Genomic DNA, 60,948 nt, shown 5'->3' with positions numbered 1-60,948 from the left:
AGACAATAATATTTATCTATCTGTAGAAAGATCATAACTACTTATAACTGTATAAGGACCTTAGACATTGCATGTTCTCTGTAAGTGAAAATGGCTGTTGGAGTCGTGTCTATTTTAGATTTGTGCTAGCATTGAGGACCAGGGTACTAAAAATAAAACCCCTGACTGGTGCAATCGATCAGATGAAGCCCCAGTGCAAGTGCAATTACAGCAGAAAAGAAGAACCATTCCGTGTGCCCCCTCTGCAGGGCAGTTTGTTTCGGTTGGTACTGCCAACTGGTACTGAAATAAAGGTCAACAAACCACAACCCTCTTGTTGCTTGCAATTACACGGCCCCATTAATGACCCTGCTGCAGTCCCTCCCTTCCTATCCTGCTCAGGCCCAGGTTCTGCTTCCTCTCGCCATGTGAGGAAGTGTGCTCCAACACAGGGAACACCCTGTCCTGCTGCTGGCGGGCTCCCTATGCCTCCTCTTCCAAGATTTCCTAGGCCCACAAGAAGCAGGATATGCTCTACTGGAAGTAGTGCTCAGGAATCAAAGTAATCTTAACCAACAACCTGAAACCCAATTGAAAATTAGCAGCCATAGCCTGCAGTGAACAGACACAGGCATTATGCTGAACTGAACCACCCCGTGATCTTGGGTTTTTCTTTCTGCTAAGAGTGCGCCTAAGATGGCAGCGCTCTTTACCAAGCCATGGCAGTGAAAACGTTTGTGTCTAGTATTCCAGAAAAACCCATGGTATGACAGCAGCACTATAGGCTCTTCCATGTTGCGTCCTCCATAACAATAAAACACCCTCCTGCAACTAGAACAAGCAATGTCAGTGAGTACAGCTCTGCTAGTATTTCCAAACCACGAGGTTCTGCTCACACAGACGTGTCAGACTTCCACGCTCCCACCCAACCCGCAGGAACAAAAGCCTGTACCCACCTTTCCAGAGAATGGCCTCATGCCAGGTAACCAAACTCTTCCATTTTCTGTCTTGCAGGCCTTCAGTATTTTCCTCATGCCAAAACTTGCCCTGTGGCTTTTTACTAAAGCTGCAAGACAGCAAGAGGAGGAGGGAAGACTGGAGGCTTTTATCCTGCTTTGCAAGCCCAGATCATACATATCAGCTGGTCTCAATACCCTGACACGTATAAAGACCTACCAAAACACGAGAGGCTGCTCGGGGCCCATGAGGGAGCAATACATCCCTTGCCACCAAATAAGCACGGTGGCACAGGACAGTGGCACTGCTTTTAGTTTGCTGCTTCAGTGGCAAAGTGTGTCTCAGCATTAGGATTCATTTTCTTTCTTACAAGGAGCTTTAGAAACAGTCACACAGATAATTGTCCAATGAGGTCATTTTTATCCTGACCCTTTTCTGGAATTCACTGGCCTGGAAATGTGGTTTTCTTCAGTACAGCACCGCTAGATTTGTTTATTGTACACTTATTATTATTTAAAAGGAGAAAAAGCACAGGCAGCTCCTAGAGCTATTTTTGTCCATGGATTTGTGTCCCATACTTCATTGACGTCGTCTAAGAGGGCACAAGTTCCAACACGAGCTTTTCCTGCATCCTGGATGTTTTAGCTCATCTTCCCATACAAACCGCCTGGCATTTAGTAAGATGTAAGTGCGCACTGGGAGCTTCCCCTCAGTGTACCCGAGTTTCTCTCTGCTTCCCCATGCTTATTTCTACACTACTGATAGAAATAAATTTCCCTCCACCATCCATCCAACAGCTGCAGAAGTTATTTGGTACCCAGGTGTGCAGTGTGATCATATAAACCTCCTGTCTGTGAGGACAAACCTATTTCTGCCTCCTCTGCCATCCCTTCGGCAGCCTCATCTGCCTGTGTCGCTGTTAAAGGACACACCACAGCTTCTCACTGAGTTTTAGTTTGAAAACAAGCTGCAGATGATGCAAGGCTTACTTGAAAATTAACAAGTTCCATGTTTAAGCTCATGAAAACGTGGGAAACAGCTTAGAAGTACTTCAGCAGGACTCTCGCATCACATAGGGCTCCAGAGAACGCTCCTGTCACCCTGTCCTGACATACATTTGACCTTAAGCACACAATTGCAACATCCTGCATGTCTGTAGCTGAAGTTTTCCCAGAGGGTTTTCCAGCTTGCTTATATCTACTCCGAAGTATAGCCATGTAAATATAAATTATACATGAGCATCTAACCTGTATTGGTGTGAGGCTTTGATGTTTGTGACTGCCATGCAGCATCAAGAATGGATAAAAGTCCAGCTTTTAGAAAATAACAATTTTACTCTTCATTTTATATCTAATGCACCTACACTATGACTAAACTGTAAATTAAGCCAAATGCAGATGAAGAAACGAATATGTATTGTGTATTTAAGAAACTTCCTTTAAAACAAATTATTTTATCTCAATCCAAACATGCACAATAGCAGGAAGCAGGATGACAGCATGTTTACAGCTGTATAATGGCTCCAAACCCCGTAAAGCATCCTCCCTCTGTATTAAGAAAAGATCCTTTAAGAGATGAAAAATAAGATTAGTCCAAAGGTTCTTTACTAAATTAAACTAAGACAAAAGACATCTCTGGGGCAATATTATCTAAAAATCAGTTTAAATATTGGGGGGTTTGCAAACAAATATGCAAATATTATACTGAAGATTGCTACTTTCCTGATGAATCAATGCTCGAAATTTGAGCAGAAAGTCAAGTCAGTTCCCATATCATTGAAGCTTTTAAGTAGATTGTGGGGAGATGTTCCAACCATGTTTTGGAAGTTAGTCCCTTTTTTTCCCACCGAACATTTTTGTTGCAACCAGCTTCAAAACAGCAGGTACTGTGATAGATGTTATCCTGAACTCTCCCCCACAGAAGTTGCCATTACAAGGATGCCCATCATATCAATAAAAAAAAAATGAAATTTGCTTTAAGAATCGCACTTTTAAGTGTAAATGACACAATACAGAATGGTAGCAGTGACATTTGAGGTAGCTCCAGATTAACTGGCAAAGCTCAATCCCATGGGCTGACAGGAATGCCATGAAGTTGAACAAAGGGAAATGAAGAATCATAGAATTGTATCATAGAATTGTCTGTTGGTTTGGGTTGGAAGGGACCTTAAAGCTCATCTAGTTCCAACCCCCCTGCCAATGGCAGGGACACCTTTCACTAGACCAGGTTGCTCAAAGCCCCGTCCAGCCTGGCCTTGACTGCCAGGGATGGGGCTACCACAGCTTCTTTGGGCAACCTGTGCCAGGGCCTCACCACCCTTACAGTAAAAAATTTCTTCCTAATGTCTCAATCTACCCTCTACCCCATTTCCCCTTGTTCTATCCCTACGTGCCCTTGTAAAAAAATCTCTCTCTAGATTTCTCGTGGGTCCCCTTTAGGTACTGGAAGTTGCTCTACGGTCTCCCCAGAGCCTTCTCTTTTCCAGGCTGAACAAGCCCAACTCTCCCAGCCTATTTTCACAGGAGAGGTGCTCTAGCCCTCTGAGCATCTTTGTGGCCTCCCCTGGACCGTCTACAACAGCTCCATGTCCCTCTTGTCTTGATGACACCAGAACTGTACACAGTACTCCAAGTGGGGTCTCACAAGAGCAGAGGGGCAGGATCACCTCCTTCAACCTGCTGGTCACACTTCTTTTGATGCAGCCCAGGGTACGGTTGGCTTTCTGGGCTGCGAGTGCACACTGCCGGCTCACACTGAGCTGCTTGTCAACCAGCACCCCCAGTCCTTCTCCTCAGGGCTGCTCTCAATCCAGCCTCCACCAGCCTATATTTGTACTTGGTGTGGTACCTTGCATGTGGCCTTGTTGAACTCCATGAAGTTTACACTGGCCCACCTCAAGCCTGTGAAGGTTCCTCTGATGGGATCCCTTCGCTCCAGCACGTTGACTGCTCCACACAGCTTGGTGGTGTCCTGCCTGCCATGAACACTCCTGGCTCTTAGCTGGCTCAGCCTGACTCATGGCACGTCCTACATTATGCATTTCATTTGACAACTACTTGGGACAGGGATTTCAGACATTAACACCACGTTCAGGTCAGCTCTGGATCTCCACTGTGATTGTATGCAGTGTGGAAATACCAACCAGAATTTCAGCAAGCACCACAGAATTGCCTTTAAATGAAGAAGAAACTGAAAAAACATGCTTCTCTATTCATGCTTCATTTCTCAGGCACCCCTATCGCCTATTCCCTTTTATCTCCTTTTAAAAATAGCACTGCAAGTAAAAAGCATTAATTTTAACTTTTACATTGAACTGTAGCCCCCTCCTCAAAAAAAAACCCCCAGTAATAGCAAAAGAAAACACAAGACTTTTAGACAAACAGGTTTATAAGGTTTATTTTCCATTGCACATACATGGATTATATACAAGTTAGTAACATAAGTTACTTCTTAATCTTCTAAAAGATTGTTACAGCAAACACTTGCCATTTTAAAACATCAAGTCAGAAATCAATCTAAAAAGGTAAATATGACAATATTTTAAAAATGAAACAAATTGCACTTTGTTAGGGAGAGTCAAATACAGGTCTGGCTATATGCTGTAACAAACTATATAGCAGGTAATATTACAGTTAGAAGTAGCTCTTGCAGTCCATTTGTACATTAATAATTCTTTTCAATTTTACTGAATTAAAAACCGGTGGATATTTCAAAGACTTCCTCTTCTTCCTAGTATTCAAGATTCATCACATGAAAGGCGCTAGCAACTAAGTCTTTATACAATTGCTATTCAAATATAAGAAGAACACCACACCTGGAAATAAGGAAAATATCCTAACCCATCCTGATTGGCCACGTCTCACGAGATGAGGAGTACGGAAGGTGTTCAGCAGTAAAGCCTTGTCCTCTACTTACATAACAGAAAATCTTAAAAAATAATCACTGCACACAACACGAGGGGAGGGGTCATACTGTAGTTTGCAAGTCTCCGGTAACAGGAATATTGCTCATCACTGCTCGCAGATGAGTGTTTCCATAGCAAACCTGCTCTCAAAGTGTCGAATCTTTCGGCAGTTGACAGCTTCGCGCTTCTGAATCCCTGTTTGTGTTAGTGAAGAACAATGAAGGGCAAAGAGAAGAGAGGATGAAGGCACGTCAGTGACATAATGGGTTTACATTTGCTATGATGTCACCAGAAATGAGAACTACCCTTCTCTGATCCCTGCTCAGGAATGCACACAGGCACACGTTCATACGGAGAAAATCAGTTGTCAGGAAGAATCCTGAAGGTGTAGTGACCCAAATCCCTGGTAGTGCTTGTGGTTAAAACCAACCTGCCAACCCCTCCACTGGCTAGTTTGAACCCAGATCAGTTCCCAGTCTCCCTCTCTGTGCATCTACAAAAATGCTTGTGGGGACGTGAGGAAACAACAAAGAAATAAACCACTAACTAAACTAACTTAAAAATGGCTTTAATGACAAGAAGAATTCATAGGGTCATAGAATAGTTTGGAAAGGATCTTAAAGCTCATCTAGTTCCAACCCCCTGCCATGGGCAGGGACACCTTCCACTAGACCAGGCTGCTCCAAGCCCCTGTGTCCAACCTGGCCTTGAACACTGCCAGGGATGGGGCAGCCACAGCTTCTCTGGGCAACCTGTGCCAGTGCCTCACCACCCTCATAGTGAAGAACTTCTTCCTATCTACCCTCTTCCAGTTTAAAGACATTCCCCCTTGTCCTATCACTACATGCCCTCGTAAAAAGACCCAATTCTTGGACTAAAAGGCTATGGCTTCTCATATATTAAAGTGTTGGGGTTTTTTGTTTTGGGGTGGGTGGGTCAAGAAACAAGATTAAAGAAAGGCCTCAATGAAAGCCTGAGCCCCAGAAAACACAACCATGCGCACACACACACACACATTGTAGCAGCTCCTGGCTCACGGGGCCTTAACCACTTTTGCACAATAAAATGACTTATTTCCATAGCTCCACAGAAAATATCAGACGTACTTAAGCCCACAGAGCTGGTTACTGCCATAAGGAACCCCCGCTTTAGTAAGAGTCATTCCTTTCAACACAATCAAGCCTATTTATTGAACTTTCTGCCAACTCCAAAGATGGCAGGAGGAACATTACCTCTCATGGCTTCTTTGCGCTGTAGTTTATAGGTTTCCTTGCCACGGCAGAGGCGGTAAATAAAGAATCCCAGCTGATCCACGTTTTCAATGCGATCAGTAACAATCATCTGTTCATGAATCAAATAGGACTGAGGCAAGTATGTTCCAGCCTGTTGAACAAAAATATAACAGCTCTGTCAAAAGCTGTCTCTTCCCGGTCTAAGTACACAAGAAGCACTGTTAAAGTGTTACTTTAACTCGACTGTTGACATATCTTCATCGAATTCTTTCAAAATATGTATTACCATCAGGATTTTTACTCTAAATGTGTACATATGATTGCACTGCACTACAGAAATACGTAATGATTATATTCAAAAAGATCACAAAATGTCCACTGATGCACACGTCCACTGTGCTCCTGCCACAGTAACATCAGGGTTCAGCAGAGAAGAAATGTTTCCTTCCAGGTGCACCCGCTGTCAGGGATCAGTCCCTCACTTCCATCCAGTTTTCACTTCATTAACAACATATCAGCGGAGCTCCCAAAGAGGAGTTGGCAGAAGCTTACTCCACATGGAGTTGCTATGAAGCATGCCAGCTGTAGCTCACGGGGTTTGGGAAACCTTGGCCATATTCAGAGTGGGTCACAACCCTCAAGCCAAACGCAAGATGAAACCCTCCAGCCCCATAAGTTATTATGGTGATTCCCACAACTGTGTCTGTGGAAAGGTATTAGAAAGTCAGGGTGGTATATCAGGTGTTTTAAGGCAACATGCTGAAAAAGCAAAGAGCCGTGAAGGCTTCCGAAGCCTTCTGCAGCCCCTTCTGTGTTATTCTGCCATGGCTGAAGTGATGGAGGAACCCAGCTCTGCGCACACCTCGCTGCACGCATCTAAAGATGCACATACTTGGCTGTCAGCCCATTTCCTAATACTGCCACTGGTAAATGGCCATCAACTTCTTTCAAGTATTACTTCATTTAAGAAATCCTGTTAGTGTGATTCTTGTTTATGGCAGTAGAGAAGGTGTTGCTTGCTTGCTTAAAATAAAACGATCACTTACTATGGAAACAAAGTCAACTTCTGTGGTGAAAGATCCCTGTATTGACAATAAACAACTTGAAATTTCCATTGCAAAACAAGACTCTCTTTGCAGTCCAAGTGACATGCTGAAGAGTTACCAACTGAATGCTGTTCTCTTCAGTAAAGAAAGGACTAAAACTCACTTTAAATTATGAAAGTTTTCTTCAGCACGTACTATGAGGAAAACAGCAGCGATCTTTTTTAAGTAAGAGCCTGGAAGACTTCACACTCCCAAATTATCCCACTAGATATTTGGTAATTAAATTACTGTAAATTACTGTATCTTAATGTCTGGTCTCTCGAATTTCAGGAGAGAGCCCCAAGGGAGCCCCAGAGCCAAGCAGAAGAGCAGGGCACTGGCAGAGTGGGCACTGGTGGTGCTGAGGCCTTGGGGCAACTTGTGAGGACACTCACGGGCTCGTGCCCTCTAAACCACAGGACCTCCCGGACCACCCCATGGACCCGGCCTTCTCAGCCCTCTCAGGGGGGGCAGGAGGAGGGGGAGCTCAGTGCAGGAACCTCCTCTGCCCAGCTGCTGCAGGAGCAATTGCCAAGCACTGGAATCCAGCACAGCCACAAATATCATTGTCTTTGAGACATTCGGTGCATCGCGTATGGTTAAAATTGGCCAGTTGGCTCAGCAACAGGAAGGAGGTGGATGAACAAATATTAGACCTGGGTTTCAGCTTTGCTTCCCGAGGAAAGGAGGCCTTTCACTGTCTGCACATTCAAACAAACTGTATCAATATATAGAAATGGGGTTCTTTAAAAGAAAGCCGTAATTTTAGCCTAAGAAACAAAACAGCCCACAGCGCTTCCACTTTCATTAAATGCCCTCTGCATGTATTCAGAGCTCATTTTATTCAAATGAGCACTTTAATATCATACATATTTTCCTTGTGCAACCAGTATGTCTGCAGGACAGCGAGCAGAAATTTACTCACTTTGTGCATCTGTAGAACAGTTTCCCAAATTTCAGTTACAAAACATTTAACCTGATTTTCTGAGACATCGAATGCCCACAGCTTTTTGTTAATACAATGAGAATTAAACAGATGTCTCATAAAATTAGGGCACTCGTTGTTTGGGACAATGATCAAAACAGTTTGCTTTTGCACAGATTTCCAATTAAATGCATGATGCCTGGGTATCCTCTTACTTGCAAACCAAGTGTATTTGATTTAGTACTAATGACACAGTAGGAAATGAACAGATTTTAACAGTGGAATTTGTGTGAACTAAAAATGGAAACAGAACAGCATACACAAACTAAAAAGATATGGGGTCACTGAGTTTTACAGACACCACCTCATCCTTGCGTACAGGAAATGAAAGTATGGTTAAAGAGCCAGTCTCAAAATAGGCAGCAATAAAGCAGCAGAGGACTTACTTGTGAAGTCATTTTTCACATGGAATTCATTTATATACACAGACCACTCAGAAACGGCTGAAATGGTTCTTGGAGGCCTACTTCCAAAGCCTTTTTTGGAAGATGCAAACCCAAAGACGGTAATAACAATTCTGAAGTTACAAAAGCCCAGTAAAATGAAATTTGTAACACTTTCCCCAAATCTTAGACACAAGTTATCAGCTCTCTTCCCCACCAGAAGTGTTTTGCTGTTCTATAAAGAAACCAGAAGGCTGAAAACCAAGATAAATGCTATACAAATCTGCATTAAAACATACATATGTGAGCGTTAAAAAGAAAGATAAAGATGATTCATATTAAATTAGTAAGAGATCCCATTAGATTTTCTACTTTGGCCTCCTCAATTTCACAGGCCATTATGTTTCACCCAGTTTCTCCTCCTAACAGAACAGCATGTCCCTGTGGTGGCGACAAGCCAGCCAGCACCACGAGCCCAGCAGTAGTGTTCAATCATCAAACCCTGCTGGGAAGTCATTAGGAGCTCCCACTACGTGATACTGAAAACTCGTGTTGGGCTGTTCAGTAATTGTGGTATCTCAGTCCTTTCCACGGTCCTTTTATAAGGGCAAGGAATGTTGTTCTGAAGGTCTGGTGCTTGCAGAATCTTAAGTGGGTTTTGCTAACCATACAGTCCAAATCGTTATTTGGACTTCAACAAAACCTCCCTGGGAAGAGGAAGGTGGAACCTCAAGGCTGGTGGAATCCTCATGAACTCAGACGCAGCACTAGTCCATCACACCTTGTGCCACATCTCATTTCCCAGAGCGCGCATAGCAGATCCAATACACCTCACGTACATCACCCTCAAGCCACCAGATCAGGTCAAATTAGGGGCCAACCCTAGGGACCCATGCCTCAAACAATGCCCACGTTAAAAGGATTTCCCAGTATATCCACTTCAAGCATCTAGCTAACCAGTCTTAGTCCAGTACATACATGCTTCATGGAAGCTTTAGCTACAATGGATTACAAATTAATAAACACGTAAGGCTCTATCAAAGAGTCAAGGTACACCACATTCACACGATTTTGTCAGCCAAATTTGTAGCATGGAAAAGTAAAATCAGGTTTGTTTCCCTTCCTCTGAATTAAAGGAACAACTCCTTCATGATGGTAATTAATTAACTAAGAGCATCGTAGACTTTATTCTCTCTTTGCAAAGATCTCTAGTGATCAGTTAACTTTCTAACACATGCACTTTGTGTGAATGTCAGGGTTAGGTGAGGGGACAACGTCTCTTCTTCCCCTGTCTTAAAAAGAAATCACTTACGATTTAACCCTACCTTGATGTTGATGAGCAGCTCCAGGAAATTTTTTGGTGGCATAACAACAGAAGTGTTGAGAGGAATCACATAGCATTTATCCAGGCTAAGGTCAAGGTAGGCGGTGAGTCTCTGTTGAGGAAATATTTATTTTAATCAAAATTACAAGAACATCAGGAAATTCACATACAGACTTTGCTAAAGTGCTATTGCCTCGTGTTGTTCTTCAAATTATTGTTTTGTTCACTATAAAACCTGTCCAAACAACCCCAATTCGAGGGTAGATAAATGCAGAAATAAAAGGCAGCCTGAGAGTTTAAATCTATGACAGGATTTGTGCAAGGCAGCAGGCGATAAGTAGCTCAAATGCACCACAGTAACGTAATTACAAAGGTGTAGCTGAGCTGTTATGGAATCAAGTACAGTATTCATTTATTCCTAGTGCCTGCATTTTGGAACAACAGGGCAAAAGGCTTGCTCTAATCTCCATGCTTTTATGTTTTGTTATACTGGAAAGGGGAAATGCTGCTGGTAAGGACAAAATATAGAAGGAAAAAAAAAATAATACTGTTACAGATAACACAACAAAAATCCTTTTATTTTCAAAAATAATACTGACTCGAAGCGTTAATGATTATTCCTAACTGAATTATTATCTTTATAGTACCTGAACTGCAATATTTGTCATTATGTGATAAAGACAGAGATGTAAAAGCTCAGGGAATTATCCTGATGGCTCTGTTCACTGAGCTGTGTTTTCCTGCATCTGTTCCTGCTAAAGACAACATTATCTCAAGCTGCTGAAAGGTCTGAGGCTGCAGACGTATACAAAATGCTGAGCACTAAGATCCCAACAGCCAAAATAGTACCAGGACAGCAATCATCAGTGCAACTAATCTCATTACATGGGAGTAAGTGCTGTGCCTACGGCAAATGATCCTTGCACTGACCTTTAGAGCAGGGCCTTTAACCCATTAAATCAAAAAGCAAATTTCCAATATTATTCCTATTCACTTCTTAAATACTGTATTTTGGGGGGTTTTTTCCTTTTTTTTCCTGGTTTTCCCTCTTTGGAGTCTTTGCTCTAACTCTTAACAGAAGCTCCCTAAATATATTCAGGAATATTTTTAAATGACATAGCTTGAGCAAGCAATGTTTTCCTCCAGATCTGGTTATGAATATTTGATAGATAGAACCCATTCTGCCTGGAAAACTGTAAACTCTGAGGTTTGCATAAAAAAAATAGAACACTTCCCTATTCTTTTTCAGCCGTGCTTTAAAAAGCTGCTCAGTGAAGTCTTCAAATGTTCACAGAAATTCAACTTCCTGAAAACCAGCTGCAGAACATTTCATCGCTATCAGACAGCTTCCATCAGGCTGCTACAGAAAAGAAGGGCTTCTAAATGTTTTACAGCTCTCGCCAATACTGAGAGCTGTAGGCCTGTCAACTGCCTTAGCAAAAAATTCATTACCATGATCCCTATCAAACAATGTTGTTTCTCCAAAAAAGAAAGAAAGAGCTAAAAGTGCTTTGAGACCCTAGTTCAGTGCCTTTAGGAATCACAGTAGCCTGTGGTGCACAAGGCTTCCTATGGCACGTGAGAAAAGAGCTCTCTTCCATGGTCAGTCAGCTCATTGCTTTCTTCCCTTTCTGCTGCTGCTTTGGGCTTTTTGAGCCATGCTCGGAGAACACCTCTGGGGGTGCTTGAACCTACTCATGTCAGACGCAATCAGTCCCTGCAAGTTGAGGTCAAAACTACGATGGCCCTTTCCAAACTCCCCTGGCACCACAGCAGTTGGTCAAATTCTGGCTTGGTGGACTTCGCACAGCACAAACTATATTCTCTTTACTTCCTCATATTAATGAAAAGAAACAGCTCTAAGATTTTTTCCCTTTCTAAAAACAGAATTGTATTTGCAAATGGTGCTTTACAGACTACCTCATGATGACTGTATAATGCTGTACTTTGTATGCCCAGTTAATAATTGCTTGCAGCCTGCTGCTGATCAAAACGTTTCTCCTGCCTCCTCCACCCTCTGCTTTTCCCCACCACAATAATTAGGGAGTACATTTATCAGGATGACTGAGGGGGAACATTTTTCCTGTTTTAAATGCTTTCAAGTTCTTCAGAAGTATTTCATACCCGGTGGAAGTCATGGACGATATCAGCAGGATCGCTATCAGCAAACTCAGGGACTGGCACACTGATAAACTCAACATCTTCCTCTTCCAGGATCTGAATATTTTGCTCAATCGTGTGGTAGCGAGCACTCTGAGCCTCTGCCCCAGACTCAGGTAAACTTAAACCGTCTTCAATGTACTTTATTCCACAGAAATACACGCCACCCTGCTAAAAATAAACAACCCAGCGACAAAAACATCAGCAGCCTACAAGTTTCAACTAATATTCTCAAAGCACAGTGGAGAAGAAAAACCTGTCAGCCTAGATGAAATGTCTTCCCTTTAATTTGACCTATACACCAGAGCAGGAGCCAGTTGCTATCCACAACAGGACCATTTTGCATCCATTAGCTGTAGCACATTGGATCTTATTTTTAGAAAGACAATAAATATATGCATGCGCATTATTATTAAATTATTATTTAACTGTGGTTGATAATTACAATTTAAAACACTGAAACTGATCATCTGAATTACCTTTAAAAAACAAATCTAACTCTTAATTTGGCCATGCTTGCAGCAGCGGGTTGGACCAGATGACAGCAAGTTTCCTCCCAACCCTGATTATTCTGTGAAGTTGCTTAGTTTTTGCAAGGCTTCAAACGTTTTGAAAGTCACTTTCTAAAATATTTTTGAACAATTTTAAAAGACAAACAGGTAATAGAAAGAAATTAAAACAACCAATTTGTGTCCTGTCACAGTACACATGGCAGGTTACCCAAGTCAAGTGTAAAACAAAGTCCTGAGTCAGAGGAAGTCATATCCCAAATTTATAGCCCAGATAGCTTTAGAAACATACAACTAATGCACACGCACATGCCACCAGTTTCAAGTTCTAAACTGGAAACATGTCTTCAGTGCAATGTCAGCTCAATTCCTGAATGTTTCCTTCAACCCAGATCTGACATAAACAAATTTGAATGAAAAGGCACTTTCCATTTCCACTAGCTGCCATGTGAAAGGTGGAGCACCGCGGGTGGAATGGATGGAACATGAGTTAGTGTTACAGGGGGCCTTCAGCTACTCTCAGCTTGTTAATCCACCAAGATACACTATGCTGTTTAAGCATCGCTTGCAACCTGTAAATCAGGTTAACATGACAGCCAAAGACACTATAAACTGCAAGTTCAGCTAGAATTTCTCACATTTAATCACTTTGCCTTCCTCATTTGCAGCTACTAAAATGGGAAGAAAACAATAATCCCAGTAGCAGGGACAAGAACACAGAATTTATACCTTATAATTACATGCACTAACCAGAGGGCTAGAGGGATTCATGTTTTACTTATACTCTCCCTTTCTGACCCTGTGAATCTTGCAACCCTGGCAGTTTCTGAAGGAGAGAGGGTGTGCTCACACCACTTAGGCAAGAGCCCAGCACACCCAGCACTGCCCAGTGACAATTCTCCCTGAGGAGGACAACATTTAACTCAGGTCTCCCATATTTCAGGTAAATGCTCCACTTCCCTGGCACCACTGCCTTCAAAGGGCTCCCACTGCAGCAGTGCCACTTGTTAAAGACCGAAAATACATTTTGTCAGAGGTCTGATCTTGTCAACATGGATTAGACTTGACAGAGCATGTTTAATCACGTTGACTGAGCTTCTCCCAACTCTCCTGCAGGGCCTGTATTTTGTATCCCTGTGGAGGCTAGGAAGGAGGAGAGTCATTGCACTGCTTTGACGAGCAGTCCTGTTCCTGTGCATGAGCAGTACTGCATGTGCCTAGAAGTCTAGGGTCAGACAAGGAGGCTTTCAAGGGGTTAATCCACCTCCAGTATTCAGCACTGTGGAACACAGTGAGAGCAGGTGAAAATCTGGGACACGGCTGGGGTTCCTAAACCCAGCCCTATTTAGATATAATCCTTCCTCCGCAAAGTAAGGTTTTCAAAAGTACTGCCCTCTTTTATTTGCCAGCTTCGCTTCTGCCCTCCTCTGCTAATAGGTAACTTCAGAGCAGGCCACATATTTTGCCTTTAGAAATGCTGAAGTTTTGGAAACAAAAAGAGCAGAAAGGCTGTTTGGTTTAGTCTTTTTTTCCTCCTCTCTCTTTGAAATGTAAGGCATAACAGAGAAAAACACAATCCTCCCATAACAAAATGTATTTGACTTACCTGGAATGCAAAATATTTGTACAGATAGGCACCACCCAGGATCACGCCAGCCAGCATAAAGGCCAATCCGAAGCACATGCACCAGCACCAGGCCCTCCTCTGCCCGACAGGCACAGGATCCTCAGGGTCCTGCAGTGCATCAGAGAGAGATCTTCAGCACAGTGTTCCCAAGACACACATAACAGATACTTCAGGCGCAACAAGTACAAACCTTGCATCCATTAGAAAAAGCTATATGCACTTTATCACAATTGCTTGGAAACACATTTTATTTGGTAAAGTTTAAAACATCTGTTTAAGCAGAGGTTTAGGAAAACTTGTACTAGCAGTAATTTTAATGCCATCGTCACTGACTAAATCAGCAGACTTCAGTCTTAAGGAAGAAAAAAATGCAACAAAATCTCCTGAGATACCTAGTAGCACACAGTGAGCCACTTTACAGAAAAATAAGCGTTCTCAGTTAACCTCTTGCAACATCAGCACAGTGAGGAAGTCAGTGCAGAAAGGTCAGGTTCTTTTTTATCTTGGTATATGCAATTTAAGTGAACCTGAAGAACCAACAAAAGATCAAAGGTAATAAGGAGAGCAAAACATATCCTTTCCTATGTTGTTCCATCAGGACGGAAGAGACTTTACCATTATTGCTGGCAGAATAATAAGAGTGGGAATGAGAAAAAGATGCTTTGTAAGTTGTTGTTAAGGAACCTTTCTGTTCTGAGACTATGTTGGCCATGCCTCTTTCTGCTGTTCATGTTTTGCTAAATGAATGACAGGATGTTTCCCCTTTGGGGCACTATTTTGCATAACCATGCAGGCCCCACAGGCATCCTAAGCAATACACTGCTGCTTGCAAAATCTTTCCTCTATCAGCCACATCACAATGCTCTTTCCTCCCCCAAGTGTTTGCATAACTTGCATCCATAAAAAAAATCAACAAACCATCTTTTTGAGTCACCCTCTTCCAAGCCATGACAATCCTGGGAAAATACCAGAAATCAAAGAAATACAAAGCAATTCATTACCCCTTTGCAACCAAAAAAACCAACAGGATAGAGTGATGACCAGGGCAAAATCATTATGGCCAAATAAACAAAAAAACCCAAACCATAAAATGGAGGAAGAGCATGAGAAAAGCGCTTGAGGAGGCATTGATAGCTCTGGTTGTCAGCTGATGTTCTGCCTCATGGGCGGAGTTTGCAGTATTTGCTAATGAGGATGATTTCCCACTTCATCAAAGTTGTGAGTGTAGTCCCCACGCTGCCCTGGCCCAGTTGGGAAGGAATTCCTCTCATCTGGCTGAAGCCATCTAAGCAAGTCTAACAGTAGGGACCCCCCCTGTAAATGGCAGGGAGAAAGAGGCACTTCCTGAGACAGACTCATCCCAACAATCCCCAAGAGAGAGCAGCAGTCTTTTGGAGGCACCGATTTCACTGGTTATAGAGGGAAATTCCTTGGTTAACAAACTACGTACCTACTTCATATGCAGCTAAAATTAGGTGATGTGAAACCCACCTTTACAGTACACTGCAATTATCTTTCATACAGAAGTGGCAATGCTGCTGCTTTGCCAGGCAACTGCTGCCAAAATCTGATTCAGAATTTAGAGTCAAAGTGAAGATAGTTCGCAGATTTTGTCTTACGTTACCTTGCGAACTACTGCAGTAAATCAGATTGTGAAATCTCCATCTTTGGAGGTTTTCAAGACTCAACTAGACAAAGCCATGGCTGATCTTGCTTTGGTAACCATCCTGTTTCTAAAGAGAGGTTGGACCAGATGACTTCCAGAGGCCCCTTCCAACCAACATTTCTGGGATACATTACAAGACAAAGTGAGCGTGGCTAGAAAACAGTTGCCATGGCCTGAAAAACCAGAATGAAAAGACAAGTAGCAGCTTTTAAAAGCTTTTACATTACTAATTATTTAAGGAATTCAGTGTAAAGAATCGCAGGATTACTGGCTGCATGGTTTTTAACCTGGCTGTTTGCAAAGAGTGAGAATACGACATAATACCCATGGTAATCTAATTAACTTTCAGGTCAGGTTAAGATTCACTGTGTATTCTTTTATAAATCATCTCAATTATAAATCTAAACCAGGTAAAACAAGGAATTTTATTTTTATGTTGCCCTGTATCATTAGGTAACTATTTCCCCAGATATTTCAGAGCATAAAGGACACCCGATTGAAACTTTTTTAAATAATGTCATTTAAACTGTTGTAAATTAATGTCAGAAAAAAAGGATAGCAAACTGGCTTTGGGATACAATGCCAAAATATTCCCTAGTGAAGAATATAGAGTATTCTTTCCCAGTGCTGCTTTTACCCCCCGCTTTTTAAACTCCAAGCAGAATCATCCACTAGTGGAATAGTTGCCTCTTCCAGTTTTACATCATTTTCTAAGTTCAGAAAGACTAACAAAACAGGCATCTGGGAAACGTGGCTGCAGAAGGCACACACAGTGTGAACCCTACCCTGGTAACGGGGATCAACGTCAAATTAATTTTGCATAGGCCCCAAAAATAATCAGGAAAGCGAAAGTAGCTTTTACTATGCTGAAGGAACCTGAAGGACAAGTTTATCAGTATTACACCCTAAAGAATTTGGGGTTGATATATGAGGTGACAGATGTAAACAACAGGTTTAATACAACTCTCTTATCTTCTAACAGCAGCTAAATTTAATCATTATTATTTCTGAAGGCATCCCTAGTGGTAGCATGTTAAGCTATTTTGTATTTGTAGTTGCCTATTGCATTGATTTGTCCACAGCCTACTGAAAACAGCACACTGAATTTAGAGCAAGAGTTCAAGCCCACTTTAGTCTCTTGCTTAGGTGAATGCATGAAAGTTCTGCATCGCAGTGCAGAGGAACCTCAAGCACTAGGTAACACTGAAAACACTTTATGCTGTTGAAGGAGAACACAGAATTGATTCCCTCTTCTGAATTTGAAAACTAAGTACATTATCCAGCAGTTTAAAACCACCTTAAATTAAATTATTATAAATACCCTAACTGAAGCTAAATTATACTCATATTAGTAGCTGTCCTGTGGCTAAGCTGGCTAAGCTTCTGTATCGTTGCCATGACGGCTTAGTGTGGGCTGAACTGACCCAAAAGACTAATTCGTCCCTCGATATAGGAATCTGACCGTCCGCACTACAAGAGAGGAAAGTGTGATGGATGCTCACCCTCCTTCCAGGTGACTCATGTTCTGAAAGAAAATACATTAGGTGAAAGTGGATCCCCACTAAGAGGGACAGTGCTGAATTAGCGCCTCTCCCCACATAGTTCCCACTGCACTTTGTTCCCAGATAGCAGCGATGGCTTCTGAAGCCAGAGCACAACATGAGATTGCAGCTGCAGTGACTAATTTTCCTCTAGGTCAGCGTTCCGCTGCCAGAGGTATCTGACAAAAGAAAGCATCGTGTACTTGAGGTCAAGACTGACCTCTAAAAATATGCTTCTCTATTTCGTGAGCAGTAATAACTCATCATCACTGTTCCGGTCCTTTTCTTTCCCCTCTTCTGCTTCATCCCTACCCCGTGTGCTTCCAACTCCCTGGTGAATCCTCAACCTTAAGATGATGCCACAGAACTAATCTTCTCTGATGCAAAATGCCTTAGGAGGAACTGGATGCAAGCCCGATACTGGCTTGTTTCCCTCGATGAGCTGAATTGTTCTAATTGGAAAACATTTGATTAGCCTATTTCCGATGGACAAGACATGAAACAGAAGCATCCTTCTGCCACTTGTACACTAAATCCTACAGTTAAATGGTTCAGAATGTTAAAATTAAATGGTTCAGAATTTCCCAACCTGAATAGTTTCAAGCTCTGCAGGAACTATTTTCCTATACATAGAAAATGAGAAGTATTAAATTCTCTATTATTTGAGATTGGCAAGATTCAAATCTGTCTTCTTCTCACAAAGAAGGTACGAGATGACAGCAGTTTTCAATGACGATGCCTTGATCAGTGACCACAGCAGCTAATGGAAAGCTGCACTCTGTCTTATTACCCGAACCATGAAACACTTTGGAGATGGACAAATGCTACCACAAACTAACTACCAAAGCACCTCTCAACAACAGAGAAATCATCACAGGGACGTATTTATGAGTGGATTAAAAGAAAGAAAAAATGTTAATGCCCCTAAACCTACAAACATTCGCAGTTATTAACAGCTACTGGCGATATATTCTGTTGCTCTTTTCACTGTTCGCTTTTAATGCTACTTTTTTTATCTTTAAATAAATGCCGAATTTCAAAAAGGACCAAATTCATGTTTGGGGTAACAGCACAAAATTCTTCCAAGCAGCTCCAAAACTGAGCCACAAATGTGTATAATTAGACTTGGTAATTACTTAGATTTTCCCCTTGTGGCTTTTTGTACATAGTGGAATATAATTGCTTTAACATTATAAAAGAAAAGCAGTCTAAAAACTTACAAGGTATATGTCTAGTTCATACGAAAATGGGTGAGAAGATTATCAGACCTTGTTCCTTTGCAGGAATTAAGGCCACATCAATTAATATGTCTTAAAAAAAACACCAACATGTGAATCAATGAGGTAAGAATCCACCTAAACCAGATAGGATGGATATGCTGTGGGGAGTCTAGAATATTGCATGACCATTGTGCACCTATGCAAAAAGATAATGGCCCAAATTTAAAAGTAGATACAATAGCAATAAAAATAATTTTGGGAGGGGGAAACGTCTTTCAGTACCAACACAGAGTCTTTGATTCACTGAAAAATCAGATGCAGAGTATTACTGAGTATTACAAGTATTACTAAAAATGTCTGCAGCATAATACACACTGTTAGACACATAATTTTGGACATTTAATGTGTGCATGTGTGTAGATATACACACACACACATACATATAAAAGCTTACAACTAATGTGCATAGAACTGATTAGAGGCTGTTCACAACAGTTTTCTTCCGAGGTCCTTCGCATGTCAGTTAGCTCACATGGATGGACAGCGTGCAGTGGGGCAGACTGAGCCTCCTAAAGGCAAATATTGACCAAGTGCAGCTTTAATTAGTGGAGTAGGGAGAAGGGAAGTTACTGATGACTCCCTAAAAGTGTTTTTTAATGAGGGAGGCTAAAAAGTCTTGAAATAAAATACTGACCAACGGCTATATAAACTGAATTCTTTTGGTCAGGCTTGCCTGCTTTGACTTGTAAATCTGACATCTGTAGAAAAACCTCCCAAGAGACAGTCAATTTAAAAAGAACTTAATTTAGAAAGAGCTCTGCATTCCTCCCATGGTATTGCTGCCTAAAGGCTGCTCCAAGCCTGGTATTCTATTTATTACTTGTTGCAGATGGGAAATTAAGGCAGGCTTTTGCAAGACTCCTCACTTGGCAGATGCTGCAAATCTGGAAGGCCATAATACTGATCCGCCTCTCAAGCAGCAATTTTATGCTTCCTAATAAAATTAAATTTAAATTTTATGTACAATAGTCTTTTAACTTGCTAGTTGGGAAAACAGACTTTATATACAATAGATGCTTCAGAGATCTCTCCCTTATCACAAGGAGTGATGTATTCTTTCTACTCAGACGATGAAGCCTGAAAACAAGCTATGGTTGTTTATGTGCAGTTGGTATCTGAACACTACGACCCTTCTGTGGCAGCACTGCCAGTTCTTCTTCTTCAAGATGGACACGGGCTTGTCCATCTGGCCAAAGGCGCTCTGCCTAAATTGCATGAAAACCAGACCTTAGTTCTAGTGTTGCTTACAGTAGTCACGTAGCCTACATAGCCAAGGAGATTAATTAAAAAATTATCTATTAGGCAGTTGGTACTACTAACCTCTTCCTATATTTCTAATATCTATATGTGTTCTATAAAATAATACCGTAAATACAAAATCTGTTGTACAGCACTAAGAAATCCAGCAGCAAGAAGAAAATACACTCCAAGAGCTTTCTTCGAAAGTTCAAAATCCAAGGTCATTTTGATATTACTTGAACACTACCTTTAGCCAAATAATGGGGGTGCTTTATTAAAAAATGAGGCACCTGTCAAATCTGTCAAATGATTCATTTCATGGTTCAATATCATAACCATCATGAAATAGAAACATTAATATAAGCAGCCAGCTCAGGATCATCTTAAAAAGGGAATCTGCTGGTGGGTCGGAAGGTAGCTGCACGTATTGGGAAAGATGGAGGTGAAGGGAGAAGAAAAATCAGAAGATAGGCAAGGAAAGGGGAGCAGGAAATAAACCAAGAGAGAAACATGGTGGAACATGAAGAGTTCAATTTCTCGGCAGGAAGTCAAGGAAAATTACAACCGTAAAGTGAATGTAAAGCATGTGAATCAGCAGTTCACCCACAGATAGAGTGACAATAAAAGAAGAATGCTTTGGAAGAGTAATCCTGCAACTCGTAACTGATGTGAGTAATCCTGATTTACCTAAACACTGCCTTCCACTTCTGAGATAAGTCATTACGAAATTTGATAGCAGCCAACAACTAAAGAGGATGGATAAAGAAGGAAGAAGCTTCTAACTATTTAGTCTGCCACTTCAGTTAAATTTGGGAGCCGTATTGTTAAGAATGGTTATTTTTATTGTTAGCTGTGGTCTTACATGGACTAGAAAGTGGGGAAAAAAATCAAAACCAAAACTGAATACACTTATTTAAATGGCCTGAAAGTTCTGTCTTTGTAGACCAGTAAGGACTTTCTTCAGGTAATTCACAAGCACAGCTTTTGGCTATATCCTCATCCCAGGCAGTCTACAGCAACTGTGCAACTAACCACACACCACACACCATATTTTACTGTTGTCTTCAAACTGTGTTCCCCAAATTGTTCCTCTTTTCTCTGTCCAGTTCCAAGACCCACCAACTCCCTTCTCTCACCACCAAATCCAGTGGTTTCAAGTCTTCCTATAATTTCCTTCTTACCCTGTGTCTACGGCCCCTGTATCTTTCACCAGTCTCTGCCACTCACAGAGCACTGGGCACACCTTATTTCCATTTCCTCCTTTCATTACTGCTACAAGGTAAACCATCACCACATCAATCTGGTTCACTCTTGGGACGAGGAGCTGGACTATGGCCACAGAAGTGCTCTATACCTCTATACCTTGACCCTGCTCCACCAGCCACTCCTGTGCCTCTTGTCTTGTGTTTTCACTGTGAACACTCAGGACCAAGGATGGCTCTCCTCTTTTTCTCTACTGCGATTAGCACAACAAGATCTTAATATCACTTTAAATTCCTTCTGTACATAGAAATACCTTCTTACTGTGTGGACAAGCACTGGCACAGGCTGCCCAGGGAGGTTGTGGAGTCTCTGGAGATACTCAATATCCGACTGGACATTATCATGGGCAACCAGCTCTCGGTGGCCCTGCCCAAGTAGGGTGGGTGGCCCAGATGACCTCCAAAGGCCCCTTACGATCACAGCCATCCTGTGACACACATCTACAGCTTTTAATTAACATTAATACAATACAGGAAGATGATTAATAAATAACCATAACCACTTGCTTCATTAAAAATAAATAATAAAAACTATCCAGGATGCTGGGTCTGTGCTAGACAGATAATAAAGCTCCACACATCCTCCATTTCCTTTGGTTTGGAGCCTTATGATTCTTCTGCCTTTTCCCTCCCACCTCGCCCCCAACCTGAAACTTCAACAAAACCTACAATACTTGGAAAATGTGTTGTCTTTAAATGTCTTGAGGCTGAATTCAAAAGTTCTTGTGCTGCTGACAGCCACAGAGATCTGCAACTGCCTCTGTACTGTACTGAATACAAAAAGTTTTCATAAGCTTGGCTAGTGAAGAGGTGGTGGAAGCCAGGTTTTTTATAGGGTATATAAATGTTGATGAATTTACCTATATTTTAATAAATCAGAATGACAGAAATTTGTTCTGCATTTCACACCTATTATTCTCAAATGTTTTAAGAAAAGTGTTCTGGTGCAACAGTTTGCAAGTCACAGACTGAAACACACAGATGAAAGGTTGCACAGATTATCTGTTAAGAGGTGCCTGAGGGGTGTTTATCTTTTCACATGAAACCCCCAATCTAAGAGGTTATACGGGACTTTCTTCAGAATACATTTTGCTTTCAGAAAACAGAATCACTACACCCTTCATGGCTGCAGCATGTCAAACATGGCATTTCATTAAACTGTCCAAATTTGAAAAATGCTTCATTTTTACACATTGCCAAAATAAACCCTTTTCTCCACCTGTACTCTTTGACTTACAATTGACTTGCATTCTACCATACTCAAAAAAACCTACACTAAATAAATCTGTAACTTTAAATGCAGTATTTCTGTCAACTTTATCCTGAATTAGATCAGTGTTTGAAAACAGGAACTTAGAAGGTTCCTATTCCACTTAAAATGGATCAATACTAAATTATCTTTTTGACCTTGATTGTTCCAGTTCCTGTCTCTTCCTTTTTCAGCTCCCTTCTTATGTCTGCAATGTCTCTGCTTTCTTCCTACGACTGCCTGAATCTCAGACATCAGTATGATGGAACACTATGCGGATTTAACCTAGATTTCTCTCAAGGCTATTTTCCCAAGCGGTGTTGGCTCTTTCACCCAAGAGATCTCATTAGCATGCACATATGCACCACTGAGCCTCAGAATTTAATAACTCTATTCCCAGTTCAGCCACAGATGGTATGTCATCTCCAGCAAGTTTCAAACACCGTGTCTCAGTTTCTCTCAAAAGTAGAATCTAGTATCACAGAAGCCACTTGGGAGGTCTCTAGTCCGTCCTCTTGCTCAAAAGGAGGGTGGACTCTTAAGTCTGTCCAGGTTGCTCAGGGCTCTTGTCTAGTTAAGTTTTGAAAACCTCCAATGACTGACACTTCAAAGCTCCTCTGGGTAACCTGCTCAGCACTCAATTCTCCTGAGATTGAAAAATATTTTGCTTATAACCAGTTAGAAGCTCTCATTTCGCAATTTACGGCCACTGTCTTTTCAGCCACCTCCCTGGGTGCCGGGAGGCTGCTGTGAAGTCCCTCTGCAGCTATCTCATCTCCAGGTTGAACAAGCCCCACTCCGTTGGCCACCCCTCGCAGGGAATATGCTCCAGCCCCGATCACCATGCTGGCCCCTGCTGGACTCACACCAGTTTGGACTGTAAAGCTGCCAGCTATCAGCATCGCCAGTGACTCATGCCCAGCTGACTGTCCACCAAGAACCCTGCGCCTTTCAGCGAGGTCCTGATGGAGGGGATGAGGCTGCTCCAGGTCCAGGATTTTGCACTTGTTATTTCTGAAACTCATGAGGTTTTGTTCCACCCATTACTGTAGCCTGTTGGGGTTTCTCTAAATTACAGCTCTGTCCTCAAACAAACATACCTTGCTAATACATATATTAGTGAATTAAGATGTGTAGTAGCTGTACAGCAAGCAGAATTCTCTCACTGGAAACCATTCTACATGCAAATAATTAATTGTAGCACTTACGAATATCAGCACAAAAGAGCTGACCTTGAAAGGCTTACATTTAATTACACCCACTTTCTAGAACAAAGTGTCGTAACAATCGGAAGGACTTCACTGCAATTAGACTATTCCAAGCCTGACGTGGAGCACACACTCCAGTACCCAGCACCTGACTGCATGGCACCCTGCAGAAACACAGAGCCTGGCCAGCGTTCAAACACCTCACCAAGACAGCTTCCCAAACCTGCAAACCTTAGGCGAGACAATTCACCACAGTATGCAGCAGCCGTGGAAAGTCATGTTCAGCCTCCTGCCTTGCAAAGGGTACTGCATTTTCAAACGTGTAAATGTAAGGGGTTTCTACTCAGACTGTATATTTAAAAATAAATAAATAGATCTCTATGATTCAGCAACCATGTAGGGTCCACCCCAGAGATCACTGCCCCCTCCCAGTTATGATCTTCCCAACGTACTTTTTCCACAGTCATCCCACTGTCTCATTCTACCCTCAAACCAGCAGAAAGCCACCATCAAAAGCATGCTGAACCCTGGGAGGAAGACAACCACAAATTACCCAAGGATTTGCATTCAGGGAACTCTACTCTTAAAATGCCTGTGGGTTTTATTTTTGTGTGTGGGGGTAAATATATATATAAAATAATACATATTATATACTTAATAATATACCAACTTAAAAATATTTATAAACACACACAAACTGACACTACATGGAAAGGGCAAACAAGATACCAACTTATTTTCCCACAACCTCTATAATAACTGTTGTGCAAATATTACTTTGCTGGGTGTTTTTTCAGGGTGAATTTTATAGGGCTGTTGCACAAAGAACCTTTGCTTGCAGATGATGCTAGGAGCTTGTGTCTCTCTCTATGTCCATTGTGGTCCAAACCCTGGGCCACGTGATGTCTGCTGCAAAACCATTTCTGACTTCATTGCAGAGCTCAATCTTATTCATTATCTCATTCCTTTGGTTTACCACATCTGTAAAATTAGGACAGATATCTGAGTTTTATAAATTAGCATGCTTTTCATCTGTAGACTCAAAGTAATTTCCACTGAGGATAAAAAGCAGTACATAAATAGGAAGAAAATGAATGTTGTATTATTCATATGGATCAGGAGACTAAAACCAGATAATGCTAACCTTTTCAATCATAGCATTAAAGAGGGGAGGGAAGCGGAAAAAAAGGAGTCTATGCAATAGCTACCAGAACACACCATTACTTATCCCAGCTGTAGTTCTTATGTTTTAAATACATCATAATGTTTTTGGAAGCACAGAATAAAGAACATTCAAAATGACTCAGACTTAAAACACAGTATTTATTTTCGAAGGTACTTCCTGAGTGTCACAGAGAGAACTATATTCTTTGTATGTATGCTATTTGGTGCCTGTACCTAGTGGCTACTGCATAGAAAATACGGATAATGCTGACAAAATATTCCAAAGTCACAGCTGCAGAAGAGTTAACTGAAAACACTACTGGAGGTAAGTGTGTTTACCATTCTTATATCCCCCTCAAACAACCATTAGCATAAAAATGCATAAAATTGCTGAGAAAGAAGTGCTATTTTAATTGCTAAGAAAAAAAAAAAAAAAGGAAGAACTCCATGCAAATAACAAGGAAAATTGAGTCTATTAAAACAAAACTGTTAAGATTGTTTGCAATTGTAAACAGTTCAATGAACTACTTAACAGAAAAAATATACATACACGTTATGTTTTGAAATTAAACTTTTCTTGAAATAGACATTCATATGTTGGATTAAATAGTCATTACAATGGAAGGAGTCTAAATCATTTCCCTTGAAAATGTTGTTGTTTCCAAGAACATTTTCTTTCAAATGTTTGTTTTTACAGGAAAGCTCAGCATTTCAGCTTGATCCGCATCCTCAGAAATGAACTAATTTAACTTTAGCTTTTCCCACTGAACAGAACTTTTGGTTCCAACAGCCTCTGTTTAAGCACTATTCTTCATACCACTTGGCAATGTTAATACCCAAGCTAGTTTCTTGAAGCCCATCAGAAAGAAGAGAGTATTACAGCACAGAAAGACAGGAGTGAATGTAAGAGAAGTATTTATGGCATTAACTACAGCAATACACTACAGGATAGTTTTTCTAGATACTGCACTATATAAAACTTCATCTAATTACAGACTTTTCCACATGACTATGTTAAGCAAAAAAAGGTCTCCAAATACGTTTTTAGGGCAAGGGGCCTCAGCTAAGAATAAATTTGTTAATCTGAAAAGAGAAACTATTTAGAACTGCATAAAGTATTTGCATTGTCTCTATGTTCATCCCTGCACTGAATTCATATAAGCTCTAACATACAGCCATCAGCTCTTGCTCAGCCAGCCAAAAATGTAAATGATAGAAACAACTGACAAAGCAGTTATCACAAAGGTCTGGTAGAATACATCCTGTTTGAAATATTAAATATCATTCTTCTGGGAAATAGCTGTATTTGCCAACCAAAGCTTTGTATTTGTTATTCGGGTCAGGAAGCGATGAGAAACAGAAAAGGAAGCAAAATATGGACCACTGACAGAATTCCTCTGTCCCATGGGTTCATTTCCATTGCTGGGGGGATGGGGATGACACAAGCCTTTCCAGATCAATTTCTGAACTTTCTAACTTCTAACTCCAAGTTCCTAAACTCACTTCAAAATAGCAAGAGATTTCCAGAGGAACACCACAAACTTTTGAAGACCTTGGAGTTTTATTATTGTTCTCTCAATTGCTGGCAGCCTCTACGGAATAGCTTCAGGAGCCAAACGTCTCAAGACCACAGCAATCCTATTTTCAGGAAGCTGCACTCCTTAACCAGTAGCACAGATTCACCATGAAAAGGATGACATCAACCACAAGGCTTCTTTCTTTAGGAAAAGTTCTTCATTAACAACTCCTGGCACAAATTTTGTTTTCTAACTCAACTCCCTGAATTTATGCTTGCAGGAATCCATACAGACAGGTAAGTAACAGAGTCCTGTGTACCATTTGTGCCTGAAACTGGAGGGTTTTCATCTGAGATTTGGTAGCTTTTCATTAAAATCTTAACACAGCCAGAGAGGAGAAGGGGGAGCAAATTCAGTTTGCTAGGATTTTTTACTTCTGCTCCTCTTTTAAATAATCATGCCTTAAGCCAGAGTGCTCTGACAGATAGCAGAAGCTGGTCGGTTTAGTGACCTAGTTGCATCATGGAAAGCACAGCAAAATAAAGACTGCTCTTTCCCAATGGTGACTGGTGAAAGGCCTATAGAAAATGTGGCTGGAGGAAGGCTATAAAGGGAATAAGGAAGCTCCTCCAAGAAACCAAAACCAAACCAATCAATCCCAAAATATTCATCTACAGACATGTCCCATGAAGTAGGAAAACCTGCTTGTTTGACAGCAAAACAATAAGCAGATGGCTATTTATTAGTGTGTATACTTACAAATAGCATATATGTTACATAGTATTTAGACATATTTACACACACAGAGTATAGCAACTGTAAAGCCAACACCTTCGTTTCAGAAACATCTAACATCAATTATACAAAATCTAAAGGTTTTTCTACATGGAAAAACAGTACTCATTAGTCGCTCAACAGTATTTCCCAGGTGGACCCTCTTACTCTGTGTTAAAAGTGCCTATTTTAGTATGCTTTAAAAAAGATTAAGCTAAATTGAAAAACAACGGAAAAGAAAAAAGATGAATTTTAGAGTGCAGAGTATGTTCTCATAAAGAATAAATGCAGAAAGCTGCTGCTTCTAAAATTCTTAACATTTACACTTTCACATTGAACTCTCTGCAGATACAGCTATCCAAAGGTCAGCTGTGATACATGTGTGAACCCTCAGCTTCCCACATAAAGCTGTACTTGGTAAAGATATTCTGAGTACCCCAAGAAAATAAAGAAAGAAATGAAAGGCTGTCACCTGCCCCAGCAGAGGAGAGCAACTGCCTGAGAGTCACTGAGGGCCCAAAGACTTTTGGGGAGATCTTAAACTATTGAATGGACTCTGCAAAATGTCTGAAGACTTCAACTATGCTCAGAACCAGCTTTGGCTCTCCAAAGATCTATTGCAGGGAGAAATGTTAAAATACCACGCATTGTTTGTTCGTTGGGAAACTGGGTCATAAAATAGCCCATTGTACGGACAACGAGCAAAGTGGAAAATTAAATGTGGCCTGAGAACCTCCACTAAGAGTGTTCTGCATATGGCATAGAAGTATCATCCCAACAGCAGTAGCAGAGTTGTAACATTGCCTACAGTATGGATGCAGATACTTTCAGAAGACACACCAGTACTGACAGGTGATTTATGCAGAGACAGGATTAGCACTCTTGGTTTTTAAACTCCTTTTTAAGTAGCACACTCCAATGCATAAGATCATTGCGTTCTGCAAAAGCTTTTTTTAAGCTGCTGTTCCCATGATACATCCCCTACTCGTCTCGCATCTTCCTCTCCTCCATTCCCCAATTAATTTCCTGTTACTGTCTGCATCAGTATGGACGATTTTTGGTGAGATGAGAGTATCTCTATACTACATCATCAGCATATTTTGGCTCCAAACACTCTTTAATAAGCCCTAGGCAGATTATCTACTTGAAAGTAATCCTGTGATGGCAGACAAAGTGGCAGTCTTCATGACACCGTGCCGGGAAAAGCAGCAGAATGAGACTGTCAAAGAACGAGCCCAAAGCTCATGCCACTAATCTTTATTTTCTGGACATTTCAGAGTATTTGGGTTTATTCATTAAATATCAACTGGTTTACCAATATCTCTTGCTCAAATCTTTGGGATTTCTTGATAATAAAATTCTGAATGTGCAATTCTGCTGATCCTCTTCCATTCTTAAGGTTTTCCCTTTACTTCAGTCCAGAACACCTCCCAGGACTTTCTTCATAAAAAAAAGCTTTGTCAAAGGTTGTAGTATTTTTCATTTTTCCATGTTTCACTTGTGCTCTAGATCTATTTATTGTCCTAGAGAAACAATGTTTGTAAAGATACTGGTGAGGGGAAAGCAAATGTCCCATATATCCTCTTCTGGAGATGTGGCCTTTTTTCAACCTACCAGAATTCACTGTTCTATACACGTTCCCATACTGCCTTCAAACCTCACTTGAAGCTAAGGGTTTTCCAGCAATAAAGTGATATGAATAATGCATTTTTCAGATGTGGTTTATTTTAACTCTTCCCTCCAAAGAACTACATAGACATAGAAGTTCCTTGTGGAGGGGAAGGAAAAGATTCATTTCTAATGCATTCATATTAGAGTAAGTGCATATCTTGCACTTACCTCAAAGGTATCAAGTTTTAAAATGGCCCTCAGTTCTTTTTTGTCTGAGATCTGGGAATAAACTCCCAGACTCAAGGATCCAAATATCTCTATAGCTACATGACACGATTCATTTCAATATTGTTTAATCCTGCATGGATTGCATAGTCTTATCTACTAAAACTACAGATGATGCTACTGTGCTCAGATCTGCTTGTATTTATGCTCTAAAGCACACAAGCTCAAAAAAAGCTTATTCAAGGGAATTTTGCACACTGATAGGTGTAAGTCTGCAGTTCTGCTGAGGAAAGATAGAAATGTGTCAAGGAGAATGTCAAAGGCTCAATGTCCCTTAAGAGCGCACTCATTTGCTTTTGGAATTTTCATCTGTACAGAGCATCCGTTCCTAGAATGCTATTTTAGGACTGTTTTAAGCCTTGTTCAGGCATGTTCATCCCCTGATAACAGCGCAAGAACTTATAAGTAGCTACAGTGGGACCAGACCACCTTTTGACCTGGTTAATAAATGTTTGCAAGTCTCATTTCTAGGCAAGGAAAGCAGTACTAAGACCCGGGCAAAGTCAAGGCAGATCCTCTGTCTTGTCCTCAGCTCCAAGAATACAGCTCTGGGTTCAGGAAATAATAGTCAAATAACACGCTTCCGTCAGTCTCTGGACAGGGTCACGAGGATTTGCTCCCCAGTGTACAATTTGCCAGATGTGTTTTGTTTGTTTAGCAGTAGGAATGACAAGCCCAAATTGGTAGGCTATCTGGAAATAAACACCACTGGAGAAGATCAGGATTCCAAGGTAGCATGTAAAACCTGTTTTCTGGGACTTATAGTTTATGTCTTACTTATGTGCTTGATGTCAAACTGATCACCAAACCTGGGGTCAGGAAGGAACTCCACAGCTCAAACTGGGCTGGAGGAACCCATGACCTTCTAGCGAATGGCACTCCCACTAGGAACAACTAAGCACACAGATCACCTAATGGACTTCTCGTAATTGCAAGCAATTTCAATAATGATACTGTCTCATTTGTTGTGGCACACTGTTCTAAGGACTTAAATAGTTTGGTCAGAGTTTTATAGGTGCAGTACATCCAGTAGAAGTGTGAAATTTAACCACTTGCTGTTCCAGGAAGATGTCACTAGAAAATATCTTGTGGTCCTCATGGGCTCTGAAATGACGATGGATTCTGCAGGTGAAGAACCTGGCCCCATCAAAATCACAGCAAAACCCTCACCAGGAACACAACTTTATGATAAAAATTCCACAGATATTATATTCTCAGGCAGAAGTTCATCACAAAGACACAGGAAATTAATAAATACTATCTCTTCTGCAGATCCAATCTGGCAATTCAGAGGCCTGATGCACAAAAGACTGAAAGCAAATGAAAACAGCAAGGCATGCTGTTTCTGCGCAGCTGGCCGTTTTTCAAGTTTTCATTCTTTTTTCAAAGAGCTTTGAGCAAATTACACTACTCCTAATTAAAAACTGGTTTTGACTACGGGAGCACAGAAATTGCAACCCAAAACCATTCTATTCTGAGCAGTTTTGCACTTCAAAAACTTTAAAAGCCGTTGCTGTTTTGTTCTTTGTTGCCATTAGGAGCCGCGGAGGGAAGACGACAGCGGCTGGAGTTTGGGTGCTGTTTTGGGGCGGGGGGAAGCAGCTCTTTGTTCCTTTAGTTAAGCCAGCCCAAGTTCCAAGGCGAAGTTCGCTGTGACACACAACCACCGGGCTCTGCAAACACGCTGCGGCACAAGCACGGCCAAACCACCACCTTGGTCCTCGCCAAGTGCTCCCTGCCCTGAAGCTCGCTAGCCGCTTGCCGGACTCATCCGTGCGGCTGCAGAGGTTTAAACGCGCTGTGAAGACCAAACGCGATCCGCCGCCTCCACACAAACCAACTTCCGTGAGCGACCCAAACACCCCCACTGCAGGCGGCGGCCGGGGACAGGCTGCGGGACCGGGCGGGCAGCGGGCTCGGCACCGCCAGCCACGGCAGCCCCTCACTGGGCTGTCCCCTCAGCTCGCGGGTCCGCACACGGGACGCCGCAGAGGAGACGAAAGCGGCCTTAAAAGCCGAGCTGAACGCGGTCCAAGCGCTGTCGGGCTAAAAAAACAAAATAAAACCCAAACCTCCACAAAAATCCCCAAAGTAGGGAGAAGCGGAGCTTTAAAGCTCGTTCTCCTGTCAGCCATTTTAGAAGCGTGAGGCGAGAGGGGCGGCGGGGCACACCGCTGCGCAGCCTTCCCTGCCCGCCCGCCCGCCCGCGGGTTATCGCCGCGGGGGGAGTGAGCACATGAAGAATTAAATCGTCCCCGGCGCCTTTCCCTCCCCCCGACAACAGCTCGGCGCCGAACGGAGTGGAGCGGAGCAGAGCAGAGCGCCAGCCGCCGCCGCGCAGCGCGGCCGGCCGCAGCGGCTCGGTCCCCCGCTACCCTCCTCACCTTGGCGTCCGGCGGCAGGATCAGCACCTGGCTGTTCTCTTCCTCCTTCTTCACCGCCTCCTTCTGCGCCAACGCGGAGTTGAACGACACCTTCACCATGGCCGCTCCTCAGTGCCCCGCACACAAGAGAAGGACGACAAGGAGCCCGGACCGGCGGAGCTTCGAAGGCTGCCTCCTGCCTTGCCGCCCCCCCTGCTACCGCCTCGCCGCGACGGCCGCCCCCGTCCCCTTGTCAGGCTAGCGGAGGAGGAGGAGGAGAGCCGAAGAGGAGGCGGTGCCTGACAGGGCGGGCGGCAAGGGGGGAGCTGGGGCGGCGGAGCCTCGCCCTCCGCCCGCCCGGCCGGCCCAGCCCGCCGCGGTGTGGTGAGGTGGGTGGCCGCGGGACTAGGTCGGTCCCCCGCCGCAGCTCCCCCCTTGGCGGGGCGATGCCGCCCGGGGGCACTGCCGGGCACCTGGAGGGCGCACCTTTACCGGCGCCTGACAGTGCCCCCGGGCGGCATCGCCTGCGCCGGCCTCGGCGGGGAGCCCCGGGGGCCCGTTCCCCCAGCCCCGGGCCTGGCTCCTCTGTGGGGCCTTCGGGGCAGGCCCGCGCCTCGGCCCCGGCCCCAGCCCCGGCCCGGCGGCGGCTTGGCGGGCCCTGCACGCTGCTGGCCTGGCCGTAGGGTTGCAGCTTTGCACAGGCGTCCCACCTTCCCCGGAGAACACGTGTGGCACAAGCGGTTTAGTTCACCCGGTGCCCTGTCTGCGTTTCTCGGCTTGCCATTGTAATTTGATTTTTGTTTGAACTTATGGGTATTATGGTCGGGAAGAAAATCCCCAAAATGCTGTATCAGCAGCATGAAGGTAAAGTCATAGAATCACAGGAAGGTGCGGGTTGGAAGGAACCTTAAAGATCACCTGGTTCCAAACCCCTGCCACAGGCAGGGACCAGGTTGCTCCAAGCCCCATCCAACCTGGCCTTGAACACTTCCAGGCATGGGGCATCCACAACTTCTACAAGTCTACCACTTGTTAAACCTCTCAGGAAGGATATGAGAGGTACTCGGAAAGTGGAGGCGTGACCTTCCCCCTTCCTCTCCAATACAGCGGGTGTAAGAAGACAAATGAACGCAACACACCACCCTGAGTAGCGTGCTCTTCATTAAAACTATGTGATGTGTGTGGTTGTCTTGTGGATATCATAGAATTACAGAATGGTTTGGGTTGGAAGGGACCTTAAAGATCATTGAGTTCCAACCCCCCTGCCATGGGCAGGGACACCTTCCACTAGACCAGGTTGCTCCAAGCCCCGTCCAACCTGGCCTTGAGCACTGCCAGGGATGGGGCAGCCACAGCTTCTGTGGGCAACCTGTGCCAGGGCCTCACCACTCTCACAGGGAAGATTTTTGTTCTAATATCTATATGTTTATAGCCTGCTTTGAGAAGGATTTAATTTTGGTGACTCACATGGGTAGAGTTGCTTTCCTGGCAAGAGCTTGGCAGAGGAATATTTCTGTCACTCTTAGTAAGATACCTGGCAAGCAAATGGCAGTCCTTGAGCTCAGCGGGTGCTCTGCTGCTGACCTGGGCAAAATTTGGTCTTTCTCACTAGGGCATGACATGGCATTACCCCTGCATTGTCCTTACGCTGTGTGTCTGGTCATCTGTGTCCTTTGACATTGTTGACCTAAAGTGGTTGACAGAAAAGCTAAGTTAACCTGGTTCATGCTATCATCATGAAGTATTTTCACTTGAGAATCTATGGGTAATTTAAGGATTATTTTTTTTTCTCATAAAGATGTAAAATCCACAAAGCAAACCATGATAATTTTATGTGATCTCAAGATAAAACAGCTGATGGTACAGCTTGTACCCAAGACTGCAAATTACCCAGGTATTCCAAGAATTCAGTTTTAACTACCTTAAAATTCAACAGAGGTTAACTGAATCATTTGGAGGTATTTCACTGAAGTATAAAAAGTCATGGGTGCCAAGGAAGACACGAAACAGAGATTTCTCTAGGCAATTTCTGACCATATTTGGTGTGATCCTGGAGGTTTTGCTTTAGTAGGAACTTTCATAAAAAGTATTTGAGCATTCCACGTGAAAACCATAAAGTACATTAATAAGACTATAATAAATTACAGTTTCCCAGGATACTGCCATGGATTTTAACTTTTTTTTTATAAGTAGGACTTTGTTGTCCCACTCCCAGTTTGAGAAAAGCATAGGGTGACACCTGTGCTCCTATTTCAATGAGAACCTGTGCAGGCGCATGGTGTACTCAGGGCAATATTTAGCATACACAGGCTGCGGTTCAGAGGTTTGCTTTGCTTTGTTGTCCTTAATGACATCTTCAGATCTTCTTCACAGAAGGATAGGCGTGCAGAAGACACTCAAGGCTGAGGCATGGCATTTTATTATATATGTCAAAGTATATGTAACTCTTTCCCTGGGCAGCATACACTCTTATCTGTCCAGATCAAATATACTCTGTCTGCTTCTTGAATCATGTTTATAAATCATGGTGGCTTACCACAGCTGGGGTAGAGCAGCACCCTTACGGGCTTGCCACTCCTGACCTTTTGATTAGCGAGAATTTAGGATATTTGGGGTTCTTCCTGTTAGAGAACGGAAAAAGAATAAAGCATCAAGAGAACATCTCAGCTTACTTCAAGACTGTGCGTTGCTTCTACGTGCTTGCTTTCAGGCTGTGGTTTCACAGGCAGCTGGGCCGATCGGATGGCTCTGTTCCTCTGAAAGGAAATCTTGCCTTATCTTCTTCCTCCTCTTGCCCTTCGTCTTCCCCCGCATCTGACTCTTTGTACGCCCCTCCTTCCACCAGCAATCCCACACGGTGCCTGTGCTACATGTATGACCTGGGCATATCTAAGTTTTCCTGGGTTAGTTTTCTGCTGGGTTGATGAGTTGTGTGAGTTTAGGGAGATACAAGGACCAGCACCAGTGTGAACAGTGGGCCTGCATGGCCAAGAATGGGGAGGAGGGGTGAAGTGGAGAGAAAGGCCTAGATGCAAGTGTTAAATCAGCCCCTCACATCTCTCAAAACCACAGCCTTGGGTTTTCTCAGGCAAGTAGCTGCATCTCAGTTTATATCCGGACGACTTCCTCATTCTCTCTCATGTTTCTGCCCCTTCTCTCTCATGTACAAGGCTTCAGCTCCTCCAGTGCCCTGCCCCACTGATCTCGGACCCCCCTAGGAACAGATGACCTACGCCGTTTGGATCTGTGTGTTTTGTGTCCTTGGGCAGACGTTTTCCATTGTTTCAGCTGACACTAAAAAGGGGGCATCTCACTGATTCCTTGTTTGCCCTGAGTGGAAAATGGCTATTGCATCCATCAGGACTGGAAGTCACTTTCTGTTTCTCATGTCTCTCTTAAAATGCCACGATGCTCCAAGCCATACCTCTGCTTGCCCATCTACAATTCAAAACCAGCCTACGTGCTGTCTCTTACACTGGGATCGTAAGTTTCTAATGCCTGTACTAGACAATCTGTGGATTCAAACATGTAAAACTGCAGGGGGCAAGGGGTGGGTAAATAATGATATTGTCTTCCAACAGAGGACACTATTTTGAAGTGAGGAGGATGTAGGTTTTTTAAAGTTTCTTTTAGAAAGCTTTTAAATGCAACCGAACGTGGTAAGTTCCATATGGTGTCACAGTATTTTTTAATTGTTTCTTCATTTCTTGTTAACTGCATGACATTTTGCTATGGTGTGTCTTGCTTTTCCTTCAACCCCTCTTCCCAGTTTTATGTCTATATATATCTATCTATCTCTGTCTAACTATGTATATCATTCTCATTTCTTGGGCAAGGGGAGGGAGAAGACAAGCGAAAGTTGTTTCTGTGACAGACATTTCTTCAGCTTGCCTTCTCAGCTAGAAGTTGAAATCCATTTACATCATTTGAAGGCTTTTCACACCATGGCTGGCTCTTCCTCTCTGCCCCGTTCTGCCTTCCACCCCACTTCTTCTCTGCATAGCCCCCTCAGCTCCACCTGAGAGAAGTCTCATCTACCAAATTCTTAGCCGAATGGCCCCAAAACCCCTTGCTGTTGCGCTGTCCCTTTTGTGTGATCCCTGAATTCATTCACAAGGAATTGTCCCAAGAGTAGACTTAATCTTAGATGCATTAGTACCCAGGTAAGACTCATAGTTTTACTTGTACAATTTCAGTGACAAAACCTTGTGCTGGGAATGCCACTTTATCAGCAAAAGGATTTTTTTTTTCCTCATTGCTTGATGTGTTGATCTGGGAAATCTTTTCCAGATTGTTTATTTTGGTTAGATGGGGGGGAAATGGCCATGGCAGCACTTTTTTAGCTTTGTCCTGAGTTAAACTTCCTACCACCTTCAAATCTACCTTTCCTGTAACAACTCAAAAAGAACAACATAAATTCCTGATGGCTAAAGCAGAAGGGAAAAGATGGCACTTACTATTGTAAACAGGATAGGAAAGAAAACACATCAAAAGGCATATGAGTCTGTTTATCAGCCTCTATATTCTTCTTAATAACCCAGAGCCTGCTGAAGTTGGCAAACCAAATGCTACATAAATCTTTGCCATTCTTTAGCTTGCAGATGGTTCGGACTGCAGACTGTTGGTGTTCTTGCATATTTTGGGACCCAACCATTACAGCAGAATCCCCAATTTTTATTAGTCTCTAGGCAGTATCATAATCTAAATCTTAAAACATAACATAATTTTCACAATCTGTCTAAAATGTAGCTACTACAACAAAGCATGTAATAAGCTTGACAAATCTATTTCAACTTGGCTCATGCCTCCCAGCACCTCAGTCATCCCTGCTGTGAATAAAGCCCATTAGAGTGCATAAGTGGCACCACAGCAATGAATTATGCCATAATTCAGCAAACTGCTTTGCATGGCCGGCTCCTGCACCCCCATGGAACCCCAGGGTCCACAGCAGCTTGCCTGGCTGGGTCTGTAGTTTGTGTGGTAGGAAATTACCATATGCAATATGCAGAAATATACCTGTGTGTACAGTACGCAGTTGCACACTCTTAATTTCAAAGAATTGTTTGCAACATGAGCCAGATCCTCCCTCGTCTGAAGGCAGTGGAAGGACTCACGCTCTGCTCTTAAAGCTGATGCTGTGCTCAGGTTCAATACAAATGTTTTTACTTCACTTCTAACTGGGTGTCATCTATAAAGCGCCACACTGCAGGAAGGCAACTTTTATATTAATTTATCGACATTGTATTTGCTCATTAAGCATCAATGATTTGGCCTGTACTGAAGAAGACTCAAATTAAAGACTGTTGTTGCCCCAGGGATTTTATAATCCAAATCGGATACAGAAAGAAAAAAATTCTCAGGGAAGTTAAGGACACGGAATAACTTTGAAGGCTCCCTCTCTTTTCCCTTAAGCTCTTTTCCTTCTCCCATTTCCATTCACAGAAATAAAAAAAGTGTGCAAGCCCTTGTCTTCTACTGTCGTAACAGCTACCTTCTCCTTGCTGGCCCCACAAATGTCATTTTCCGCCTTTTTATACATTAAATACATGCTGCTAATGTATTTTGTCTTTTAGGCTTTATTGAGCTGATATTATCATTCCTTTTTGCTTTGTCTGTTAGCACCTAAGACTTCCAGAACTACTGGTTAATTTACCCTAGAACACCTTCTTTAAGAGGTTAAGGACAAATTCACCTTACTCCATTGCAATATACCCTAGTGTAGAGTGTCATAGTCTCAAATTTCTGTTTAGGCCTCAGGAGGTTTTTGTACCTGTCCTTTTGTCTCCTTTTCTGCTGCATCAAACACAGACTTCTTCATCTGGCCTTCTCGGCCTTCCCTGGCTGGCATGTGGCCCCATTCATATTGGTCATTAGATCTCATGGCAGATCATTACTGATGCAAGCTTTCCTGTCTTTGTCCCTGGGTCACCCTGACATGGAAGGCGCTGTTGTGTCCATCAAAAACCATAACCTTGCTGAAGTTATGTGTGTTCATAGCCCAACAGAAGAATCACATCTGTGGCAGCTGGGTCACCACAGATTTGTAAAGTTGCCCTTATCTCATGCTTCCCAGCCAGATCAATAGGATCTCACATATTTATGCTTAATATTAAGCATAACTTAATTAATATAACTTAATGCTATAGCATTGCTCTTCCCTGGGACAAATGATGTCTATACAGAGGAGAAGATGAGGCCACATTTGAAGCACTGAGTCTGCTGGATGGACCCCCACACTGTGAGACCCTGCTGCTACTGTTCCTCTGCAGTCCTGGGACTTGGGATGCAGCCTTCTGTGCCCTGATGCACAGGTAAGATGATTGCTCTGCTGAGGTTGAAGTGATAGGCTGCTCACCTCACTAGTTCAAATCATCTTACCTTGTTCTGCACGCTTGTTTTCACTCCTTTCCCCCCCAATTTTCTGTATATTGCTGTGTTCTCATGGCTCTTCTGGACCTGTGATTGTCTCTTTACAGACCCTGTGTAAGTGTGAGCATGCACACTGCTGCGCGACACAAGCTAACTAGCCTTGTGCCCTAGGCACTCTTGTGGTATAAACTATTCAGACAGCACCCTTGCTGTTCCTTTGGGGGTTCGAAGCAAGCAGGGGGGGTGGAATGTCAGTAGTGGGATTGAAACAAAATTCTCATTTACCAAATTTGTCAAAATTTCTGTTTGTCAAGGCCTTTTTTGTTTCTTTGTTCTTCCCTAATGCGTTTGTTGGCTTTGTTGATTTTCAAATCTCTTCTATGCTTACCAGCATTCGGTAAAAAAAAAAAGTAAGGAACTCACCTTTCCAGCCTGATGCTGTAAGATTAATTCTACCTAGCATCTGGTGGTTTTAAGGATAAACTTCTGCAAAGCTGCATGAGTTGAGTTACACAATAGAAAGCATGAAAGGCTCTATCTTGTTTAAACAGGTTTCAATGTGGTTGTCTTGTGCTGAAGGGTTAATTTCTCCGATAGCTCTCTGCCACACCTAGGACAAACCTTCCCAAACAGCAGGAGTCAGAGGCTGCACTCAGACATGCATGTTTAAAGCATCACCTGCTATCTTCAAAAGCTTCATGTTACACCTAATTTTGCCTAACTGCATGTATTTGCTACCCCTATTACTTGCACCCCCATTGCTTCCTATGAGGCAGGCCTTGGTGCGGTCACAATAAACTGGATCCAAGAGTAATATGATTCTTTTTCTTACTGCGCTAGCTTGGTGCATGAGCTTGCGCTGGATCAGCTGTGAGTTGCTCGCTCACTCCTTCAGCTGCACAATCCCTAGAGTTGCCTCCAGGGAAGCAGCCAGAGCTCGCTGGTGGGGGAGGAAGGGGAAGGAGCAGTGAAACGGCTCTTTGCAGGCAGCAGCAGCACACAGTTACTTTGCTTTAGATGTACGTTGGAAAAACTGACACTGTTGGCCCGGTAATGAACATGTTGGAGGTGGTAGAGGTGTAAAATGGCCCAAATGCTGAGATCTCTGTGTTCATCCACTCTTTTTCTCCCTTCTTCTCCTGACAGGAAAGACAACAGGAACAACAACATAAATTAAGAGGGGCTGAAGGAGAATACTAGTAACAGAGGATGGGATCCACCAGTTGTCCCATGGCAGTAGTCAGAGGTATCCCTACCTTTGCATCTGGGGTAAGGTTAAGATGCGTGGACATTTAGTTACCTTTCTACTCAATTTAGACTTGTATAAGAGCTCAGCCCCTTTTATATATTTTAAATATCTATATTTTAAAACATTTGTAAGTTCAAAAAGATCACCTGGCTTAACGGGAGCAAGGAAAGATTTCCCCAGGAACACTCGGCATGAGGGAGGTTTCCTTTGTGATACAGTAATTCTACTAAAGCAGAGCAATAAGCACGCGTCCCCAGCCTGTGGCTTGTTCACTTCGTACAGCGCAGACTTCCCATTATTGCTCACAATATCAAGAAGAGGAAAGAAGTTAAACCCATGGGTTACAATGACAGCAGAATTTGGAGTGGGCTATAGCATACTGCTTGTTAAGTATTCTCCCTGGGCCAAAGAAAAATAGGTATCTGGCAGCAATTTAAACCTGTTTTAAAACTTCCTTCAGGAAAGTTTGCAAGAAGATCACTGTCTCAAATCCCGAATGGATTTGTGGAAAGATGTTTACTCCCCAGAAAGCCTCAACTTTTGCCTGGTTATAGAGAAAAACTAAAAAAAAAAAAGCAATCTATCCCAAATATTTTTCTCTCCAAGATTATTTAAAGCTACTTCAAGCTATTTAAAGAGATAACAAATCAAGTTTCCTTTATATTTTTGAGGCTGGTTGTTGGGGTTAGTGATATGATTACAAAAATGAAACACTGAAGAAGCTGAAAGACATGTAAGAAATATTTCCACAGGAAATCCCTGTGGTCTGTTGGTAAGAACTTCTCTGTATCCAACATAATACAGCATTGAGTGCACCCGCACAGGGTAAAACAAGCTGTGGCAAGGTAACTACCTACTTGCTCAGGATGGCTCAGACTCTCACTGGGGAGATAAATTATGCAGGGAAAATAAAAGTAATGGCAATTAGTAAAGAAACATGAAAACCCAGAGAGAAAACTGTAGTCTTAATCTAAGAAAAATTCTCAACTATCTGCTCTGGGGAGGCTCAGACAAACGAAGAAGATCTGTCTTCCTGCCTGTGACTTTGTTCTGTAGTTACTGAAGTCAAGAGCAATATTCCCATGGACTGAAGATGTGCACTTATGAGTCTTGACTGCCTTAGAGATAAATCATACATCTTCACTCTGCTAGAAAAGGAGCTTGCAATCCCCTGTTAAGATTACTAAAATCTACAAGCCAAGAAACACCTGGCCATTTCTGGAAGTGACAGAGCAAAATACAGAGGGTTCTGCACAAACTGCATCACTCAGATGACTGATAAGATGCCATCAACAGTCAAAGGCATGGGTCAATGTTTTTACATACGTACCTTGCCAGCAAACCAGTTAGTTTTCCTTCAGTCTTCAATAATTCATATCACAAGAATTAGATCCCTAAATATTACAGCCCCTTTTGGGTGGAAACAATTTTAAAAATAGATTAAAAATAGAAAACTTTATGAGCAATAAATTCCTTACATAAATTGCAAATGGAAACATAGTATTTAACCAGTCATCTGTGATCAAATCTGAGCCTACTTATATATTGGTGAATATCTCTACCAGCATGCAGCTTGCCACAGAAGCAAGATCCTAATATGAAAACCATGGATCATTTCCGTTGCCTTTTCTCCAGTAAGACTCCCATTTGCTTTCAATAAAGAATCGCCTGAGTAAAGACAATAGAAGCAGGTCCCATATTTGAAAAACAAGAACAAACACAAATAAATACAAACCAGGAGTGAAGGAGAAGGAGCCAAAACCAAATAAACCAGAGGAAAAAGAGGAAGAGAAATAGACAATTTAATGAGACTGGGAGTGTGGAGGTTAAGACAATTTTCATGCTAGTTTTAAACCCAAATTAAGAAGAAAGTGATAAGTATTATAAAAAAAAAATAGTGGGTAGACATGTTTTGGCATATGATGCTTTTCTCAGTATGCATGGGGGCTGTCGTCTTGTTTTGGTTTAGGAAGCCTAAAGAGATGTTCTTTAGTGTGAAAACATCTTTGAATACATCACATTATCATATTTGCTACACCCTGTGTTTTGTAAGTGTTATGGGCCAAGTATTTGAGCCCTACACTCAGCTTCATGGTACCTCTGTCTTCTCTAAAGCAGTAACTTCTGAACAGTTTCCGTTTATTTCTCAAATTTCAGGAAGTATTCTTGGTATGACTGGAGTGGGAGAATCCTCTTGATTTTAGTAAATATTTAATAAGAAGTAAGAAGAAGTGAAGAGGGTTCAGAGCCTTTCCCCTATGTTTATCAGAACTGCAGTCTCAGGCACTTTTCTAAGTGTATAGTGAACTAAAAATCCATTAACACCTTCCAAGATAACAGTGCCCATCCATCCTCTCTGTTTATCCTTTCAATACAGCTGGGACACACCCACACTCTGAGTAATTCCTCTCCCAGACAGAAGAAAAACCCCATAACAGTGGGGGAATGGGTATCAACCCAGCCCTGGAGGTAGGGAGGGAAGGAGGTGGGAGGAGCCTGGATTGAAAAGAAAAGAAGAGCATAAAGTCCTTAGTATAAGGAAATTAGGGTCAGCTAAGCCATGACCTCAGGAAAAATGAGAGGAAGACAAAATCTTTTCACTAGGTAGAGGGTAGCTGGCAAGAGAAAATGGTATAGACAGAGAGCCCTTGGCACAGGAAGAGAATTGATATCCTCGTGGAAAAATTGGGGTACACTGGTGTGTCTCTATGGAGGATGGGAGGTGGGAGTGATTAGGGTACTTTTTAAGCAGGGAGTAGGTGAAGAGGGACACTGAGCCACTAGCAAGGTAGTAAAAATGACCGTGTGATGTCTTAGGTATGAAACATGGGGCTGAAATGGAAAGTATCACATAGGGAGGGTTTTTTGTGTACAGTATGAAAGGTGGCTTTAAAAAGAACAAATTTTATAGATTCACAGAGTGGGGATCCAGTTGAACTGAGAGTTTCCAGGAACCAGCTCCTCTGAGGCCCCTTTGCTTTGTGGTAAATTCCCCCCCATTGCCTAAAGGTGACCGGGGACAGGAACCTGCTTTCCACAAAGGGCTCTTCGGTTACCGGGGTGGGAACACTCTTCAGGCAGACCCTCCTGGAGGACAGTTAATCCTAGCCACTTCCACAGCCACCACAAGCATGAACTTCCCTCCTGGCTGCCATCTCCTCCGGGGAGCCATATCTCACTCTGGAGAAGGGTGAGCGAGGATGCGCTCTGCTAGAGCAGCACATCCTCATGGCCTGAACAGCAATATTTTATGAGTGATGGCAAGTTGTGTTCAGTCTGTCCAGTGCTTTGGGAGGGCATTCACGCAACAGCATTCAGAAAGAACAGATGCTGAAAAGACAGTTTACAGGATGCCATTTCTCAGAACTCCACCAAACCAGTAACCCTGCACATATGGCCTGTCCATCCATACTCCAGTATTTTTTTATATAAAAATTTTTTTATTTTTTTATTCTCCATAGAGGCATAAGTACCTTTACAAGATTCTTTTATGTTATTGTCACACAACAGTTTGTGTATTTTTCTAATCTAACACATTGTTTGGGTATATACTTGCACTGCTACTAAAACACATCCTGAACTGCACAGCTTCAGACAGCTTTCTCTCCACCACAAAGCAATCACCAAATACTCAGTGACACAGGATCTTTTTTTAACACTGTGGTTATAACCACAGCATTCATCTAGCAGGTTCGTGTCTGTCTCAGGAAGCACCAGCACAGGAGCAGGGCTGTGCTCTCAGTACCATCTCATGCTGGCTGTTTTCTGCTTGGGGAGAGATATAGGAAAGGCGGATCTGGCTGGGAAATTCCACTCCCTGAAGGTGCTACAGGCAGAGGCTGCCTGTTTCGGGGTGAAGCAGTAGAAATCTGTAGGGGTGGTGCGTTTGAGCAGCCTGTTACAGTGTGGCCATAGCACTTCCATAGATGCAGGACACAAAATCCCTGTGTAGGAGCCCTTGAGGAGACACACTACAGTCCCTAAAACTAATGAGAAGTCAAGGAAATAGTTTTTGTTCCCATCCCTGTGGATTTTTCTGGTATGAGTATAATTTCATACTCATTTAGGCAGGGGGAGTAGGATTACACAAAATATGATTAAGCATTAGAAATGGAGAAGAGCAATTAGGATCAATCTGATTGCATGCATTTTTAGAAACCTGAAGTGATGGACACAGGACACCACGGTGCTGTGTGCTGTACAGACACGAGACAGGAGATCCCTACCTCTCAGGACTAGGCAGTTAAGCTTCAGTTAACTTCAGTTAAGTTGTCTGTTAAAACAACAGAACAGACACACAAGACAACAACTCAGGTATCAAAAACTGTGTAGATGAGGCCCTTAGTGGCAACGTTTAGTGGTGGACTTGGCAGTCATGGGGTAATGGTTGGACTCGATCTTAAAGGTCTTTTCCAACCTAGGTAATTCTGATTCTATGATCCTGACAGATCTGCTTGACAGTCTATAGCATACAGACAGCTACAACTGTTGTCAGCGTTTCTCAAAAGGTAGTTTTCAGGAGTGTAATGGAATACCTGAGGGGCAGTGTAAAATGATAATCCTGATGTTTCTGGAGAAAGATGCAGGGCAGAAAGAATGGAGATCTCTGTCTAAATGAGCCATGGCATTAGCAGATTCAGTGCATATGTTTGTTAATGCTGTGTAGCCTCTTTGAAGGACTGCTTTTTGTTGGCCTAATCAGTTCAACTGATCAAAAAAGGGGTTGGTTGGATGGAGGGAAGAGGGAAGAAAGAGAAAGAAGAAAAGCCACATGTGTTGAGTAATGAGAGCCATGCCATGGGCTGGTTGGAAATGTGGCAGTGTACTTCAAGTACATGCTACTCCCCACTTTGAAGCAATCAAGCAATCCCATTTTTTTTCCCTCTCTGGCTGAGATCAAAGCTGGACAGGGAAAGGGAAATGGACCTTTGCAGAAATACAGTGTTTTGCCTCTTCTATGACTAAGCACATATGTAGCTCTGAATCTGAGCAGTGTCAGTAGGATGTGTCAGTAAATTCCCCACTGGAACTGCTTTTATTCAATCCATTTGAAGTTCTTGCATGGCACCCATTGACTTGATGCTGAGTGGTAAATGAAGCATCCTGCATTTCCAACTTGGGACCTGGCAGAAAACAAAATAACCTTGTGCAGGAAGGAAGGACGTTCTGAGCAGTCCTTTCACAATATCTCCAGGCAAAGAAGGGACCTGTTTCTGTCCCTTAGCACTGTTCGCCTCAGAGCTGGAAGCTAGCCTTGACCCATGGGAGCCCTCTTTAGTCTCCAGCTGTTGATTAAGCTCGGATGGACTCTTCCCTCCCCGTTGTTTTGGGATGCCACAATTGGCAACCACATGTTTATTGCCCACTTGCTATGAAAAGGACAAAGACTGGTCATGATGGGGAGATGCTTGTGAGCCAGAGGTGATGTGTGAAGTACAAAAGAAATAACAAAATGCATCTACATAGCACATACAGAGTATGCAGACTTTTTGACTGTCCCAGATGGATCACCTTGAAGCAATTTCCTGATGTAAATTAGCTCCCCTTGAAACATCCCAGAACAAATGCCAGTCTGCTGCAGGGAAACTGAAATACTTGCCACAGGTGAAGAGTAATAAAGGAAATACAAACAGAAAAAAACTTCTTGTGATCTGTAGGTGAGTATCAGGGGCAGGAAAAATGTGGTTGTAGAGAGAGATTACAGATGAACTGACCATAGGAAGGAAATTTATTGTTTTCTCAGATTTGCTATCAATTTTTTGCTATTTTGCAAAATATCAAAAGTTGCATTCTAAAAAGGAGAGTGTAAACTGCACAGAGTATTATTTTGCAGCTGTAATATGAATATGTAATCTCATAGTATCCACACTGGTTCTGTAGCAGCAAACAAACAGAAATGAGGGAAGGAATGATCCTGGAATAAGACCAAAACCCTGAATCAAAAAAATGTGCCCTAGTCCTGTATTTGCCAGGAAGTTCCTTTATCTGGACCCCAGTCCTAATGGAAGTTTTTTACCCCATATATCTACTGTGATTGGTAACAGGCAATGTGTGGGGTACTGTGGGGGTGCGTCCCTCCTCTGTCCTTCCCCTTCGCTGTCCTCACTCCTATCATGATCCTCTGCCTGTCCAAGTGGAGACCAGTTGGAGCACACTGTAGAGCCTTCTTTTCCCATATATGTGAATTTCTTTCCAGTGGAAACCAGGATTCAGGAAGGGACAAAAATTATACATCAGAACCTTATTCCCTTACACAGTTACAACATGGTCAGGGTACATTTTAGGAACTGAAAAGTCTCTGTCCCACCATTTTAGGCACACCCAGAGGGTACAAGTGGCTTGATAACAGCTTTCAAAAATTAGGGACTAAACTGTGTTTCTTACTGCCCTCCTCTGTAAAATGGGAATAATACTTTACAGCAAAGCAAGGAATGCTGACAACGTCAGCTCTTTTCATGATCAGATGAGTGCACCAAGAGAATATTTATTTGCCTGTAAGCACTTAATTCACAGGTGGCTTCAAAATTTCTAACGAAAGGTTGTGTTAATATAGATATTCTGCACACCTAAATGTGAAGTGGCTGCTGTTACAAGTAAAAGGGCAAAAGAAGCCTATGGAAAATTGATAGGTAAATGTCTGGCTGAGATTTCTGTTAATTAAAGCATATAATTTATTAAAACAACAAAACACAGTGGGCTGATTCAAGACCATCTGTCCATGATAATCATAAGTATATATTCATAGTATTGCATCATTTGAGTAATACCCATAGTTGAACAAACATTTTGGAAGAAAGATAAACCCATCATGCCTAAGTTCTTTGTGTGAGCAAAATGAGGACCCTAGTCCTCAGTCAGGACTGGGCCTCCAGGTGCTTTGACAGTATGAAAAAATAGCAGTAAGGAAAAGTAATGAAAAGTAATTGAGGACTGAACAGCAGGTTGTAACATGTTTAAAACTGTTGACTAATATATACATCTATGACTAATAAAAAGCATATATTGACTTCTCAATTACTCAAGTTTTGCTTTATTCGAACAATATTTTCTTATTTTGACTCTTCTCTCAGGCTTCTATCAGAAGCAGAATAAACAATGATCAAAATATGCACTGGAATGTTTTCCTTTGAGGGAAAAAAGAGAAAAAAAAAAAAAAGGAAGAAAAGCATCTTTCTCCTATGACAGTATTTGAATTTTAATGTAAAATGCATTCTGAGCTAATGCTCTCTTACCCAGGCTTGTTCTTGCACTGAGAGATGACAGGTTTTTAAGCCTGCCAAAGATGAGTTCAGGTCTTTCTTTCCAGCTCTGCATTGCTTCTGCAATACTTGCTGACATCGCTGCTACTTAGGGGAGCATAAGTAGTCTACCCTAGTTTAAGGGTGAGCTGTGGAAATGGGAAATGCTGACAGCTGGGCTTCAAAGGTGAAGGAGGAACTGATGTTAAACAAGTCTTTAAAAGAACAAAATGGATAAGCAAAAGCAGCAAATAATTAGTCAGACTTTAAAGGAGATTCTTTCTATATTCACAAATTCACATTAGCTGTATTCATGTTAGCAACTGCAAGATAGTAAGTCTATGCCTATGCTAGTAAATTAAACGTGCATATGATCCCACTGAGTCCCACTGTGACTACCCATTCTGTTAAACTTTCTTATCTCCCAAAACAGGGTGGCTGTTTGCTGACTGATTATCACATTGCATCTAGGAACTGTGTGGGGAAGGACTGCACACCCCAGGTCAAGTGTCAGAAGATCCTTCTTGCCAGGGATCCTTCTTCCAGTTTATTAGTGTGGACACTCAAATTCTAGTTGCAGAGAACATTCACTGGTTACTTCACCAGTATAGGGAGGACAATGCATTTGTCTACTAACACGAATAAATGTGCTGAAGTCAACAGAATAACTCATAATAATGAAGGTATAGCATAGGTTGTACCATATATGTAAAACTACAGTATGATTAGTAATTATTACAACATCAGTCTCTGAATACTCATATGTATTGGTTCTGTGAAGCTACAGACTTCCAAATACTTGAGAAGATCTGGTGACTATTTATACACTGTGGCTGAGACAGAGACAGTAAAAGCCACCAGGAATGCACATTAAAACATTTAGTTTATTTCTTCTGGCAACTGAAATTTATATTATATTTCTGTTAGTACTTTGCTATGCTCCGATTCAGAAAATTCATAGTATGAAGCATTCGGTTTTGGGAAGATATGGCCCTCACCACAAGACAGGAGATGTGTGGATTGTTGAAAATAGCTAGAAGCCTACCAGAATTTTAAAGCTAGCACGGTTTTACTGCACTTTTGTCCAATAAAGCCTTTTAATTCACCTATTTTATAGTTTCAGTGATGGACATACCAAACATGCAGTGACCTGCTAAGACCTAACTAATGTGGGGTTAAGGAAAAGACATACAAGACCATGGGAAATAAAACGTTCCATGTTCAAATTCAAATGATAAATTTCATAGAATCATAGAACACTTAGGGTTGGAAAGGACCTTAAGATCATCTAGTTCCAACCCCCCTGCCATGAACATTCTCTTAAAATTAAGCCTTCTATGCATAGTTATCAACCCTCGCTTCCTGGTCACACAGGACCTGGTTCTGTATTACAGGCCTGCAGCAAAAGGAGGGAAGCAAGAAGGCAGGGAGACACAATGAGTATTTATTTTTTACTCTCCTAAGTCGTTGAGTATTTCCATATGTGACACAGCAAATGAAACCTGGTTTCTGGCTCATTTTCATCTGATGGTGGGATTCTCTGGCGGTGCCACCTCTGATTAAAACTTTTCGTGAGGTTGGGACATAGAATATCGCTCTCCTGTGTAGATTCTTTTATGCCTAACATGGCTTGGGCTGGTGGTACACATTTTCTTCCATATAAGGCTGTAGACTTTCCCTCTACTATATTCAACTGTTTGCTTTCATGAAATATGTAGGGACCCAGTATGTTTGAAGCTGCTAGCTGTAAGTGAAACTGGGCTCAGAATGGCCATGAGTTATTTGCAAAGGGAGGAGAGACAGATGCCCAAGAGCACACATACGCTCAGAGCATGACTGCATCACTGTAATTTGCATTGAAGCTAAAAATAAACAAACACAAAAGTCTGATTTCACTGCAGAATGTCTGTCTTAATTGTAAAAGTTCAGCTGGGCTAGAAACCGAGTTAACCACATTTTAATGCTAAGCATATCTGAAGACTCAAGCAGCAAGCCTAAGGCAAGCATGTTCTCTGAAAGCAGGCTCCACACCAGGCACTGAATGCAGCCACCACAAATCATTTCTTTTGCATGACTAGGCCCTGCAATGGGGTGCAAATGCAATGCACACTGTGGCATAAGCGTGGAAAAGCAGAAAATGCAACCACCATCCCAAATGAAGATATGGAATTTCTGCTGCACCACTGGTGACTCAGGCCTGCTTCATTCAACCTTGCCAAAAAACTCAGGACACCTCTTCTTTAGAAATCCCTGGCCATGTTACTGAACCTTCCTAAATTCTGTCAGTAAGTGCACACATCCTCTTTCCAGATCTTGGCAGCATAAAAACACAGAAATTGAATGATTCTGTGAGGAATAATCTGGAGTCCGGGGTTCCTATGGCTCCGTTACATACTCAACAATAGCTCAGCAACAGATGCTGCTGGGAGGAATTCGGCAGATGTACCGCACAGAGGAATTTTCACGGAAGCAAATTGACTTCAGTGTGAAGGATGTTGGAAAGCTCATGTTGTTCCTTGTGTGGGAGGGGAAGAAAGGTTCCCATGTCTCCACCGCAGCTTCTACCAAATCAGTGGGTATCAACCGCCCTGAGTGGATCCCATTGCCTGGGTGCCTGGGCTCAGGGACGGAGTTAATGGTTTCTCTGCCCAAGGAATGTGGATGACTTTGTAGATTGTAATCACTCAAATGGGATCCTCCTGCACCTCAGGGGCGAAAGTGCTCTCTTTACTGCTTGGCTATTGGCTAACTGAAATCACTTTGGGGAACAGGGAAGGGCCAGAGCTGTGACCTATGAAACAGATCTGTGAATCTCTTGGCTTATAAACGCCAGCAGAGAGAGGCTGGGCCCATTCTGACTGCTGCCTGTAAACACTTTGACCTGACAGTGAACAAAATGTTAACTCCTCTTAACAAAGGCGTCACTAGACTGCTGCTCAAAGAGGGGAAGTTCTCAAGTAGGTATTCTGTCACTTAAGTGACATTCTTCCCTACTGAATGCAGGCTTCATCACAGCATTTCCTACTATTGTTGCCTAGCATCTGGATTACTGCAGCTCCTCTCTGGGGGGCTGGCGATACAGATTCTCCAAAAGCTTCAAGAAGGGAGTTAGATTGCTCCCTTAGTAAGCAGAATTTCCCAGAGGGGAAGCACATTGCAGCACTGTTCCACAACTTGCCCAAGCTGCCAGCAAGAGCCAACAAAGCTGGTTCTTGAATCTGCAAGGATCTGCAAACTCATTTGGCCCATAATGCATAGCAGTAAAAGGCTGGCAGGGCTCTGACGCAGGACTTGCATGCGTTTAATAATGTGCTTAGATAGCAAAGTCCAAGAAGAGCTGGGCTGATAGCAAACTGAGCCAACCTAGCAGCTTGGTGTTGCCAGCACGCTGCGATCCTACTCCTGCCTCCCCCGGCACCCTCCCGCTCCCAGCCGGGCCTCCTGCCCCTTCCCTGGCATTGTTCCGTGTGGTGCTCATCTGACCAAGGCAGGTGACCAAGAAAGCTGACTCAGCTCCTAAGCCCTGCAGACCACTCACTCTTTTGCTGGCTTTGCTTTCTGATGCGGTTAGCAAGGCAAACTGACCCACTCTTAAAATACGTGCAAGATAAATGCTGGAGTTGCTGCAAGGCAAGCATTAATGGCATGTGCCTGTGGGGGTGGAAAAAAAGACGATCAGCCCCCTTTCAGCAGCAGCAAGCTGTTAAATTGCATTCAGCATCACACGAAACCCACCCTTGGGCCTTGCTCTCTGCCAAGTCTTTTTTTTCCTTTTCTTTTTAATCGCAACCCCCTACAGTGGGTGATATCTAATCTATTTTGGGACCCTGTGTGCAGTTCAAACAGATTTATTTTACAGGAGATATGGATGATGGCAACCCACTGGGCACATAGCAGCCCAAACTGTACCTCAGAGTACGATTCCAACACAGCATAAGCTGCTCTAAATTTGGGCTACTGCTGCCTGATTCCCTTCCCTCTTCACTCACACATTTCTTCCTTTCCGGCACGTTTTGGCCTTGTGTCCTGCATGGCATCGGTGCCAGTGGAACCAGAAGACAAAACAAGCTCAGGGAGCTAATCTAGCTAGAGTCTAACCTGTCAGAAAGTGGTTTCTTTCCTCAGGAATCTGTTTTCTGAATCAGACCACTGCACAAGTGCATCTCATGCAAGGGAAGGGGTACAAACATTTAGCGGATGGCATAAAGAAAGGAAATAAAGATACTTCCCCTTTTAACAACCTTTTAGTTTTTTTTCATATGCATGGTAGGCATGTTTTTAAGCTGAGGCACTAGGAACAAAAGAGGAAGATTCACAAGGGACTCAAGCTGAGTTTTTTATCTCTAGGCAGGTACTCAAGGACTGTGATTCATGAGCTTCATTTAGGCATTTCTTTCCCTTTCCAGGCACAGAGGGAGTTAGGCTGTGGTGCATCCTTTTCCTAGTAACAAAACCAGCCAGTGGGAAATGAGAAGGCAGAGGAGAGCTGAGATTCTTCCACTTCTCAGATTTAGACTTCTGCATGTGTGAGACCAGAACATATTTTGAACCCTCCTTCCTGTCACCTCTAGATTTAGGTAACTAGCTCTTGCTCCAGGGAACAAATGTGTCTTGCTGAAAAATGGCTTCCGAGGAGAAATATGCAATGGTTTGAATATCCACCCAAAGAGAAAAGAGATCAGGGTTCTCCTCAGATGGACGGTGTTCAAACCTGCAACTCCCTTCTCAAAGGGGAGCTTCTTAGGCTAGAACTAGGAGGCTAAGCTGCATAAGCCGCTCTCTCACCGCAGAGACCACTTGACAAAAAAGCACTGAAGGATCACAAAGCCAGGAAACGCACAAGCAATAATAGGAAGCCCAATTCTGTACTCTCAACTCTCAAGGTGCTCCCTTGAGAGATGGAGGTCCTGAGCACCAGTCATTGATTCCAGCATGGATTATGGGCTTTTTTTTCCCTCCAGTGACTCCTTAAAGCAAAACACATAAGGAAATCCAGGGGCAGGGCTATAGGGAAGGTATTAATTCTCCTTACTCACTAATGCCTTTGATTTTTCAAGACACAAGACATTTGTACAGTTGCTAATAACACGCCGTAAATGCCCAACAGCTCCAAGCAGGAAAGAGAATGAATGCTTTGTTATTCTAGGCAAATAGATGTGTATTTTTACTGTAGTCATAACAAGGGAAGCTTCAAGCATTCCCTTACATGCCAGTTGGGTTGTTTTTCCAATCACAGATATTCATCTCCCTACGGTCTGTAATGTCTGTGTTCAGAAGTGATGCATTCTGACAGGTTTTTTACAGTTAGAATTTGATATTTCAAGAAATCCATTCACAGTCTGGCTTTGAATATAGCACGTGAAGTTACTTCAGCTTCCGCATCACTTTCCATTTTATTTTCAGCAAACTTTGGTTAGCATATTCCTGAAAACGTGTGAAACTTCCAGTTGGAAAGGACTTGTTTCAATTCTACTTCTGCTAACAGAAGTTTGTCATCTCTCCAAAACATAAAGACAATGGGTTTGACTGAAGGTTAGATTCCCTTCCTATGTACGGTTGCTTTTGGAAAATGAGTGCATGTCAGGTGTTTGGAAGTGAACACATGGTTTTGTTATTCCACCAGGAAGCAGGACTGCCAGAGGTCAGTCTGAGACTGGGGATGTTGCATGGCTAACCTGCCACTGATGTTCAGATGTTGAAACAAACCACAGCTTTTTATTTTGATAAAAACAAGCCTTGAGGTAATCAGGCATATGGGATTAACAGCAAATACTCGTACGAGGTCTGCAACAGACAGGCACTAAAATAATGTAAAAAAGCAAAACTAAAGTCTCTCTGCAAAAGTTTTAAGGTTTATAGATAAAAAAGTTTTACAGGCAGAATTTAACGAAGTCTGAAACCTTTTTCTAACTGCTTATGTCAGAACAGAATTGCTATATCATTTGCTTGCATGAATAGTCTTAAAAACCTGTACTGAGTACTCCTCTTGTTTACAAAACTCTGTAGCATTAGGCTACTATTTACAAAAACACTATTCCGTCCTTCAAATTCTGCATTTCTTGTTTTCTTGGCACCTATGTTCAGGCCAGGAAGAAGAGCTGGGTGAGAAGGAGGATTGTGGACTTAGGATTTTATTTCTGCAGAGTCTGGCATGGTCCTCTTTTGTGAGGCTGCACCTTGGTACCTGGATTGTGTGTTTCAGTGAGAGAGAGGCAGCTGTTTGTCTAGGAAGATGACAGAACCAAAGGCAGGTGTGAATTCACAAGACAAGAGTTTTATGTGGATCCTAATGAGCAGAGGACATCTGATAGCCAGAGAGAAGGAGAAGTCCCATAGGGATGGGATAGCCTTTTCACAAAGACAAAAGCAGGCTTGTTTATGAAATATCTATGCTTCATGGAAAGTAAATTTTCAAAACTGTATTCCAAAATGGGTGCTGAGTGTTAACAAAGAGAAGGATTGAAGTCCCTAAATCACCACAGGGCGTGTGGCTACATGCATAATGCGTGTCTGGAATACCTGACAGTATGTTCCTTGCTTGGGGGTCTGGAAGAATGTGTCATGGTTGTCTTTTGGTCTGAGCTTATTTCCCATGAAAAAAAGGTGTGAAGAAGAGGGTGAGGCAAAAGGATAGGCTGGTGCACACCTAAAGCTCACCCTGACATACCAGAGACATGTATGTGTCTGGACTTGGGACTATTGTGAAGGCAGAAGTTTAGACATACTCCATCAGATTCTTTGATTTTGCTTGCAGCTGCACGTAACAGAAAGATATAGTCAGTGCTGGCGGGAAGAGTACAATATAGTGCCATCTCCTGCACTAGTATCTAACCCATACCGGTTGTGTAAGGAGTTTGAGCTGTTGGACGAATGTGGAAGGATACTCTCCTGTGACAGTGGAGTGGTCATGTCAGAAGCCACCCAGTAAGTCCATTCGACTGCCCACAACTCTGTAAGTATCCTGCCTGCATCCATGCTGGATACAATTCCATGCTTGTGGAAATGCTCCAGGAACAGTAGAACTATACTTTATATATATAAAATATATACACTTTATATATATTTTACAGGACAAAATGTCAGGGCTTGGGAGGCAGAGTCTATAGAAGCACTTGGCAGAGTTATCAGCATCTAGAATAAATGTACTTGTGCAGCCCTAGCACAAACGTGTCCCGGAGCACTCTGTCTTGCAAGACTGGAATCTGCCAGGAACTGTATACTCAGGCCACAATCTACCAAACAGCTTAAACATGTGCTTAATTGCAAGCAACCAAGTGCAAAGCTTAAAGCTAAACACAGGGAGAGGCATGCTACTGAACTGAGGGCAAAAAAGCTCAGCACTTCACAAGGTCAATCCTTGGCAAAACTGAACCTTAATTTCTCGAAGTACCATACTTATTCATGCGTCTTTGAAGCTTGAATTTGGAAATGAGGGTGACTGTTATTTCAAGGTGTATGACTCAGGCCCTGAGTAACCAGAACAAAATCAGAGACAAGGGAGAATTAGAAGCACAAGAGCTACTGTGGGGGAAGAAGCAGATGACTGAGTAAGAGGGTTCCTGGGGTGAACTCCTTGCCACACCACCTGCAAATGGCTGTAACTCACTGCCACAGCATCATTTCCATTACCAACTTTACTACCAGATTATCTAAGTGTGATTTATGAAGCACCTGGGGACAAGAATTACTTCTGATCCCAGCCTGGCCATTTTCCCTCCTATTGTAAATGACTATGTATCTCTTGCTGGGGGCAGGGCAGGTGAGGGATTATGAAAGGACTTTGGTGAGGTTTAGGAAACAATGAAATGTAAATTATTCTCCTGTCATGACACTTTTCAGGGTCTGTAAAAATGTGACAAATTGCGCTGGTTGCTCTTCATATCCTGTATTGCAGAGGGCATTTTGCATATATGCTTTATGTGCCCAAGTTCATGCCTACTAAGGGGCTCTTAACAAAGCATTTTCCAATGCCAGTATTGCCATATACATAACATATAAAATTCTGATGAACATCCTGGACCTGAGCAAGATTCTGTGTTCTTACAAGACACAAGAGACAATGTGTTTCATAGAGGCACAGAATGGTTTAGGTTGGAAGGGACCTTAAAGATCATCTAGTTCCAACCCCCCTGCATGGGCAGGGACACTTTCCACTAGAAGCTTAGATTGAACAGGCAAAACACCCAGGATTTCAAAATGCCCTAGATACCAATGAAACTATATCTATCGGTCTAATGTGAGGCATCCCTGCCCATGGCAGGGGGGTTGGAACTAGATGATCTTAAGGTCCTTTCCAACCCTGACTATTCTATGATTCTATGATACATTTATTTTAATTATGTATGAACTCTTAGCATTATTTTTCTTGCCTGCCACCTATCTAGCACAAGGTGGCATGATAAGGCTGCATGGCTTTTCATGACCTCATGTCAATATTGTGTTGCAGTTGGAGCTAAAAAGGAGACATACACCAGTAAATGTGAACTGTAGTTAGGATTTGTCTTCTGGAGGGAGGGTTGGTGTGAATTTGAAAGGCAGTCTTTGATTCTGCATTGACAATGCTGCTGAATGGCTTCATCCATTTCGGAAGCAGATGAGGTGACTCTCTAAAGGCCTCTCTTGGCCACCTGCAAGCACCCACGTAAGTCACTAATGAAGAGTGACTGTTCAATGAGCTTACAGTATCTAAGTTTGTGGATAATCAAAACTATGGAAATAACTCCTCACCTGGCCCTACCACCAACCCTTGAGCAACCCATCTACAGACATCATAAATCTGCCAGCACTTCAATGAAGAGTGCGGTTTCTTTCTGCCTGATATGTTAATGTCCAAATAAATGGCACAGTCCTGAAGCAGAGATCCATGAATGTAATTGTAGGGCCCACTTCAGACAGGAGAGACTACTACTGATCGTAATAGCCTTTCCCAGGCTTAACAGCTATGAACTTTCCCCTCGTTTGCACATGGAACCAGCACTGTTAATACTTTGTTAGATTTCAGAATCTCCCATGGGATCCTGCTTGGCTGCTGAGTACAAGTCATTCTGTAATTGCTTTTGGAATAGTTTATCATATTATTGTTTCCTCAGCTGCCAATGAAAGCTTGTCTCACTTCTCCCAAGACTCATCTTTCACAAGAAGTTTTACCTCTACCCATCTCCAACTGCTCAGAAACCTTTTTTTTTTTATAATTTTTGCTCTTGTATGTTTCTAAATAAATCTTCCTTTTTATCTTCACCCTAGACCTGAGTCCTTGCAGCTAATTTAAGCCAGCTACCTCTATTTCTGGCTGGTGTTCCGCTCTTTCTGAATCCCATGGGCAGAAGCTGATGTCAGTTGCAGGTATTTGAAAACCTGTCTGGAAGGCACATTACTGTGAAGCAGGTGAAAATCTCTGTGGCATCTTCGAGGTCAGAAGATAAACTCACCCAGTTAAAAGACAGGTGATCTAATCTAAATGGGAAGAGATAACAGCTTTATCTTTAGTAGGCAATGGGGCACAGTAAAAGGATGAGGGGGGTGTGAGAAAAGATTTATCCCCACTAAATGACAACTTCTATTGGCCTAGCTGGAATTCAGCATGTGGGAGAGCAGGGACTGCGGCTGTCATCACTGCCCTTGGATTTTTTTGTGAGGGGAAGTAAACAACTCTGAATTTCAGCCTGGCTTCTATAAAAGCTTGTGTGGGTGTCCCAGTAGTGTTTGGTAAACAGGTTACAGCAGGAGCCGCAAGGAAAATAAGATTTGTTTTTTTCCAAATAAACAAATATAACTTAATGAAGACTCAAAATTAATATATGTTGGGGGGTTACCCCCGGAGTCTCATTATCCCTAATTGGATATTTTATTTCATGAAGTAGTCAGCGTTAACTTTTAGCTTGGTGAGGGAAAAGAGCTCATATTTAATTGCCCCCAAATTTTCCTTTATTCCTGGGAACACTTGGCAGGGTTGTGAGTATCTCTAGTGGCCAAGCTGTCAAACAAGCTCTCTCTTTTCAAAGGACATTCTTTGGGTTTTTTTCTCTTTTTTCTTTCCTTCCCCTCACTATCCAGGGCCAGTTTTGATTCTCTCTCCCACTCAACACCTCCTACTTCATAGGCAGCACTGGTCCCAAGCAGCCCTCCAGCAGACTGAAAACCATGACTGCTTTCTGCCTGGGTGACTTCCTGTCTTGAAGGCTCTGTGCCCAAATTTACACCAGCGTAACTCAGGTTTAATATAGCTCAAAGCAGAGCTAATTTTGTGCTAGAACAGTCTGGAATGGCGTACCAAACTCTGGTTTTGGCCATATGTAGTAGTGTTTCACACCCCTTCCACAAAAAAATAAGCTTTGGCTTATAGTATTATCTATTTTTACCTCATCTTTAACCTATTCTAGAATTACACCAGCTAAGCAAAACCACTTTTCTTTTTTTTTCCTTTCTCGTCTCATTGGTCTAAAATCACTATCTAACATAAGTGAGCAGGGAAATAAAGATGTCTTTTTAAACAGCAATTAAGAAATGGAGGATTTATCAGGGGCATTTAAAAATATTAATGGTGTAAAGACAGCCTGACAAATAAGGGATGATTATTCTCATCTCCACAGGCCGAAGTACAGCTGTGGCATCCTTCCAAGCAGAGCTCAAGATGTTTGATTTCTATTTTAGTTGATATTTGACAGAAAGGATTTTATTTTTACATTATCTAGGGGAAGTGGAAATGAGTATTTGTTCTGTCCTTTTCCCTACTTGCTCTCCTTGCTTATCCTCCTGCCTTTTTATTTATACTGTTTGCAATGTTTTATTACACATGGCCAGACACCTGAGAGCCTTCGGGAGTTACGTATCTTCTATACTCAATGTTTTCCATTGTTATTTTCAGGTGTGGTATACTGAGCACTTACCAACTGAACACTTGATGTTTAGCATCTGGAATGTATAAATAGAAGACAGGTGAAAAGCACTGTGGCCTGAAACTGAAACACATACCTGCTTTGGGCTTCTTATATACGATTATCTACAACTCAACTTCCAAGTTCCAGAGTGACCCTCTAGTTCATGAAAAGTAAGGTAGGAACACCAGGAGTTAAGAAATCACAATAGTATGCTGGATGGAAAGGCTTTGCACCAGAGGAATCCTAGGCCTGAATTTCACTTAACTAGGACTAAGAGTAGCATCCCTAGCTCCCTTCCCTGATCACATATTCCCTTGTGTCTAGTGACCTAGCAATGGCTAGCCCTGAAGTCAACTGCTTCAATGAGCTTATCTGACAGAAATCAAGTCCAAAAATTATGGTTTTCCATGGAACTCTTTTGCTCACCTGGTTTGTTCTGCAGTCTCACAGCCACTGGACCTCATGTAAGGAGGAGCAAGGCACGATACATGGCTGGAGAGAGATGGAGAAGACTGCACTTTTCAGCAATAGCCCACAGTCATCCTACATTAGCTGTAACATGAAACTACACTCTGATGTTCCGCATGATGAGGTTAGGTTTCACTCACTAGCCCAGAAGAAAATTAACACCCTCTCTCAAATTAAATTTTCCTCAGTCTTGTTATGGAGTTGAAGTGTCTCATAGAAGCATATGGCAAACACCAAGGAGGAGTGAAAGGACAGTGAAAATCTGTGGTTGGGAGATGAGGAGTCAGCAACATCTCAGCTTCACAGTGTTGGTGAACTATTAGATCAGCTCAGCTGCTCATGGATCTGTCTAAAGGAATCATTTTCGCTTTGCAGATCATCACTTTAAGGCCCATTCTGGAAGAGACAAGACTGAACTGAACAAGATAAAATACGCTATTTTTGCTTGTGTTAGCAGGTTCCTAGTAATACATTCAGTATGCCATTGAAAGGAATCTGAAAGAGCTCTAAAACATCTAAGAGTCTCACTGTGGACAGACAGATATGTTCATGGCCACACAACTAAAATGTTCTCAGACTACTGAGAACGCTTAGTTATTCAGGAGGGGCATGAGCTTTAAAGAAGCAGATCTGGCTCAAAACCAACAGAACTATGAAAAAAGTTTACTCAGGGGAAAGAAGGCCAAAAGTACTGAAGAACTGAGGAAACAGAGGAACCAACACTGGGGAAACAGAGGCTCTCTTGTTTTGTCTGAGCAAGTCTCAGAAGTCTATTCAGCAAATTATTCTCTCAGTCTTAAAGCAATGGGCCTACAGGGCAAGTTTGGGGCATGAGCCCATTTCACCCAGCCTTTCCCTTTGTCCCAAAGGAGATGACCCCTCTGACATAGTCTGAATGACTTTCTGCGTCTTGGAACAGGCAAGCATTCCCTCTGCCTCTGGTCTCACCCTGTCTTCCTACATATAGGCCGGAGCAGAAGTCTCTGCCTATTGACTTGCACTTCCCAGCCACTGCTGCATTCCCATGGCAAGGGGAGGGGAGTTCAATGAGGCCAAGTGCAAAGTCCCACACCTGGGACTTTACAGGCTGGTGGATACTGGACTGAGAGCAGCCTTGAGGAGAAGGACTTGGGGGTGTTGGTTGACAAGAATCTCAACATGAGCTGGCAGCATGCACTTGCAGCCCAGAAAGCCAACCAGATCCTGGACTGAATCAAAAGAAACGTGGCCAGCAGGTTGAGTGAGGTGATTCTCCCCCTCTATTCTGCTCTGGTGAAGTCCACCTGGAGTACTGTGTCCAGCTATGGAGGCCACAGCACAAGAGGGACATGGACCTGTTGGAGAGCGTCCAGAGGAGGCCACGAAGATGCTCAGAGGCCTGCAGCACCTCTCCTGTGAACAGAGGCTGAGAGAGTTGAGCTTTGTTCAGCCTGGAAAAGAGAAGGCTTCGGGGAGACTTTGTAACAGCCTTCCAGTACTTAAAGGAGGCTTAAAAGAAAGATGAGGACAGACTTTTTATGAGGGCCTGTAGTGATAGGGCAAGGGGTAATGGTTTTAAAGTAAAAAACCACAGATTCAGACTAGATAAAAAGAAGTTTTTCTTCACTATGCGGGTGGTGAGCCACTGGCACAGGTTGCCCAGAGAAGCTGTGGCTGCCCCATCCCTGGCAGTGTTCAAGGCCAGGTTGGATGGGGCTTCAAGCAACCTGGTTTAGTGGAAGGTGTCCCTGCCCATGGCAGGGGGGTTGGAACTGGATGAGCTTTAAGATCCCTTCCAACCTAAACCATACTTTGATTCTGTGATTCTATGACTGGGCAGTAGAAAGCACACTGACTGGAAGAGGGGCAGCAGTTTGAGAAGTGGGGAGAGAAGGGTGGGTGCTCCAGTGAAGGACTGGTGGTATTGGCCTGGTTGGGTGGGAGCAGTACTGCTGTCAAAAGGAAAGGAGGGAATAGGCCCCTGGGCACAATAAGAGGCAAAAACCAGCCTACAGGACCCTCCCACATCTGATATTCACTCCTTGGCCAGTCAAGTCTGGGTATCCTATTAACACCACAAGCTTTTAGCTCTAGCAAAACCAGTATTACGGCCCCGAAATATATGAGAAGTACTTTCAGGTCTAAATAATTCAGATGTCAAAATGGATATGAGGAAGAAAATTATATAGCAGAAGGACTGCTTTGTTTTCAAAGTTGCTATTTCTTTCTGTTTATGCACCCATACAGACACTTACAGATCAGTGAACTGGATGCACAACCAGACAGCATCACCAATTACATCTTTCTTTGAATAAAATCAGGCAAACATAGGAGAAAAACAAACAAACAAACAAACAAACAAAAGTATTCAGAAGTTATTTAAAGGACAGAATTATTTGATGATATGTTACCTGCTATGTAGTTTAAAGAGAATTCCCAAACTATCTACAATCAGAACGTTGAGGGTTGTTGTATGTTGTAAATGAATTTTAAATAACTCCTGTTGGCAGAGTTATCTTCTTCTCAGGGTTGCCAAATCTCATTGCTTTATCATAAATCTCATCATGCTGAATTGTTTATTTAAACCACAATTCAAAGAATCACCAACTAATGAGCTTCTTGCCTGGTTTTGTCTTTTGGTTTTTTTTTTTAGTAAGTGTAAATTTCTCAGGGACATACTTATTGCAGAGGGTAAAAAGATAATCAGAGTAAATACCAGCGCAGTCGGGGTGTTATCATTCATCTAGTGCTTTCTCTAATCAGGAGAGAAGAGAATCGCTGTCTGCTGGCAGGTTTTGCAGCTGCCTGCTGACAGCAGAAGGATGTGGGGTTTGGGGACTCACTGCCCTTCAGTGGAAGTGATTGCCCTGGTTGTAAACCCTGGCCCCAGATTAGCTTTCACACCATGCTCCCTCATCTGCCCTCCACTCTGGCTTCGCTCCGAGTCTCTTCACGTTACTGAAACCTTCATGAACATAAAAACTTCCACTGGCTTCTCTGTGACCCCACCCAGGGTTAGCGGCCTGTTTACAGCGCGAGCACATAGACAGCAACATTAACAAGAAAAACATGGTATTTTTTAGCTATAGCTGAACCTCTGGCAGGGTTTGCATCCGCTACCAGCCCCATCACCATATGTCGGCATCTGTAATGCATGCGAAGCTGCCTTTAAACCTCCATGGCTGGACACCTCTGCACCCACAACATGGCATGTCAAGTAGGTCACGGCTCCTGTCACCAGCGCGACAGACAGCCCAGTTCACAGCTCTTGGTGCTGTCTCATTTAAAGCTCCGGGGTTTTGTTACATGTTCAGTAACTTTCTTTAGCCGTTAATAAAGCACCAGCTCATCCTCAATCTGATAAAAAACACCTAAGGGATTTTGGGACACCAGGGCTGTCATAATTTGAGTTAAAAAACTTTAGACGCAATTTAGTCGCAAGCCCTTTCTTCTGCCGTTTGTTT

The 60,948-nt window shown here is 42.7% G+C and overlaps 1 protein-coding gene across 1 annotated transcript; it reads right to left on the bottom strand.

Moving 5' to 3' along the window:
* Positions 1-4,305: 4,305 nt before the first annotated feature.
* ITM2B (integral membrane protein 2B) lies at positions 4,306-31,758 on the bottom strand. Its single transcript, XM_030476564.1, has 6 exons — positions 31,326-31,758; positions 14,125-14,253; positions 11,974-12,180; positions 9,851-9,961; positions 6,073-6,223; positions 4,306-5,035 (listed from the first exon to the last, which is right to left on the bottom strand). The coding sequence occupies exons 1-6, from the start codon at positions 31,422-31,424 to the stop codon at positions 4,947-4,949; spliced, it is 786 nt and encodes a 261-aa protein (XP_030332424.1). The 5' UTR covers positions 31,425-31,758; the 3' UTR covers positions 4,306-4,946.
* Between the last annotated feature and the right edge of the window lie 29,190 nt (positions 31,759-60,948).

This window comes from Strigops habroptila, chromosome 2, assembly GCF_004027225.2.
Source record: "Strigops habroptila isolate Jane chromosome 2, bStrHab1.2.pri, whole genome shotgun sequence".
Classification (NCBI taxonomy): Eukaryota; Metazoa; Chordata; class Aves; order Psittaciformes; family Psittacidae; genus Strigops; species Strigops habroptila.
The sequence above is the reverse complement of the archived record's forward strand: the minus strand, read 5'-3'. Positions and strand labels throughout refer to the sequence as shown.

Coding starts and splice junctions, on each gene's coding strand:
- ITM2B (XM_030476564.1), bottom strand. CDS start 31,424: ATGGTGAAGGTGTCGTTCAACTCCGCGTTGGCGCAGAAGGAGGCGGTG. Junction 12,181..14,124: donor ACAAATATTTTGCATTCCAG/GTAAGTCAAATA, acceptor GTTTATTTTTAG/CAGGGTGGCGTGTATTTCTG. Junction 6,224..9,850: donor AGCTGCTCATCAACATCAAG/GTAGGGTTAAAT, acceptor TTTGTTCAACAG/GCTGGAACATACTTGCCTCA.